The sequence below is a fragment of the Gymnoscopelus braueri genome (assembly GCF_963280865.1).
Source record: "Gymnoscopelus braueri genome assembly, chromosome: 4".
Taxonomy (NCBI): domain Eukaryota; kingdom Metazoa; phylum Chordata; class Actinopteri; order Myctophiformes; family Myctophidae; genus Gymnoscopelus; species Gymnoscopelus braueri.
In genome coordinates, this window is record NC_137605.1 from 30588355 (window position 1) to 30660443 (window position 72089).

General features: G+C 41.5%; 3 protein-coding genes across 3 annotated transcripts; 2 read left to right on the forward strand and 1 right to left on the reverse strand.

The window, feature by feature from the left end:
• Window positions 1-4563: 4563 nt before the first annotated feature.
• Window positions 4564-15070, reverse strand: hormad1 (HORMA domain containing 1; the record flags this gene model as incomplete). The annotated part of the gene is made up of 15 exons (XM_080425868.1): window positions 4564-4683; window positions 5328-5393; window positions 7072-7137; window positions 8969-9052; window positions 9869-9930; window positions 10234-10294; window positions 10540-10623; window positions 11457-11614; window positions 11816-11967; window positions 12865-12932; window positions 13052-13078; window positions 13168-13188; window positions 13377-13413; window positions 14284-14338; window positions 14947-15070. The coding sequence occupies 15 exons, from the start codon at window positions 15068-15070 to the stop codon at window positions 4564-4566; spliced, it is 1185 nt and encodes a 394-aa protein (XP_080281994.1).
• A 2440-nt stretch (window positions 15071-17510) lies between these two features.
• Window positions 17511-25618, forward strand: ensab (endosulfine alpha b). The gene is made up of 3 exons (XM_080425482.1): window positions 17511-17724; window positions 20285-20407; window positions 22573-25618. The coding sequence occupies exons 1-3, from the start codon at window positions 17668-17670 to the stop codon at window positions 22744-22746; spliced, it is 354 nt and encodes a 117-aa protein (XP_080281608.1). The 5' UTR covers window positions 17511-17667; the 3' UTR covers window positions 22747-25618.
• Window positions 25619-27960: 2342 nt separating this feature from the next.
• On the forward strand, window positions 27961-29991 carry mcl1b (MCL1 apoptosis regulator, BCL2 family member b). Its single transcript, XM_080425471.1, has 3 exons — window positions 27961-28620; window positions 29158-29408; window positions 29549-29991. Exons 1-3 carry the CDS (start codon window positions 28116-28118, stop codon window positions 29663-29665), a joined length of 873 nt encoding a protein of 290 aa, XP_080281597.1. The 5' UTR covers window positions 27961-28115; the 3' UTR covers window positions 29666-29991.
• The last annotated feature ends 42098 nt before the right edge of the window (window positions 29992-72089 follow it).

Here is a 72089-nt window from a genome sequence, read left to right on the forward strand (position 1 = left end):
CGACAGCAGATCCCCTGGGGAGGACAAAGTAAAATCCTCAGTGTTCATCTATAGGTCCATTTGGTTCCATTTTGTACACTCTCAGAGTTAAATGAACACTCAGGATTTTACAGTGCACAGTGTTGTGTGAGCAACTAAAGTGAAATATATCTTCAAGCACGACAGTGTGTTTGTGCTGGAACCCTTGATGAGTTGTCAGTGTGGCTCCGTGGAAAAACAAGTCTAAGTGATGTGACTCAGGCACCTGACCATCAGCACTTGCGCTGGCTGCTGTGGACCCCTAGGCTGCGGGTCGGCATGGCGACGCATAGTATAGGTATACGGCAGTCAGTAGTTATTCATCATCCATAATGTTAACGATTACAGCATGTCGATAGCAAACCCAGGAGTTAAATGAGTTTGTGCACTCAGCTACGCCTGCGCCTTGCCGGTTCAAGGTCACTCCCTCTCGTCCCTGACAGGAGGGATGATTCCCGGGCCAGGCTGGAAGCACACACATCTTGCCTCAAGGTCAAGTGTGCCACTATTTAGAACAAATAGATACATAAAACACTCAATCTTGTGGGTAGGTAAAGTATGGGCCAGGACCTTGGGCTGGGATAAAGTCGGCCGGCAGCTCGTATATTTTGTCCTGTACTTGTATTTCAGCGTGACACTCTGTCACCCCCCACACACACACACACACACACACACACACACACACACACACACACACACACACACACACACACACACACACACGCACGTCCTCCTTCCACCTCGTAACGTTTTGAAGTCCCTCTTATGTGACTGAATGTAAAAAGTTTGCATTGATTTTTGTCATGTAAGAACACACCGGAGTGCAATGTGGACAGATCTCATGTGTCTCTGGATGACAAACTGTGTTTATCACTTGGCCCGATGGCCAGCTGAATTTCCACTGTACGGCCCCCTTAAGCTCCTCTGACAAGCATACCATGACCAAACCTACTATTCACCTATGGATAGTACAAAATGCAGGGCTATTGTGTTTGAGCAAGAGCAGGACAAGGCTTGGGCGCGTGGCGAGAGGATACACTTGATTTGGAGTCAGTTAGTAGCTCATGCCTATCGTAATGGACAATGGAGCGAGGGCAAGTGTCTCCCTCCCCTCGCCTCTCTCTCTCCATGCTTCCCCCCAGAGACACGAGCCTGGGGGCCGGGCGCTCTGATGGCCAAGCGTGACATTTAAACCCCTGCCCTCCGGTGGCTTTAAGGGGCTTTGTCGAGGAAAAGGGAGGGGGGGTGCACATAGGTCCATCTGAGCACAGAGAAAGAAAAAAAAGAGGGTACGGTCAGAAGCTCACCCTACTAAACCCCTACTATGCCTCCTCCTCCCTACCCCACTCCGACCCTGGATGCACATGCACTACTCCCCCCCCCCCCCACCCTTGCAGAAATCCTCAGTGTGTCAGTACTGCGGGGGCCCCATTGTGATCAGGCCTGCCACTGAAGAAAAGGGCCCTTTGGTGGTAAACAATTCAGCTGTCCACTCCGATCACAATGGGGCACATCCCATTGCTTTGAGCATCTGTTTTAACTAGGTATTGGTCGCCTCACCACTCAGCAGTGTTGGCCATATAATATGCCCGGTGAGTGACTAAATCCCTACATTTGCTAGCCCACTACCACCTGCTCTCGGCCTCTTTTCTTTTAACATTCCTAATTTGGATCAATACTGTGACTCCATGCTGGCGTCAGTCAAAGGACATGCTAAATAGTCTTGTGTTGGCTATTAGTAGAATTGTATGCTTTTTGGAATAGTGTACTCTGTATAGGCCAACTGTACAAACAAAGTAAATATTTGTAAGGGAGATGCTTCTCCATGAGGATATGAAGCGAGCTGAATTATCTAGACTAGAGGGGGTCTAGTTGAGCAGTCATTCCATGGCCACTTACCACCCCTTTGTGGATAGTTTTGGTATTTCATCTAAGCAGCAATTCTACTGCAAGAATAAGGTTGCTGCTTCTTTGTACTAGAAAGATAACAATTGTGTGTTGCTATTTGGTGTAATTACATTAAACATATGATTTCTCCTATACATCTACACATTTATATAAAAAAGAAAAAATCTGACCAATTTGATGATGTTTTAGATTTTTGTTTTTAAAACAATTTGAATGACACATCCCCTGGATTTCCTCATTCTCTCCCTCATGTTATCTGATTCCAAAGGGTTAACAGTGCGCAGTTCTATGCTGCGGAAACGCTAATCAGCCCTGAAACATTTGCTGCCCTTCTGGCAAGGTCAAAGAGGTCACGGTCCCTGGGCTGGATGTCCACTCCTACCTTCACCCCTCCCCCCAATTGCTGTAAAGCCCTACCCCCCCTTGGGGCCCATAGGCCCTGCAGGCACAATCACCGCAGCGTGACTATAGGCTCACAGAAGCTGGCTTTAATCTATATAGAGCCTAGGGATGGACTACGGCTGTCTGTCCATCAATCTGTCAGTCTCTCTGTCTGACAGAGGGCTTGCCCTGATCGAATGTGGACGGCCCTGGACCTGGGCTATTGACTCAGACAACCCGGATCTCCGGTTTGTGATTGGCCTGCAGAGGCGTCCAGCGGATCCGGCCTGGTGTTTGACCAGCTGATTGATCTGTTAACACTAGCGGCTAGCGTGTGTCCCTGAATTTAATTTCAGAATTCATTTCTGGGAGACGTGTGTGCACAGAAATGATGTAGAGTCCCAGGACCAGAGTGAAGGATTGAGGGTAAGGGAGAAATAAAATTGCAATTTAGATTGCCCGTTTCATTGCTAATGGTAGATATTGGAATGTGCTTGACATAAACTCAGACATTTTCTCATATTTGTCTGTGCTTCAAACCAGAAATATGATTTGAAAATGGTCTACAGTATATTGGTCAAAATCATTGCCTTGCAGTAGTCGATTTCCATTGGTTAAAATGCTTTGTGTGCTAGAATCTTCTGAAGTGCACAATTTGCAATAATTGTGTTGCTCAGTATATGGTTCTTTATTTTCCATGCCAGTGGATATGTTTTGCCTTTTGGGTGTTCTTTGTCTTATATTTCATAAATGTGACTCAATGATTTAGGGTTTCTATAATGTCTACAACAAAGACACTGATAACTACAATGGCAAAGTACATGACTAGGCCTACAAAGGGACCTTTACTGCCATTGCATTTCATCACTTATCAATACTCAGAGAACCCCTGCTGTCAAAATAGTAAGAAAAACTGTTGAAAAATGCCACCAGTCAGGCTAAGATGTTAGGTAACCCTTTATTCATTTCACAGCTCATAAACATTGTCAACGGGTGTGTGCGTATATTGTCCACCACAGGTTTTGACTGTTATCAGCAATACCCATAAAAACAGAGACAATGAAATAAATGCAGTTGCCAAGACAATGCCTATGTTAGGATGTGAGGGCTGATTTGATGGAGTCTCTCTCCCCCTCTGGCCTGCTGCAGACAGAGAGAGAGAGGCCTGCTTGGATATGCATCACAAAGGCTTCCTGCAGTATTGATCCGCAGTGGGTTAAGGCAGTCTATCAGCAAATGTCCCCCTCTCTGGGAAAAACAACAGGAGATTAAAAACACACAGCCTGCCGGGCGGGAGGCTGCTGATGGCCCCTTATCTGGGCCCAAAGGTCACTGTGTACAGATATAATCCACTTTCACTTAACAGCTTCATTTAAGGCACCTCACATGCAAATGGTTCCGCGTTAGGGCCCCTTCAGAAAGGAAAGCTGTTTTTCGAGGAGTCCAAAGCTACATTTCTGTCTGTTGTAAAGTGCAAGCAAGCTGTTCAAGCTTGAAAGCAGGAAGCTGAGACTGTTTAAGCTGTGACAACATTTTCAATCTCGTTCAAGTGGTTTCCTGCAATTTACAGGTCAAAATCTTAGTCCGAATACTGAACATTAACCACACACCACACATTAACGCTGGCATCCTATTTTGGGAAAATCTTTTGTCGTACAACGAGGTACAGTATGTACTTAAGTGGTTTCTCTTTTGAAACCTTGAAATGCAGGTGTGTGAGGGTTTTTTATCACTGATGGAAAAATAATAGTCTTGGGCAGAGCTACTCAGTTATGAGTTGATAGTGTGCTTTTATTTCTATTCCCCAAATGCAATATTAACCATTTAAAAAATGCAAAATGAACACAATTATAATGCAAAAGTATAACACGTTATTGCACTATGTAAAGAAAGGCAGGCAAAACCATGCAAGTAAAATCAATATTACTTTAAACAAGTAAACAATCTCATATGGACAGTTAAATCATAGCCCAAACAGAGCCTGAACATTTTCACCCTTTCCAAATAATCACGCCACTTGTTGAAATAAAAGGGGCATAGTAATGAATTATATATATACAAAAATGCGACTACATTACAATGTAACAGTACTGCGGGGTTGGGTGTCATCGATGGACAGTGAAATCATTGCTGAAACAGAGCCTGAACGTTTTCACACTGAATGTGGCATTCCCTTTCCAAATAATCACACCACTTGTTGAAATAAAAGTGTCATAAAAATGTATATAAAAAAAATTAAGGACAAAAAACATTACATTACAGTTCAACAGTACTGCAGGGTTGGGTTCCATAGGGTTCCTTGGGCTCACTGAATTTGCGTTTCTTTGAGGAGGGCAAGACCACCTCCTGGCTGTCAAGAAACCTGAACTGAGACATCTGAAAAGAGCAGAGGAAATACAGTAGGTGTAAGAGAAGCTGAAGTCAAATAATTGGTCATAAACAAAGGGTTCATGTGTGATATGATTAGTAAACATATTTAGTTCAGATGCACTTCCTTCTTGACTTGTAAATTAGCGAATGGAATTGATTTGTTTTACAGTCTGTGGCTACAGCAAATATTAAATGAAATCCTACTTAACCCATTAAGGCCTGAGGTTCCGATTCTACAAAATGTCTTCTAAATCCTAACAGTTTTCTGAAAAACTTATGTTACTATATCAGTGGTTCTCAAACTTTTTCATGTCAAGAACCCCCAAAATTATGTATTTGGCCGCTGACCTGCATCTCAAAATAATTTGTTCCAGGGACCTCCCCAGAAGATTTCAGTTAAAAATGTTCGCTTTAAAAAATATATATATTCAAAGATTTACAAAAAAAATCTAAATTTTTCAAAAATAGCAGAATTACAAGCTCATAGCGCAGCACTCGGTGCCGTGCTATGAGCTATGCTTGTATATCTGCTATTTTATCTGTCATCTCTGTAGTACAGAGATGACACGGTCATGATAAATAACATAAGAATAAAGGTATTTCTGATAAGCGACAGTTCATTAGCATAGAGTACAACATGTATTTCTCACCTGTTTGTCCTGGATGGGAGGGAGCTTCCTGGCAGTCTTCTGTACCTCTTTGGTGGTTTTCTTCTCCTGCACACACAACAATTGTGAGAGTCATCAGCTTTGTGTGAGATACTAACATGACATGCATGGATTAAAGCAAAAATAAATGTTAGGCCAAGTCCAACAACATTTCTAACGAGATTTGTGAAACAGCGTGAAAGGAGCCTCCCCACACACTAGCGCTGTATTTAATAAACAATTATCACAATATGCAGAATTATGTTTGTTTTGGTAGCCATACAGCCAACAAGTTGAAGAAATTGCAGATTTGATGCTAAAGTGGGACATACCAGCCCTGACAAAAAAAGGATAGTCATTTTGTATTTTAAAACAAAATGCCAGACAGTTAACCTTTGCTTTTATGAAATATCTGAGACCTTTAGGATTTTCTGGAAGTTTGAACATGCATTCTATTGCCGGTTTGACCACTTCAAATACTTGAATAGCCGAAAATAGGCTTAGCTATCTACAAGCTAACAACACGTCGATGTGTTGTAAGCTTGTAGATCTTCGGTGTGCGGCATGCTTTCATAGAAGACAAGCTGGCTTCTATGGAATCCAAATGACTGAAATCAGTTGTGGCGACTGAGAACTTTAATCCATTATTTTTTATACTAGGGCTGCCTATTGTTGGTGACTTCAAATTGTTATCCACCACATGGACCATAGTGTGATAGTACTGTATTCCTAATTTATTGAGATCCTCAACTTTGTATTGTGGGGGTCTTTTTATACCTGTTAGATTACCTTTAGAAACAACAATTTATCTTCACAACATTTTATCATCATCGTCATCAAAACTCCCTTAAACATAAAGTCATACTGTCCACGTTCTTCAATTAAATAAAAGTTATTTTTGACTGGGATATTTTCATAATAACCATTCCACATAAATGTGTTTTTTTGACAACTTTCCTAAACACAAATGTAGTTACAAAGTTACAAGTGTGTACCCCAGAAATTTGTGCCAAAATGACACAGACTACTGCAATGTACCATAAATGTATTGATCTATCTTAAAGTCAATACATATGGTTTTTGAAAACGTTTCAAAATAACCTCAGCGCTAGGATCCTTCATTAATTTCAGAGTAGTACTGAATTCTAGGAATCAAAGTTCAGATAACGGAGATACCGGAGTTGTCGCCAAAAACTAATATATAATAATAAAAATAAATCAAATGGATATGACAAGACTTAAACATATAACATAGAGTTACTCAAAAAAGTATGAAACAATACTCAAAACGTTGACAATGAAATAAAGGGGTGAAATCCATAAAGATATGATATGGTATATACCTTATTAATATTGATATATTGTATCAAAATAATGATCATATTATGCAGCTAATTCAATACTCGATGTTGAATACTACAGTATTGAATTAGTACATTGCAGTTTTTAAGTCCTTTTACTATCAACAGTATAATGTCGCTGTTGGGCAGAAACCCTGTGCCTGTTTCACATTTTTATGCCCCTCCGTAAAGTAATGCCCTACTTCATCATACAAGAGTGTCGCACTAAAGTAGTGAAAATAGCAGATCTACAAGCTCTTGGTCCCGCACTATGAGTTTGTATATCTGCTATTTTATCTGTCATCTCTGTAGTACAGAGATGACACGTCATGATAAATAACATAAGAATAAAGGTATTTCTGATAAGCGACAGTTCATTAGCATAGAGTACAACATGTATTTCTCACCTGTTTGTCCGGGATGGGAGGGAGCTTCCTGGCAGTCTTCTGTACCTCTTTGGTGGTTTTCTTCTCCTGCACACACAACAATGGTGAGAGTCATCAGCTTTGTGTGAGATACTAACATGACATGCATGGATTAAAGCAAAAATAAATGTTGTTAGGCCAAGTCCAACAACATTTCTAACGAGATTTGTGAAACAGCGTGAAAGTAGCCTCCCCACACACTAGCGCTGTATTTCATAAACAATTATCACAATATGCAGAATTATGTTTGTTTTGGTAGCCATACAGCCAACAAGTTGAAGAAATTGCAGATTTGATGCTAAAGTGGGACATACCAGCCCTGACAAAAAAAGGATAGTCATTTTGTATTTTAAAACAAAATGCCAGACAGTTAACCTTTGCTTTTATGAAATATCTGAGACCTTTAGGATTTTCTGGAAGTTTGAACATGCATTCTATTGCCGGTTTGACCACTTCAAATACTTGAATAGCCGAAAATAGGCTTAGCTATCTACAAGCTAACAACACGTCGATGTGTTGTAAGCTTGTAGATCTTCGGTGTGCGGCATGCTTTCATAGAAGACAGACTGGCTTCTATGGAATCCAAATGACTGAAATCAGTTGTGGCGACTGAGAACTTTAATCCATAATTCTTTATACTAGGGCTGCCTATTGTTGGTGACTTGACATTGTTATCCACCACATGGACCATAGTGTGATAGTACTGTATTCCTAATTTATTGAGATCCTCAACTTTGTATTGTGGGGGTCTTTTTATACCTGTTAGATTACCTTTAGAAACAACAATTTATCTTCACAACATTTTATCATCATCGTCAACAAAACTCACTTAAACTTAAAGTCATACTGTGAACGTTCTTCAATTAAATAAAAGTTATTTTTGACTGGGATATTTTCATAATAACCATTCCACATAAATGTGTTTTTTTGACAACTTTTCTAAACACAAAATTTAGTTACGAGTGTGTACCCCAGAAACTTGTGCCAACATGACACAGGCTACTGTAATGTACCAGAAATGCATTGATCTATCTTAAAGTCAATACATATGGTTTTTGAAAAAGTTTCAAAATAACCCCAGTGCTAGGATCCTTCATTAATTTCAGAGTAGTGCTGAATTCTAGGAATCAAAGTTGAGATAACGGAGATACCGGAGGTGTCGCCAAAAACTAATATATAATAATAAAAATAAATCAAATGGATATGGGGCGGCAGTGGCTCAGGGGTAGAGTGGCCGGGTAGAGAGTTCGATCCCGGGCTGGGGGGCTCCCCCAGAGTTAGTGTCAAAGTGTCCTTGAGCAAGACGCTGAACCCCTAATTGCTCCCGATGAGCAGGTTGGTGCCTTGCATGGTTTCCTCCGCCATCGGTGTATGAATGTGTGTGTGAATGGGTGAATGTAATGCACAATCTATGTAAAGCGCTTTGGATATACAAATGAATATGACATGACATATAACATAGTGTTACTCAAAAAAGTATGAATCAAAACGTTGACAATGAAATAAAGTTTCAAAAACATAATTATCATATTATGCAGCTAATTCAATACTCAATGCTACAGTACTACTACAGTATTGAATTAGTACATTGCAGATTTTAAGTCCTTTTACTATCAACAGTATAATGTCGCTGTTGGGAAGAAACCTTGTGCCTGTTTCACATTTTTATGCCCCTCCGTATCATCATACAAGTGTCGCACTAAAGTAGTGAAAATAGCAGATCTACAAGCTCACAACGCATCGCATAGCTCTTGTAGGCTATTTTCACTATTTTAAAATGCTTTTCAAATAATTATAAATAAAGGAACGGTTTTGGACAAGGTTTCCACCCGACAGCGACGATAACTAGTTATTGTTGAGTACTTATTGGTTAACAGACCATGGTGGACTTGATGACTCTGCCACTCCTGGTCTTGGTGATGCCCGTCTCCATGTCAGAGGTCCTCTTCACCAAAGTATCCATCTGAGAGTAGGCCAGTCACAATTACTACATAATTCGCTTTCTCGCAATTATTTGAAATAATTGCAGTTGTTTTCGCATAATCGTCAGAATCATTTACATTCATCTGTATAAATTAATCTGTTGGAAAATGTTCATACACTTTCAAACGTCACATTTAAAACAAACCTACATTTTTTTATTGATTGATTGAATACTTTATTATTAAATATGGCCTGTTTTGAATGTAGTACATTATTTAAATTGATAAAAAAAATTGTTTACAAACCCTGAAAGATGTTTTTATATGTTACATTAAATTGTTAATCACAATTATTTGTATGACAATTATCGTCAGGTAAAATGTAATGATCGTGACAGGTGACAGCCATATCTGAGAGGGGACAGATGCTGAGTAATACCATGACAACTTTTGCTGCCCTCATATCCATGCTTACATAAGAGCTGCCTGCACATCTTCAGGTTGTAACCATTTGTAATGTTTTGGTCACAGTCTGTTCTGTATCATCTATTATTAAAACAGCTGATGCCAAATTATGACAAAATACCTAACATTTAGGTTTACACACTGTGTTTCTACACATTTTACATTTCCAAATACAATTTCCAGACCTTAACGTTTTGAATGGATTTTGAGGTTTGACTGTAATATGACTATTATAGAGTGGAAGATTTCATTGGTGATCAGTGGCTCAATAATAAAATAGACTGCACTATGTATGAGTATCCATGCATGTTTGTGTGTGTGTGTGTGTGTGTGTGTGTGTGTGTGTGTGTGTGTGTGTGCGTGCGTGCAAGTAAATAAATGATAACACCCACCTGTGAGTTCTCTGTGATTTTTTCACAGAACAGAATCGTCTCCTGACAGCTCAGCTGGACTTCTACCAAATGTAAATAGCAATTTTTAAGGATTTATAAGGCCTTGACATCAACTTAAAGTAAAATAAATTATTACAAAGTGGTCTTCAATATTTTAATGGGTAGTGTTCTAACTTTTAACACTGCCAGAGTTAGCAGTTTGATTCCTCAGGAGTCATCCATGATAAAGAAAATTACATTTGTAGTATTATAAGATACTTTTCTATAAGAAAAGGTTTAACAAGTATGCTAACCAGTTGGCAAAGAATCTCATTAAAGCCAAACCACAGTGTTACAGATGAAAGGGAAATACATAGAACATTTACCAGTGTTGTCCAAGTACGAATTCACTTTGATGGTGTTCTCCACAACTTCACTCGTGTAATTCTAAAGATGCAATCATTAGTAGGGCAATACAGTATGGTAATAAAGTACAGTGACCACATCAACATACCAGTTCAGATGTAATAGTACAAAACGATACAAATATTTACATTGCACTGACACAGCAATGGCTCATTTCAAATTTAAAGATTATAATGTATCACTATTTGCCCAAATGTTAAGCCAAAATTGGGCCCAAGCAGAGACATGCCTCACTGCTATGGAAAGAGAAGGAGAAAGGCAGGCACCTCGTGTGTCGTAATCTGTGTCACAGCGCCATCACCCTCCAGAAGCCACTTGTCCCTCGCAGTCACAGCCTGCTCCTCGTCCACCTGTGAACAGCAGACGAATCGATGTCAATCAAAATAACGCCCAGGGGTCTTACTTGCATGACTTCTATTAATCAGAAGTCTCGTGACACCCTGATGAAGCCACATACAGTATATGAAACAAATGGCTGAGAAAAAATATGTTTTATTTGGTGGGAGAGACAGAATGTGTTAAATCTTCCTTTTGTGCCTTATATATATATATTTTTTTTATCATATCATTGTTGGCACACATACGTAAGTGTATTGTATACAATAGGTGTGTGCTCCTTTAAGATGTGATGTCTAGTTTATGACATGTTCTAGTACTTCATTTTAGAGTACCGGTATATGTCGACTTTTTTTCTTTAACCTAATATTTCTCCTTCAATTTGTTTCTTTTTTTTTCGTTGCAATGTTTAACATTTTCGCTTATGTTTACTAAGCAGGATTTCCCTCCTTGAAATAGCATAATGCTAAAATTATCGCCCTCAATCATTACTTATGACCCATCAGTGCGTTTCTGTAGTAGTCGCTAGTGCAGCAACAGAGATCGCCCTCGTTGCCTGGCTTCCCACCCGCAAACATTGTATTAGTTGTAGCGCTTGGCCAAGCCGGATGCGGTGGTGGGCAGGAACACAACTCTTTGCCAGTTGTATTTACATGTAGCAAGTGGCTGAATGCTACTTACCTTTACAATACAAAAAAAGAATGTTTTGGACCCAACAGCACACAATGTTGCTGTCCTTTTCACAGCAGCCATTTTGACAGAAAGACACAGCTCAAAATAATATCATTAATTGTTGTGGGTGTGTTGATTTACTGTAGGCGTTACTGTGCCAGCATGGACAGCTCACCTGATCAACTCTATGTTTCTCTGTGGTCACATCAACCTTCAGAGTGTGGAATGGGGTGACCACTTCGCCCATGGTCAGCTTGACTGGCTCCTTCTCAAACTCCATGGTGTCACTGTCACCCTCCTTGAAGCCCGGTGGCTGGTAGTCAGGTGGGGTGACTGGAAGAAAAGACAAATCATACTGTACAAGCGGACAATCAGCTTCACACAAATTCTCCCCAGAACAGGGGTAGTATGTGCAACTTTAACTTATTTTGATTTAAATGCCTGACCAATATGTAACTCAGTGTAACAATTAATAGAATTATATTGCAAGAAAGTTGTGTGTACATGTGTGTACTGTACATGTGTGTGTTGTACCGTCATCATAGTAGGACAGCTTCATATTGAGACAGACTTTGTCTGGCAGGGGACCCAGGTTCTGCATCAAAGTGTAGAGCTTTCTCACAAGCAAGATGCTGGCCTTCATAGTGTTGGCGCATGGCATTGTCACCGTCTTGTCACTATTTTTGCTGAGGTTAAGAGGAAGCAGGGTAAAATTCATTTAAAATCTTTCTTTAATAATATATATATTCTACTGTGTATACTTTATTTATTTTTTATTTTTTGACTTGTTTTCATTTTTCATTGCAATTGTGTCTTATTTGTTTGTATTGTCCTTTGTTTTAATGGTACAATGAGATACCAGGGTTGTGGCTCTTTCGGAGCGGGAACTTTGGGGGGGTGGGAGGGGTAACATACATTCACTGTTTTTGTATGCCCTTTATTATAGATCTGTATGTGAAAATATAAAAAAAAAAAAATAAAAAAAAAAGAGGAAGCAGGGTAGTAAATTAACACCATCACCAACCACTAACTGATACTGGCACATTTCTAGCTTGAGAAGCTATCAAGAAGCTGCAACATTGGTAGGTAAACAACCACAATGTGATGGTCCTTTTTGTTATAAAAAATCTGATTAAGAGGTCAAGTCAACAATTGTTGCATGACAATGACATCACTGACGCATCCTTGGTATCTTATAAGCAGCTTCGAGCGTATGCCCACTATGCCGTCAAGTGTATGGCGTCGCAAAACAGTGACGTCACCCACTAATCCTTGGTATCTTTATCCTAGTCTTCAACTAGCGAAGTAGCCACGTAATTTCCAATCGCAATCACCATGGGTGGAGCAGAACACATTAACTTGCACAGCCAAACCCCTCACGTGACCGTGTATAAGCGACGTGATTGGTTAAAAAACATTAACCTGGCCACAGACGACTAGTATGGTCGGTTAGTCTCGCCATGCGACCTCCGGTCGCTAGGGGGCGAGACAATAAAATACTGAACCAGAAGTCCCATCACAGTTCTTCACACTTTTGTATTAGCATACCTATTCTCTTATCAAAGCATATTGTATAATTGTACCTTTCAAAGTCCATCTTGGGTCCCTTTTCAGTGTATTGTATCTTAAACTGGTAGCATTCTGTCACCTTCTGAAAGTCAAAAAGAGAGACCAATGTAAAGATGAACATAAGCTTCAAGGTCCATGTAACTTGGATGTAAAGTTGGTGCAAAACATTAATAAATACAAGGACAGATGCTGTGGAAGTACCTGTGGTTTCTCTGGATCGGTGTAGATCTAGAATGTGATGAAAAGACAAAACATTAGCCCACTGTATATGTTTGAATTTCATAATGGCCTAACATATTGTCAATCGTGATACTCACAGACAGGACAATTGCTCGCAGCTGGTCAAAAAGCAAGGGAAATGTGTGTTAACGGTTGCAAAAGCAAATAATTGAGCACATACTGTATTTCAAATGTTTTGGCAGTTTGAAGAACTTCTAACACCAAATCATTATAAACACTAAATCATCATAAAGAAAAGTTGACATCAAAATCGCCAAGATAATATTTAAAGGGGTAACTGACTTACATATTTTCTCTGAAGGGCATCAAAGCTTCCCCGCAACCTGAAGAGATGAAACGCAACTAATCAACACTAAACGCATGCTGACATTCTCACACACACATATCCCTTTAGGATACAGTGAGTACTGGATCGTGATAATAAAGCAAAGTCTTATAGCACCCCTGTGTGTGTGTGTGTGTGTGTGTGTGTGTGTGTGTGTGTGTGTGTGTGTGTGTGTGTGTGCGTGTGCGTGTGCGTGTGCGTGTGCGTGTGCGTGTGTGTGTGTGTGTGTGAGAATAACAACTGGTGAACTTGTTAATTGTGTACAAATGAAATGAAGAGCAAAGTTTTGATCAAAGTCAACCATTTGAGAAAAGGTACTACAAAGGTACTACAAAGTTGATTCATCAACAAAACTAATTATAGCATGCTTTTAATTGTCTCCTTTACCTCCTACAGATATGATATGGGCTGATTGCCCTCAGGTAAATTCTAAATTGATATAGTATTTATGTAGGTTATAACAAACAATAATACACAAAGGCTGCCATTTCTTTACTGAAGGGTGATTCAGACATCCTCCAGCGCCAAATGCACTTTTCTGTAATCAAGTTCAAACTAAAAATCTTTATTTTGGTTAAACTGAATGAAGGTCATGACTCATCATTCCCAAACTACCCACTAATTGTAGAACATGAATAATAACATGAACTAATAAGAAGCTCTGTAGAAATGCTGGGTCCATTCCATATAAATAACTATTTATATCACTAACATAACAGAGAAAGAAATGTATAATTTTCTTGAAAATATTATTCACTCCTCTAGGAACTGGCTATTAACATCAAGTGTATAATTGCTAAACAAAACCACTGGTCTAATCATTAGATAAGGACTTCTACACTCGTGTGGAACTTTTTGGGATACTGACCATTGAACAATCTGAACAGCACCAGCACCCTCCCTGAGAATCATCACTTTCTGCTCTGTATGAGAGGAAAAGGGAAATAAGGAGCTTGTTAGAAACAATTTGAAGCATTTACACCTCCATTATATTGTAGGCCTATGAATCACCTAGATGAAACACTAAGAGAACCAGTATTAACTCATTAAGACTTGGAACGCATCTGTGTCATTTTTAGATTTGGGCTAAAAAGCATTATTTTACACTTTGGCTATTCAAAAATAGCAGATATACAAGCTCATAGCGCGGCACCGAGTGCCGCGCTATGAGCTTGTAGAATCGAGAACATGTGTGTAAATCTTATTTATATTTTTACTCAAATCTTTGCTTCTGGGGGTCCATGGAACCAAATATTTTGATGGGGGTCCGCGGCCAAATACATATACATTTTTTTTAACTGTTAGGATTTAGAAGACATTTATAGTATCGGAACCTCAGGCCTTAATGGGTTAATGCATACTACTGATATAACTGAGCTAATCATCAGGGCTGGGAGCACACATTTTGAAATATCTCAAAATATCACCAGCCACTTTCTAAACTTTCACAACTACCATATATGTTATTATAATCGAACACAAACAGAATTTGGCTTGCGGTTGGCGGTCTCCTGCTAGTCATACAGCTTACCTCCAACATATCTGTTCCCATACGCTGTCTCTGGGAAGAGCCCCCTGAGGTAGGCTATGCTGGAGACTGCAATAGCCAGAAGTTTCTTAACAACAAGCAAGGATTGCTGTTCTGTGGCAACCATTGCAGTGTTTCCTGGAAATATTTGCAGTGTTTCCTGGAGGAGTACAAATTATTCACAGATTGAATGTTAAGTCCAGGTCAAAATTGCAAAAAATCCATGATCACACACTAACTTCATTAATCAGTTTAAACATGCTTGCTATTTGATTGTGGCTTGTGCTTGTATACGTTTTTTTTTAATAATTTGAAGAGATAAATAGATACAAACCTGTTTCACTGCTGGTACCTGAGCAGAACCCACACGCTGCTGTGATGCCATGGTTATGATGAACACTAGGCTGTCAGTTGTCACACACACACTGCCCAATGAAAAATGAAAAACTGCCCAAGTTACTACTGTAAACAGTGGTGTAAAGTAACTAGTACATTTACTCAAGTACTGTACTTAAGTACAATTTTGAGGTATTTTTTACTTTACCAGTTTTCCTATATTAACAGTTTTCAGTACTTTTACTTCTACTCCACTACATCTCAGAGGCAAATGTTGTACTTTTACTCCACTAAAATTATTTGAAAACTTTAAAAGAAAATTGAATTCCGGACTTGTACTTGTAAAAGAGTATTTCTATATTGCAGTATTGGTACTTTTACTTACGTGAAAAAATTGAGTACTTTTTCCACCACTGCTACTGTAGGCCTAACATTAGCCTAAATAGCACTATAGTTTAAAACAGCATGGTACCAAAATAATCTGATTGACTTAATCTTATGTTGAATCAGCATTCAATCTGAATTAGTCCATTAATTAGCAAACTAATTCAAGACACCAATGCTAGCTAATTTCACATTTAGCTAACCAGCTACATTAACTTGACACGCCAGAGAGACTAGTTTAAATTGAGTGATATTAAGTTAAATTCATGTATCTTAATCGTTATATTAGCAATGGGAAATGTATCTCATACTTACAGGACAACTCTATGAGATTGTGTTTTATTGAATTAACCGTATTAGATCTAATTTAGCGAGCATTTAAGAAAATACCCAGCAGCTGCTGTTAAATGACGGCGAACTCGTTCCCGCTGTCTGCTTGATTGACATGAGTCAACGACGTCCCTCTCAACAAAAAACAGCCAATCAAAAGACACGAGGCTCCACCTGGACCCGCCCACTACGCAAGGTTAACCTAACGACGATCTACAACAAGCCCCCATTCTCCCCAAGCTTGGCGATCTGCTATGGTAGATCTTGTAGATCTGCTATTATCGATGCGACGGGTGGGGGGTGAAGAAGAAAAGAAGAAGAAGAAGAAAAAAGATTCAACGAGGGTGAGGAGGACTGTTGAATCAGGCATTGTGCTCATGTAAATTAAAGTTACATCAGTGTTTGTTCATTTGTCAATTTGTTAACTTAAGTAAAAGTATCAATACTGCAATGTAGAAATACTATGTTTTACAAGCAAAAGTCCGGAATTCAAAATGTACTTGAGTAAAAGTATAAAAGTATTGGTATCAAAATGTACTTAAAATATCAAAAGTAAGTACTCATTATGCACAATGTCCCATTTCAATGTTCATTTTGAAATGTCTAACAATCATTCGAAAATAGCAGATCTACAAGCGACATTGTGAGCTTGTAGATCTGCTATTTTCAAATGTCCGAAATGTATATCGGGCGGAAGTGGTTAATGTATGTTTTGTAATAATAATCAAAATCTACAAAGTAACTAGTAACTAAAGTTTTCAAATAATTGTAGTGGAGTAAAAAAAAAACTTGAGTACTTTTTCCACCACTGCTCTGATCACATTGGACCGTTTACTGTCAGTGTTTCCGTTCCTGGCATTTGATTGGCTGTTTTCGCGGGCTTCTTCCGTCGCCTCCGTGTTGCTATTGGCTACTGTAAATGTCAATCACATTCGGGAAATCCCTAGTGGTGATGTCACAAATCCTCTCGCCATTTTTGTTGAGGAGCAGTCAGCAGTGTTGCCATGTCCACTTATTATAAGCGACTTTGGGATGTTTTTTCTGTAAAGTTGCTTGTACATTTTGGTAGTTGTTTTTTTTTGGCTTGTTTCTAAAGTGTAGTTGCTTATTTTGGGCTTGCTTCCTAATGTTGTTTAAACCAGTGGTTCTCAAACATTTTCATATCGAGGACCCCCAAATAAACATGTATTTGTCCACGGACTCGCATCTGAAAATATTTTGTGTCAGGTCAGGGACCCCCTAGCCCTGGTCCAGAGCGTTAGTGAGTTCTCTCTAACGCTCTGGACCAGGGCTAGGGACCCCCATACCAGTCCAGATGTGTATAATTTGTCACTTTTTTCTGATTTTTTTGAAAATAGCAGACCTACAAGATCACAACGCATCGGTTATTTTCAAATAGCCGATGTATTATAGGTGTACTCTAAAGTGCTCATGTGACCTAAGTTGCTTCTTTTGGCCTTTTCCCCCCCTAGACCTGGGTTGCTTATCTCTGTCCAAAACCTGGCAACACTGTCTGGGAGCAGTCAGTCGTGTGTTCATGAAAGGAGGGCTGGTGTAAGCACAGGTACACAGGAGCTGAGCAGAGCTGAGCTGAGCATTATCCATTACCTTGCGGGTTCTTTTGTTTTTGTTGCAAGCCGGGACATCTTACTTGTCCACCACATTAATAACACAATGTCGTCAGAGAACCTGAACCCAGACACTCAGGTGGACTACGAGGACGAAAAACAGGTGGGTTTTGATGTCAGAGCAGAGGCAGTGTTGGTTAGCCAATATAGCCTCTGAGCATGTTGGTTGCTAACCAGGGTTGCCATGTCCGCTTATTATAAGCGACTTTGGGCTTGTTTTTCTGTAAAGTAGCTTATATATATATATTGGTTAGTTGCGGGTTGTGTTTTTTGGGCTTGTTTCTGAAGTCTAATGTTGTTTAATTAAACCAGTGGTTCTCAAACATTTTCATGTCAAGGAAAGGACCCCCTAAATTAATATGTATTTGTCTGCGGACGCCCATCTGAAAACTGTGCCAGCAGACCCCCATACAAGATTTGTGTTGTTAAAATGTTTCTAAAATATTACACTCTTTTTTTAAAATAGCTTCTAAGATTTTTTTTTTGAAAATAGCCTGCGACGCCTTGTGAGCTTGTAGATTGGCTATTTTCAAATAGCCAATGTATATCATGTTTAAAGGGCGAAGGGCTCGCTTCTTTTGGGCTTGTTTTCATAGACCTGGATGCTTGTTTCTCTCTCAACCTGGCAACGCTGGTAGCTAACTAGCTAGCAAGTGAAGTGTTTGCATTCTGTTGAGTGGTCATGGTCAGGGGCAGGGCTTGTTGCGAACACTAGTCTCGAATTTAAGCCATTCAATAATCAGGGTTATTATGACATAATGACATAATAAGGGTGTGTCATTCAAAGCATTTGTGTTGCCTCTGTGTTGCTCTGTTTCACCATTGCCTCTTGGTGTGTCATTGGTTTCCACAGCAGGTTGGGCCTCATTGGTTGGTCTATCTATCCTGTCAACAGCTGCATTGTAACTTACGCATTTCAACAACAGCTATGTTGCTTTAGATGATTACCATTTGAAATTAACCGGTACCTCAGCAAAAGTGGCATCAATCACAGTAATAAAATGCATGCCCCCATTTCGTTTCTTGCAGTTGCTTTTTTAATGTTTTTTTAATGGTCATTATCCATGACCATGTCTACTGTCAAATAATATCGTTAGGTTTTCCCAACGAGGGTATTGAATGGTTGCACTGTCACACTGGATGGAACAATCACTGTAGCACATATGGTTATCCTTTTTTGGGTACCTTCAAAGAATAGCTACTTGAACACCAGTATCTGCGAATGTATAGCTATATATATGATATATAGCTATATATATATAGCTTGTTAATGCACACAGCAATATAGTATGGTTTGCTCCACAATTTCTCTGCTAGGGGCTGAGCATAGTAGCTCATATATTTCTCATCATGGATCCAAGGCAGCCACTCCCAATGGGAATCTGACTATAGTGGTTTCTGTGTCCTGATTCACATCATCCAAGCCCCAGCGACCTTTGTATAGTGGAATGTATGTTTATGCATGCTGAATGGTATTTGGTGTCTGTCTGCTCACTGAACTCCTGCGTGCAGTTTTCACACATTGTATGTGGGGAAATAGTTATGACTTCCACCGACAGGGGCTATTTAGACTGTGAACACCAACAAGGTGTGTCCCATTAACCTACTTTACCTCTGCTTTCCTATCCTGCTTTCAGATACTACGACAGTTGCCTGACTAGTTTGACTATGTTTCCATTCTGGCAACAATATAAAAAACATGTATGTTAGACATGGAACACTACTTTAGGTGTATGTCAGAAACTGCAAGAACCCCCAAATTGTGGTTTGATGTGTATACACACACACACACACACACACACACACACAGGCTTTTGCCATTTGTGTAACCTGTACACATATTTACAGATAATAAGTAGTAATCTTGAGATTTACTGGAAAAAGAGCCAGCAGAGCCATTTATAGCACCCATAGCAGAGTTTACCCAGAGCTTATCACAATGAATGCGAAGTGAACCTGTTGGTTGTAATGCTTAACAGGGGGATGTTGCATTTTGATGTAGTATGGCTCACAGCACACCATCATATTTAAGCCATTCATATTATGTCTATTAAGGAGACTAATAGAAGTTTAAAACTAGGCCTTTAACCAATAGAAATGCCTGAAAGGACATGAAATAATTGTTTCATACTCCAGTGTGGATATTTGGAACCAAATCTATTGCTAGTAGGTTGTTGATGGTTTATACGTAGCTCTGTCTGGTCCATAGCGTTAGAAGGAGTTCTCCTTAACGCTATGGTGCTTTCGATTCTTTCCCCTTGCACCGCGGTAGCGCAGGCTGTGCAGCCTCTCGTCTGTAGTAAAAATAAAAAATACACTTTTGCTACTCACCAAAACGAAGACGGTTTTATGGAGTTGAAAGCCTATTCTTCTAAGTGGGAACACTCTGAGCCCCCCACCTCACGTCTAAAATACACTTTTTGGCCAGAAAAGAAAATATTTCACCGGAAGGAAGAATCTGGTCAATAGGAAAATTCTATTGAGCAGATCTGTAGAGGGCACTGTGGAGTAACCAAAAACATGATGTTGTGATAACTGGATTTTTGTAAAGGCTGCAGCGATGCTGCTGTTTTGGGCTTACGTTTACAGGAGACAGGCATGAAATGAAATGGTCCAATTTATTAATAATTGATATCTAGTTTGGTTTACTCTTGTTTCTACAGGACTCTCAAGAGAAACATGGTAACCCAGTAAAGACTGAGGAGGCCAAACTCAAGGCCAAGTACCCCAGCCTGGGCCAGAAGCCTGGAGGGTCTGACTTCCTTATGAAGAGACTACAAAAAGGGGTAGGTGACGATGACTTGCAACTAAGGCTACATAGGCCTGTCACAATTATTACATAATCGCAGAATCACAATTATGAGATAATTGTCATAATCATATTCATGTTGAATTTTCAACATTTTCAAACAATTACGTAAATAGCAGATCTATGTGTTGTGAGCTTGTAGATTGCCGTTTTAGTATAAAGTTATTAAATGTCAGTCATTTCATTTCTTTGTATGTTTAAGTTATTTGTCATACCCGCCTTTGTGCAATTTGTTTACAAAGCCTAAAAGCCAAACACAAATGCTATTTTTATTTATATGTTCCAGTGTTAAATGCCAAAAACACAATTATTTATTTGTATGACAATTACTCGTCAAATAAAATGTCTTGATTTGATTGATTGCTTTATTAACAAGTTTGTGAACAGTACGATAGTACAGTCAAAAAAGCTATGCTAAAAGGATAACACAAAAAGCCCCAGGCGGCTTGTTTCCATTGTAGTCAATAATCGTGATCACCGAGCCCTACCTAGGAGACTATTGACCATGGCGTTTCCCAACTGAGTATGATGTCAGAGCAAAATGGCTGCTGTGTGCTGTGCATATGGTCAATACTTTGTGTTGATCCGTCTGGAAATTATTGCACTACTCAAAGTGTTTGCACTAGTGCACTTCATTAAATATCCATATTGTGTACAGTCAAATGGTGACATAAAATGTAGTAACTGAGGCCCAAGTAAGTGAGCTGGGGAAATTGTGAACTAAATTATATCCTAAATGGAGGTACTGTAGACCATACAGAATATTTACAAAAATTGGCATTGGCAAGTTTATTTGTATAGCACATTTCTACAGCAACATGCCAAAAAGGTGCAAGGTCGGACTCACCGGTCAGATTTCCATTTCTGTTGGACTAATAGGAACATCTAGCCTGGTAAACCATCCCGGTCGGACACCGATTGGCTCTTCCACTTTTTGGTTTCTGCATTCCGCCCACCCAGAGTTTGGGGCCAGACCGTTCTGCAGAAGACACATGACAATGTTAATTCACAAGGATCATCTACATCAGTGGTTCTCAACCTTTTTACACAGTACTTTGATTTGATTTATTAGACGTCATGGTTAAAAGAACAACACTTGTTACATACTTCTCAGGGACCACAATGGTCATACCAGCTCAAAAAATATGTGGCTCTTCAAGTACCAGCTCTATGACCGATGGTAGAACACAGTAGTGTAGACATATCCCATCCTAGTCAGCTATGCACTAGCCTCGATCTCCAGGCTTTTATTGCTTAGTTTTGCTAAAAAATAAAAGCCTGGCCCAACTATAGCCTGTACTGGGTATGAGGAAGTGTTTCATTTCCCAACCAACCAGAGTGCAGTGGGCGTCGCTCGTAATGTTGTGTTAACGGGGCGGGGGTTGACGGACAGATCGGTGAACCAATGGGATCAGGCGCCGTCTCTCGCCGGCTCTATACACACGCCCCTTTATACACGAAATCAGGAGGGTTGCAGCAGGCTAGCTATGCACAGTTCACACAGGAGGCACATTTATTCCTAATATAATAAGAATGTATTATTCACAGCTGTCAGACAACTTTACCGGCTTTTGCAATGTGGAGGCCACAGGTGTAACATAGGTTTTAACAGGGGACGTGGCCTGATTCAGTTTGTATCGTTAAGAAATCAATTGGTTTGTCTTTCAGCACTTTGGTTTGGTTATGCGCTAAACAGAAAAACACTGTGAAAAGCAAAACAAAGTCTGGACATTATAAAATGCTTCTATTCGGTGGTTTTACATAATGCCTTGCAGCTCTTCATAGTAATGCTTGCCGGAAATATGGTCCGTAGCTGAATCTGGTTTTAGAACTAACCTGTTTGTCATTCAAAAAGTACCCACAAAACGAATTTAATTAATAATAAAAAAAATATTTTCATGTGTGTTTACTAGATTATTACCTTTTCGGTGTGTATCATCTTTTTTCTTCTTTCTTCTCCCAATGTGTTAATTAACTTCATGCTAAACTGAATTGCAAGGCGTTACGGTCTATGTAAAACCACCAGAGCATTGATGTATAGAACTGCTTGATCATTCCATAAAGGTGTTCCTTGAGGTTTTGCATTCACTAGATTGTCTGAAAACAAGGATATGAGTTTGTCTTGTCTCTCTTCCTATCCAGCAAAAGTACTTTGACTCAGGTGACTACAACATGGCTAAGGCTAAGATGAAGAACAAGCAGCTGCCTGTGGCGGGGCCTGACAAGAACAACTTGGTGACTGGGGACCACATTCCCACCCCTCAAGATCTGCCTCAGAGGAAGTCATCCTTGGTAACCAGCAAGCTAGCCGGCTAGCCTCAGTCATCTCGTGAACGACTCCTCCACCCCCGGGGCTCCCAGAGAACGTCCCCCCCACCTGTTTCCCCAAGATGTCCACTTTCATCTAACCCTTCCTTGTTCATCTTCAGACAACACTTGGCTTTAACATATCGGACAGAGCTGTATAAGTTAAACTCCATTTGCTTGTATATGGGTGAGGTGGGGTGGGAGGGTTGGAGGTTTAGTGGCTCCCATGGCTGCAACGTCCTCTACCTTCTCACCGCACACATCTCTGCCCTCCCTTGCACACTCTGTTCTGCCACCACCTTTATGTCTTGGGTTTTCGGTGTTCCAAGATCCTGGTAGATGTGTGTCATCAGGCAGCGGGTTGGATGGGGTGAGTTAATGCACTTTGTATCATGTAAAATAATGTTTTTGCATCCTAAATGACACCAAAATGTGTGCATATGTTAAGGGAGTTAGGAACCATGATCGCACCGTTTTCTTCAGCAGTCGTGTTAACCCCTCCATTATTGCTGGTGGTGGGATAGATGTTTGTGAACAATTGCTTGCATACCAAATCTTTAAGGGGTGACTACCCATCTTTTAGGAAGGATTCACTGAAATTGTATCGGATAAATGTGGAAAACTGAATTGAGGCTTCATCTTATCCTGTCTTTTGGTTATTTTGTTGAAGCAATCCTGGGGTAGTCTGCTACAGCTCAACCAAAAGGGATTTAAAACTGCAAAAAATGTTGGTTCATGTTGCTTTCATTCTTGACTCCCATTGCTAATTTTCTCTATAAATATGCTGCATGATTGTAACATATGACAAACAAAACAAAAGGGAGTGGAGTGGGTGCACCAAGTTATAGGATATATTAAAGCAACCACCCAAACCCCTGGAAAGCTCATGGTCACACTTACTTCCTTCACTCTTGCTGTCTTGACAATCCACATACACACTATTCTGTATGTTGCCCTGGGCAAGAGCCAGCTGAATATATCCTTGTATCAATTTAAAGGCTGGGAATTATGCCAATCTCTGTGTTAAGTCTTAGTTTAGTGGTTGAGTTGCATCACAGGGTGAGTTTACCACAAGCCTAAAAGATTTGTAGGGAGATTCATGCACCATGCATTAAGTTTAAGTTTGTGTAAATATATATTTTTAAATTGCTCATCCATTTCTTATCTGCTTCACCAGGCTGTTTAGTTGGCTTCTGTTTAGCCGTAGTATCACTATCAAGATATATCACAACCATTAAGCCATTTCCATGCAACTGATAGATTGTGTTGCAAAACACTAACTAGTAATGGCTCTCAGTTGTTTCCCTGTTACACTAGCTAGACTTGTGTCTCTTTGGATCAGGTCGGATGCCTCTAGTGTCCTGCTAAACAGCACATCATTCTCCCATAATGACAGGCTAAACAAACACCAATCTATGATCTCACTGGTGTCATAGAGTAAATGGCAGGCAACCTGATAACGTCAGGTGTCAACACAGCTCCTAAGATCATCACTGGGCTTAAATTGGGGCTCTGCATGCTTGCAGGATGTGCTTACTCCTAGACTTGGCAAAGGGGAAAGAGATATCATGGCATGAGGAGAGGGCAAAGTTTGAGAGTGTGGTCTTAGCTCACTTCACACCTGTTGTCGTGGTTCACCCTCTGAAAGAGGTAGGAAGCACACTTAATGAATGTGTGCATTCTGATTAGAGCTGAACTAGAATGCAAAGATAATGACAATTATCCTCCTTAAATGTTAGTGCTTCAGGGAATGATCAAAAACGCACACTCCTCCACCATGTAGTCTAGGCAATAGGATGCATGCATCCTCCTGGTTGAAAAATTAAACATTTGTTTTCTCATTTGTGTCAAATTGTTAGAGAAATTGGCATTCGTGTGTGCTTGTGCTGGAGTCGTATGAATGCACTGTTTTCCCTGTTTTAGCCATTGTAAATAGACTTTAAGGGGAGAGAGATTTGTGTGTTTCACTTCTTTGTCACCTGCTTTCCACTCATTTCATGGCCTGAGGTATTTCTCTGTGATTCAGTGGTTCCTCTCTCCTTTTAGTTGAACACTACTTCTGCTCTATCTATATGTACTGCAGAGGCTCTGTGAATCTGTATAATATGGATATATATGTAAATGCTGCTGATTCAGTCGATGACAAATCTAAAAGAGACAACGCTCTGTAAAGAACACCTGTCCTGAATGATGCTAACAATCTGACCCTCTTCTCTGAATATCTCCGTCAATTACATTTCATCTCAAGATATTGTAAAACATGAAAGGAAATTCTATCCATATTTTGACGTTTCACACTTTAAATTGAATTCATTGTTAAACATAATAGCAAGCTCTAAGTAAAGCTTTAAGCTTAAATGAAAAAATATCAGTAGATGGAGGGTTATGTAACACACACACACACACAAAGGACAGGAGTTCTTGAAAAATACTGCACTGGCTTTGTACAGAGCAATTCAATGAGAGGGATATAGCAGGGTATGTTTAAATACCATGACACAGTGTGTCTCCTGTTCAAACATGTGCCAGAATGTATAAAAAGATTAAATGACAGGCTGTGTGCTCTAAAGTACTTTGTGCTGCTTTTACCTTAACTGTTTTCTTGTTGTTTTGCCTATAAAAGTAAAGTTTTTTTTTTTCATGTGTTCTCTTATTGCGTAATTACTATATTTCATCCTAGCCCAAGACAACTGCAGGGATATCAGGGGCACCCTTGCTTCACAAAGGGGGTTTACATGATAGGATGTCTGTGTGGAGAACACAAGATTGATTTTTAAGACATCAGAAAGTACCAAGAGTACTTGGAATGTTTTGGTTGTGTGGGAGTAGGTGAGAGGATTTTTGTCAGTATTTGAAATAAACTTTTACATTAATAAGAATTCTTTAGTTTCTGTTTTTTTTTTTTGAGTGACAATCCTATGTTATAGAGGTTGGCATCAAAATCACCCTCCAGTCAGCCTTTTCCATCAAATGTTTGGGTTCAGTCAGTCCATAATTAACCCGCTCCCTTAGAGGGGCGGCCATAGCTGAATGGTTAGTGAGCCTGCCTAGGGAGCCAGAGGCGCTGGTTGCCCCAGGTTAGATTCCAGGCCAGGTCAGCATATGTGTCGATGAAATGAAATTTGTCCCTGAGCAAGACTCTTAACCCCTAATTGCTCACAGGTTCTCATTGGAAACAAGACCGCAAGGACTTTCATGAACGACCTGTTAAAAGGAATTATCCTTATCCCTTGTATTGGAAACGGGCTCTGCATTTGGCAGACATAATAGTGGCATACATGGTGCATACTTGTATAATTACCACTAGGGGGTAGCAAAGTCATATTGGCGAGATTGGATTCCTGAACTTTGGTGGTGTGGGCCCTCAAATTCCTGTGATCCCACCATTTAAATCATGTCAAAATTCACATTGTACTGATGTGTAGTATATGCCTATGTAATAAAAACAGTTTTGCTGTTTAGGGTGACAAAATGTTGGTTTTACACATTGTGTACAAAGTAGTGTGTGTGTGTGTGTGTGTGTGTGTGTGTAATGTGTATGATACAAATACAATAATACAAACTTATGACTTCCTCTTAAGTGAAACTGAATTAGATACGTATTTAGAAGGTATTTCTGTTTTAGGGCATTTAGCTTCTGCACTGCAGTGTCGGGACTGGGAGGCAGGCCTGATTGATTGAACAGTTTGACAAAAAAGCACTAAGTACAGTTATGTCTGCTAAAGGGATTAAAACCCAAGAAAGCACTATGGCTTGTTTCCATTGGGGTCCTGTATATTCAATTCACAGAAACATTTAATGACAGACAAATATACAATACTATGCAAAAACATCATATAAACGAGTAATCAAAAAGATAAATATGAACAGTAAACAGTTATTATTTAACACCACTATTTCAACAGCAATAAGGAGGATAAAAGTATAATCTCAAATGTAGACATATGAGAATTAAAAAATAAATTGCGCTAAAAAAAGACAAAAACAAATGAATTAAACCCCAGTAGCCATACATCCTAGCATTATTGCAGCCAACAGGTTCAACAATGCAATTAATTTTTTACATCCGGTTTGTTGAAATGTACTATGAAGTGTTAGTATTATTGTTAATGACGCTATTTTGCACAGTAATGACACCTATTGGTTTCACAGAAAGTGAAAAGAAAATGTGTATGCCTGGGGGGGGGGGGTCGTTTAATGGCAGTTGCAAATTACACATAAAAACAAAGATTTTTTTTAAAAAAACTACCAAAAGTAATACATAAGTCCACTTTTTTGTTTAGCAAGAATCCAAACAACTTAGTAATGGTAAATATAATCAAATAAATCATAATACAACAAATATTAAAAATATCGTTTAATGCACAGGAATCCGCTAGACTCTTGATTGTGACAATATTGATGTACACACATTCAGATATCAATTAAGTAATTTAGACAATCTCACAACATGTGACAAATCTTCATAATATTTTGTCCTGTGGTGGAAAGTAACTAAGTAACTGTACTCAAGTACTGTACTTCAGTACAATTTTGAGATATTTTTACTTTAGTGGAGTATTTCCAATTTTCAGTAGCCTACTTTTACTTCTACTTCACTACATCTCAGAAGCAAACATTGTACTTTTACTCCACTACAAATATTTGACAACGTTAGTTACTAGTTACTTTGCAGATTGATTATTATTACAAAACATACATTACCCTCTTCAGCCCTAAATATATATTTTGGCCATTTGAAAATAGCAGATCTCCAAGCTCACTTAGGGTGCGTTCGGAAATACAGCACTGAGCGCACTGGCCAATACAAACTAATAGGCGAGTGCGCTCCGGTGTGCAATATCCGAACGCACCCAATGTGTCAAGATGCGACGCATTATGAGCTTGTAGATCTGCTATTTTCAATTTATACATTTATAAATTTGAAAACTTGCTAAATGGGACATTCTGCATAATAAGTACTTTCTACTTTTGATACCAATACTTTTGTATTTGTACTAGTACATTTTGAGTTCCAGACTTTTACTTTTAACTGAGTATTTCTACATTGCAGTATTGATACTTTTACTTGTGGAAAAAAAAATTAGTACTTTTTACACCACTGATTTTATCATTTTTATTTTATTTACCAATTTCACAGCGGAAGAGGCATGGCGAAGGAGGAGTTCAATGACGTCAGCGCGTACGCCTCTGGTTCCGCCCATACATAATACTATTAACACTACGTCAAACGGGCTTCATTTCCGTTGCAGTTCTGTCCGCCATGGGATACAGCTCAGCCTAAGCTTTTTTTTTCTTTCTCACAAGCTAGCAACAAAGCCCCGTCGTACTTTAGTTTCACTTTTAGTTTGAGCTAAACCTTCGTAGTTCTCGACACCATGATGAATTTCTCGGCGAAGTGGTCGAAACGGGCCTCAATCGTCGAGCATCTTTTCATTCCTGCTCAAAATGGAGTCGTTAGCGGAGTCGTAGAAGGGCCCATGCACTATCATGGCCAAGGAGGAAATGGCTCGTTCCAGATGGCCAGAGACACGCAGCACGGAACCGTGGGCAGCGAGACGGCACCACAACGGCCCAAGATGTTGTCCGTTAACGACTCGCCGAAACTATCACATCTTAGTGGCTTTCACTCGAAAAACGACCTCGGCGACGACGACGACGGCTCTCTGCCGTGCACTCCGGAGCTAGATAGCGAGGTCGACTTGTCTAGTTGTTCAGCGGGGGACGAGGTCTTGGAACACGACACTAGACATCTTATCGGCTGTTTCCTTGTGGACTTCGTAGGGGTTTCTTCTCCTTCGCGCAGAAAGCAAAGCGAGGCTCATTCGACCATGAAGAGAGTCGTGGAGGACGTCATTGAAAAGCATCGATACTTATATAATGGTAGGTAGTTATTAACCCAGACGGTAGAGACTGAGGCCTTCAGTGTTGCCATGTCGGCTTATTATAAGCGATTTTTTCCTGTAAACTTGCTTGTAAATGTTGGTAGTTGGCGGTTTTTCGGGTTTTTTCTTAAGTGTAGTTGCTAATTTAGGCTTGCTTCAACAAAAAAAATGTATTCAAACTAGTATTTCTCAAATATTTTCCTAAATGTTTTGTGCCAGGGAGCATTTATGTTGTTTGACGTTTAAAAAAAAAAATCCACATTTCATTGCTAGAGTAAAAAAAAAATAGCCAATGCATAATGGGTTCAAACTTCAAAGTGCTCATGTAGGTGCTTCTTTTGGGCTTGCTTTCCTATACCTGGTTACTTATTTCTCTCATTAAACATGGCAACACTGACAAGGCCTTGTCAATTCCGCTGAGAAAATGGAATATGCAGCTAACAGTTACTGAATACAGTCGTAGATGAATTAATGATGACTTGTATGCATAACTATGGGTGATGTCTGTCTGACGTGTGTGTTGTTTTCTTTTAAGGCATGATAAACAAACTGGAGCTGGATGAACGAGGAGAAGACATGAGTTTCATGAGTTCGGTAGCAAAGAGCCTCTTCAGTGATGGCACCACAAACTGGGGTCGCATCGCCAGCCTGGTGGCCTTCGGGACAGTTGTGTGTCAGTACCTGAAGAAGAAGGACAGGGAACAGTGCGTTCGATTGGTGGGCCACGAAATCTCCACATATCTCCTTAATGACCAACGGGAGTGGCTGATCAAGAACAATTCTTGGGTGAGTCATAACGCTATGTTATGTGACATGGTATGAGTAAGAAAAGGGGGTCTACTCTGTTGCATAATCGATCCGTTGTGCAACAAAGGGTGCATACTCAGTCCTGTCTAAATCTAACTTTTTCCCCCTCTTCTTCTTAGGATGGTTTTGTGGATTTCTTTCGGGTAACAGACCCAGAGTCCACAGTGAGGAACACACTGATGGCAGTTGCTGGATTTGCTGGGATCGGGGCGACCCTGGCCCTGTTAATCAGGTGAAATGTTGGACTCAAGAGACTTTGTTTATCCTGAACCAAGTAAAATGGGACACACACATGCTCAAAGATTCCATTGTTTCCATATTGGACCGTCAGATGGCAATGGGCAATGTGAGGAAATAAATGGGAAATTGGAGGAGAGGAAACTTTCCATAGAGTGAAAGAGTTTGAATATTTTGTGATTTTTTTTTTTTTTTCAATTTCCCCTTCATTTGGAAATTGCGTGAGGACGTTTAAGTTTGTGCAGTATGCGTCTTTATGCATCAACTTTTATTTAATGTACAAAATACATATTTTATTTTTTCTAATAAATCTATTACAAATGCACATTGTTTCTATGCACTGTAAATCTAAACTAGTAGGCCATGTTCTAGGCATGGTTCCCTGTGCTGCATGTTAATTCCACACAGGCATTAAACCTATTTCCTAAGGTATATCTATTCCCAACTGTTGGATCCTGCACTTAGTATGGATAGTCCACGCATGCCCAGTGATGGGCTGTAATTTGCATCAGTCTAGCTTAATTTCCTTGTTAGGAAAATGTATGTTTAGATCTGTACAAGGCCTGAAGAATGAGCACATTGAGGATTACTGGCAGTGCAATGTTCAGTAAGGCTAGATAATGGGAGGGCATGAAACATAGATGGAAATTGGCTTCGGTACATATTTAATGTAGATGATGAAAAACGCACCAAGACTCCCAGTCCTCATATGATCTACATACCTTAAGTGCCTGAGTTATTTTGTGTGCATGACTTCCAATACTAAAATTGGTTTAGCAGTTTATTTTCACTAGTCGAAGCAGAAGCTGTTCAACTGGTCTGAACTTTGAAACTGTCCTCGTATAATAAAAAAAAAAAGCAGATGTCAGCAGTTGTTGCAACCACACTATTTGATTGTGCTGAAAACAAACCACCCCCGCTCTAAACTGATATTTCCCCTCTGTATAACTCGGTCTATATGTTTATTCACACCACCACACCTGTAGAGAAAGCCGTGGCTGCTATTTCCTAGAAATTGCCGTGTCTAGTACGTCACATGCCTCACAGTTGGCCACAGCTTTGAGTTGTACCGTCTCAAGTTCACATCTCTCTCTTCACATATCTGCAAGAGCTTGTACACTATATTTGACAATAGAGATGCTGTTGTGAGCTTGTCAAACTGGGGTGAAGACTAGTTAAATTATGGAGAGATGCATGCATATTCTAAAATTAAAAGGAAGGTAATGGACACAATTTGAGAAAAGCATGCACAGTCTGCACAACAATACTCTTCAAGACGAATCTGACATTACTTGAAACTAATGCAGATATTGCGGTTGCATAAATGCTACGTCCATTTATACTGGAAAAAAATATTTGCACTAATAAAATGGAAAAAAGGGAACTAATTTCTTGAGCAGTATATATTTGGAAGTGATATGCTAGCCCGTTGCAGTGGTACAATAACCTAAAGTAGGAAATATCTTGTTTTGGGACCATCATTTTGATGTATTCAAATTTGAAATAGGCATTCTTAATATCTTCTCATAGCGCTCATGAAGTTACTGATCAAGATTCATCTAACTAACTTGGACTGGTGAAGGGGTGGAAACATGCAGCTCTTTTTGCGTGCATGTCTGACACTGGTCAGCCTCTGTGGTCATCTCACAGACTGTCTGTCACATCCAGAGAGACTTCCCCAATGTTTATGGGAAGCTCTCTGGAAGATACTAGGGCTATTGACAGAAATGAAGTATGGGCCAGTGAAGTAAAATCTTATCTAATCAAACCAACACTACCAGTCAGCTGTGGAAAACCACCCACTGTCTGATTTGTGACTCCCACAGTTGGACGTGGTGAGGGAAGTTGAATAGGTCATAAAAGCTTCTATGGGAAGTTGAACAAACATTTTGATGTGAAACAACCAGGCCATGTTTCCTCATGCCTAATGTTGCCTATCAAAGATTGAAGACTCACCTTCTATCAAAGAGTAAAATTATGGATAAAAATATCTGGGTACCAGGCTACCTGATCTTAGAACCTCCTTTCAGTGGGATGGGTGTTCTCTGAGTTTATGTATCTACATCTGATCTCATTTTATGTAGCTTCAGATCAACGTTTTTAATGGTATAAGAAAATATAAATCTGGACCATCTGTAAGACGCCCCTCAGGACGGGAATCCTTTCCAAAGGTTACTTCTGCTCTTAGCACTGGAAAGTGAGTGTCGGCGTCCTTGTTTGTTCAGATCCTCCCCGTTGTCTTGGGTTACAGGACAAACACTCATTGAGGTCTTGGGAGGAAACGGAGATGGCTCTCTATGGAGATTGCTCACACCAGACCTCACCTAATCCTCTCCAGCAGCTACTGACGTTAGCTGCCACCGTGGTTACCATTCTACAAGTTCATTGTGAGGAACAGGTTGCGCTACAGTGGGGAATTGGAGCTGAGGCAATCTTGTAGAATGTTTGCGCCATACACCAGTGGATTGGGGGTGTAGAAAACAGGCATTAATGTAGTGTCTTGGGGCAGATATGCAAAGTGTGCTAATTCTCCAAGCAACCTTGATGTTAGTAGCTAGCTAATTGGACTGATATAATATTCAAGCCCATGCATACATATTTTCTTCTCTTGTACCTGGAGTGAATCTTCATGATATGTTAAGCTGTCAACCTGAGGCATGACATAATGGCTGCACAAAATGGACTAATTGTATTTAGCTGAATTAAGCGGAATATGTATTGTGTTATGCCACAGATTTTGAATTATCATGAATCTTTCTATATAACTTAAGGATTTTATGTTAGTTTCTTGACTTCATCTACAACACTAAACGACCTAATAGTAAACTAGCTTACTGTACCTTATCTCAGAGCAGATAATGGCACAAGCAGGTTAGTTGCATTCTTTTCATGGGTTGGTTGTAGGAGTGGCAGTCTACCGGATACTACATTGGACAAAAGCTCTCTACTACACCACCCATTCAGTAATCATTGGTGTTTTGATTTGAATCCTTGGTCACACAAATAAACCAGAAACAAAATATAGTCAACTTCAAATCACAAAAAAAACAGTAAATCTCTTAATGCAAACATTCTGGAGCTGAACCATTTTGCAAGAAGTTTGGCTTGCCAGAAGCAAAAGCTCATTGTTGAGCTTTTCTGACATGAACACAGAAAAGTTTGTCAAACTCCTCACAGCACCTAGATAGAAGTCTCTTCTCAACTGGGGTAACTTGAGCTGGGCTGACTTCCATAGCCGTTTAATGAGTTGAAAGCTCTTCAACTTCCCCATAGCAACAGCCCGCCCCTTAATTTAAAAAAAGCAACAGTTTCTGGGAAGTCAGCTGACGCACAAGTTTATCTTTGACAGAAGGCGTACTCACAGTGTTACTTCTAACTAAATTACGTACTTGTGAATTCTTGGAATTTAAATGCCAGAAGGACAAAATTCTCTATAAACAAAATAATTCAAAATGTATCAAATTGTTAGCAGAATAGCAGATCTACAAGCTCACAACGCATCACGATGCGACTCATGAGCTTGTAGATTGGCTATTGCTGAATAGCCAACATATAAAATAGGGCTTAAAATGGTTAAAAGACACTTTAAGACACTTACTGGAAGGCCCACTAACAGTAAATGTATTGGTGCAGAGACAGCTGCACATATTGGCAACTTAACAGTGCACACAGACGTAGCACACCGATTTCACATGCAGTGCAAAGGGCCTAACATGGACAGTGAATTCAAAATGCAGTCTCCATGTGACCCATCTTGAGGACTCCAACAGCACATTGAAAAGCTAACTTTACAGACTGAGACTGTTATTTTAAAAACATTTAATGTCAATAAAAGACAAGTAAAAAAAAGAAAGTATTGCTTGATAACATAGGCTAAAGTCTCAACCCTCTTTATTCTACTTTGAGGGAAAAGTAAATGGTTAGGGAAGCAGACTGCTGAAAAACTACTCAGCTTTATGGGTAAATGTGTGTAGGGACTATAATGACAGCATTTCATCACTATTGTACCTAACGGGGAACCAATGTCTGTAGCTGTTTCAGGCCTTGCTGATAAAACATTTGGTCATCAACACTGCCCTGTTTAAATAAAGGTTTAAAAATAGTGCAAGATCATAGGACTGCTGCCATACATACTACTTTAGCCTGACCACTGAACCATAAGCTCTAGGTGGTATGAGGTTGCAGTTCAGAGACCACACTTAATCCACTGGGTGATGTGTCATGTCCTCTAGTTTGGTGTAGTCATCCCCTATGTCTCTTGAAACCTTATTCTTGGACTGATGACCATAGTGCAATATTAATAGACACGTCCACACTCAAGATCTTCAAAAGCTTGATAGGCTTACCCACAGAACAGCTCACATCTCTAGACCTTTAGCAAAACATGTGTTATACTGTCTCTGTCTGTGAACACAGGGTTCATCTACTGTGCTAATAGCCAAAGGCAAAATAATTATATGCTTTTTACTTTTACTTTAACTTGATGTTACTGCAGTCCATATCACAAATGTAACACATTTCATTTAGTAGTCTGTTATCAGGCACATGCAGTACTGTCTGTTGCACAGGCTACTGTACCAGACTGAAGCCACTGTAAAATGTTACTAAATGTTGTGGGTTTAACATAATAGTTTTCTTTTTTGCTCAACCAGCAGCTGTTGTAACTGTCTGCTCTGTCTGTACGGCATGAACCACAGGACAGTCGCCCTGCATGACAACACTGAAGGCTCTCTGTTTTCAGCTGGTCAGACTGAGAATAACAGTTTAGGCCTTAAACTAAATTGACCCTCAGGAGGGAGGGGGGGGGTTAAATGTGTTCCCGACAAAATTCCCAGCTCATTATAGACCGGAAGGAGGTGGAGGGAGATTTCTAAGAATAAGCACTAGACCAGAACAATGTGTCCATGGTGCGGTCTGTCAGGGACCATGACGTACTGTACTCGGGGCATTGTTCATTTTATTTTCGTATTTTTGACTGCAGATGACAAGCAAGAAACAATCAAACCAGCTGATGTCTGGAAAAAAACGCCCATCTAACGCTTAGAGTAGATCAAAATAGACATTTATTAGCGCTGCTAATTTGTTGCAGCAGTGTACAATTAAAGGCATACAGTATATTTACCATGATCTTTCATTCTATGAGTAAGGCAACTGTTTATCCATCCATAATAGTAATCAATAATGTACAATACAGAACAGGTATCTACTGTACATAGATTTGGACAATCTGGGAACCCATGGAAATACAAAATACCGTATGCCTTGATAGATTAAGGTTTGGGTAGCACTTTTCGGTAAGGGTATGGTAAAGCATTAAATTAATTAGACTGATCAGCACTGATCACATATATTAAAGGGATATTTCACTTAAAAAAAGGGTCATTTTATCGTCTACTCAGGCCTTTGTGAGCCCCCCAGACAGTTTTTAAGTTGCTTGATTCAGTATTTAGATATTTGATATTCATTTTATCAGACACGCCCCCTTCCTACAAACCCATTATAACTTCAAACTCTATTTTTAACATGTTAGATTCATCAAAAACACCTGTCCTTGGTTCTGGTGACTCATCCTGCCCTCCTAATACGTGAGGGGGGCGCGTTCTTTCGATTACATTTTGCATTAATTTTATTTAATTTCTTTATTGTATTTAATTTTTTTCATTTTCCAAAAGATATGTTAAAAATAAATGAAAAAAGTAATTGAAAAAACACAGTCTCCTCACATATTAGAAGGACAATATCAGTCACCAGAACCAAGGACGGGTGTTTCCGATGAATCTAACATGGTTAAAATGGAGTTTGACGTTACAATGAATATCAAATATCTAAATACTGAATCAAGCGACTTAAAAAGTGTCCGGGGTGCTCCCAAAAGCCTGAGTAGACGATGAAATTACCTAACATTTTTTTTAAAGTGAAATATCCCTTTAAGTATTATAATCACCACAGCTACACTGCGTTCTTCGTGTTTGTGGCCCTCAAGATAAAGTGGTGAATTATTCTTCCCTCAGTATAATGTCAGATGTTCACGTATATAATTGTTCTGAACATCTGATAGTAAACGTCAAATAGTTCAATCACCACTTTGGAGGGCCACATGATGAATTCATGAGTAGACAATTCTTATCAACTAATGATAATAAATACTTAATCATTAACATAACATAAATGAATCTAAAATGAAGAACAATTCTGATAACCACTTTATTTCAAGGGTCACAGTCTCATAAGTAGCTAATGCTTATCAATGATCATTACAATTTGTAATACACAAGCGGTGGCAGGTTGCTTTTGGTTCAGTAGTCCATTTAGTGCATGAGGACATGGATGAGGCACGGTGAAGTCTGGACTAATGTTAACTCTTGATTATTCATTAGGTATTGATGAAGTTGTGCATTTTCAGTCTTCATAGCATTCATGCTAATCAACGTACCCTAATGTAAGGTGTTACCTGTATACACAGCATGTTTAATTCTACCCTGAATCATGGTAATTTGCCAGATATTGGCCAAATTATGTTTTTTATCAACCAATACGTTCCCAAATTTGTCATGATCAAACATAAGGTACAATACTCAAAAATGATATGGACAAAATAATGTGATAATATTATGCACATGTTTCATACAATAATACATATACACTTGAAAGACAATTAATGTACTGTTTATGGAATTGTGAAACCGTAAAACTGGGTGAAAAGTCTGTAGAAAAGTAGGTCACCCATTTCCTTTTAAGTGCTTGTCCAAACATGGTGAACTCATATGAACTGTGAAAACATATTAGTAATTTTGCCCCCAGTGTTGTGTTTGCAGAGACATTGTAGCTGTGACCCCATTGGGTTTGCTTTCTCTTTTCCATTGACTTCTGGTATCTCTGGGTCAGATTTTAACAGGCCTGGGCTTGTTTGGCCTGAAAGCACCAAGGTGTGATGTTGTTATGTCTGGAAAAACTATCAGGTCCGATGGGTGTGGGAATCAAATGGCCAGAGTCAGTTAACACCTCACCTTTTGTTTGAGTTTGTTTGAGTTTGAGTGTTTGCAGACCAGTCAAGCATTGTGTCCAACCAATGGAGAACTGTTGATGTCTGTGGCCTCCAACATTCTCGGCCACAAACTGGATCTTACAAGCTCTAAACCATACAAACAACACAACTGAATGGAGGGCATTATGGTTCAAAAACAACAACAGTGCTGTCCATAATCAGCTGTAAACTTGCTCATTTGGGGAAGCTTAGCATGTGGTCGACGCATAATTCATATGACCACCCTTCTTTTAGCTATGGCAAATGTGGCGTCATATCTCTTTGTATCACATGTTTGTTACTGTGACCCAGTTATAGCAGAATGTGTTGCAATCCTTTTTCTGAATCAAGAACAAAGGATGATGACTTGATGAATGTCCAAGAGGTGACCTCATAATCGGCTCCACCATCAATGTCACCCGCTCTTATTTAGGGGTATCTAGCCTGCCGGTGGAGGAGAGTGAAACTTCTGAAGACATTTCAGAGGCAGTGTTAGTGAAATGTAATGTAATTAAACATTACATTTCAAATTAAATATAATGTTTGGAGTGGTCATACGATACAGGAGTAAGGGCAGAACAGCAGGGACCACCCCCCAAAAATATTGGTGCACTCAAGCCATAGGCCACAGCCATAAATGCTCTGGGCTCAGCCCTGGTCTTTATCAACACCTAGGCCTGCCCTGGCCCCTGACAGAACTCACCTAATCTGATGACTTGACATTGGTGGGCAATTTGCTATCCCCACTGCCCAGTGTATTTTAGACAGCCAAGCCAGGATTGTAATGCACATTCTCTGCGAAATGCATAGAATGGTGCTGTCCTCAGTAATTGGCTTGGGATTAAGATGCACATCCCCCTCAAGTAGGAGTGTGAAAAACTGGTATCCAGAAAGTTTGCACAGCGAATATAAGACTTAAGTTTGCTGCCTGTATACGGGAAGCAGTAGTTTTTTGGAACAGGTGTTTTCGTTCCCCATGTATTGAGCTTGGTTATATAGTGTTATCCTTACACAGCCACACTGAATTCACAACAAGTGCCACAAAATACATGGTAATCGTTATAGTAATCTGAAAATGATTACTACATGTAGTTTGTCGGTGCATTTGCATAAAAAGACGTTGGAAAACTGGATGGCGTCATGGCAACGAGACTACATCCCATAGCTCTGTGGTCCAACCAAAGACAAGACAGTGATTTACAGTTACCTCCAACAAAAAACTAAAACAAACTGCTCAATAGACCATATTCACACGGCGGCCATATTGCCATTAAGTCAATGAAATGCCACCCCAGTTGCCACCCCAGTTGCCACAGCAACGCAATGTTAAATTCCAAAATGGCCGCTGTGTGAATATGGACTATTGGTGCATTTGAATGAATCCCACAAAGCTTTGATCAGTCTCTAGTACCACTTGGTGCAGTGGGTGCACGTTTTCAATCCAGCTTCAATAGCAGTAGCATGTCCAGTGCTAAGGAAGTTTGTTTACTAGCTGTATATTCATTCTGTGGCTGATACTGTTGTAACAGAGAGAGGTCCTCTGTAACTTATGTTTGCCCATTTAACCCTTATTGAATGACATTTGCACAGCACATTTGCACTTTTATTAATTTGCACAGTTTATACCTTAGTGCAATATGGAGAGTGCAATATATTTGTAGTGTGACGTTTTATTGTTGAGTTGATTGAATGCTTAACATTACCCAGTGTGTTTCAGTATAGATTAGAGGCTTAGAGATTTGTAATATAGTTTTATGTGTGTTAAATGTGTAGGTATTAATGTATTTATAATGTTTTAGAGTTAGAATACACCCCTTGGAATGGAGCAGTCCAGGCTCATTAGCTTCAGCTGTGTATAAAATGCTGACAGTTGTCAGATGGAGCCGAGGATGAGAAGCTGGACAGTGGACAGCGTCTGTTTCCAGACGCTAAGACGGTCCTTCTCACACCCGTATTTAAATGGAACGGACATGCAGTTGCAGTGCTATATAATAGGACAGCTATTGGGATCTTTATTTAGAGCCAATTCAGCACCTAATATTTCCATACTGTACTCCATACCTCTTCAGCAGTGGCAGTTAACTTAGATAACCTACTGTACTGAGTCAGGAGGGTTGCGTGCCAACTTATAAATATTTTAAAACCGTAAGAACTGTAGGAATTTGCTTGTCTCAGCATGTGTTCTCCCCTGTTGCGTGTTTTTAAGTGGATCTTACACTCTGAGAAAACATAATTAGGGGCTTGCTCCTCTATATGCTTTGCTATTGTTTTGTCTCTCAAGGTCTATATGTGAATTTGGGTCAGGGCTGAAGTCTTTCATCCTCCCCCATAGATGAGACGAGGATTACAACACAGTCAAAATAAGAGCTTTGCTGATAGGGCTTGCACAAAGGGCCCTGCCAGCCCCAGTCTGTCCTTTCCATAAAGGGCTCAGGTGGTATAGCGGCTTCTTGGGAATTGGAAGGTTCCCAAGAAAGACACTTTTGTACCCTAACTGCCTCCGATAAGCAGGCGGGTGCCTTGCATGGTTTCCTCCACCTTTGGTGTGTGAACATGTGTGTGAATGGGTTAATCTAATGCACATTGTATGCACACCCTTGGATAAAGGTGCTATATAAAGACGTCATTTACCATTTAAAGTAAGGAGTTGCATACTTTCAAAATCTGTGTTGTATGTTGATTAAATGACCCAAATTTGTTTTTAGGAATTATAATCTGGTGCTAATTCATATTTGGGGGTGTGCATGCCCCAACTATGTACAGCTTCCTCTTACATTTCTCAAGGCAAATTCTAAATCATTCCCTCATCTCAATGCCAAAAACTTTTCAAGTAAACATTTTCCTATTTTTGGTAGTTTCCAATGTCTACTAAGACCATAGTCACCACGTAACAATATCCCCGCCAGCGTGCATTGATCTGCACCAAAGCATGACAAACCATGATATAATCGCCATTTAATCCCCTCTTCTGATTACTGAGATCCTGATTGGTCCTGATGTTTCCCTGACCAACAACCAATAAAACCATGGCATGGCTGTTCATCCAGGGTACCACCACAACTTTTCCAAGCAGCACCAACGTCACACCGTCAATCCGACCAATATGCCCATATATGGAGATCTTTGTATCTGTCAGTCCTTGACCCTTTTATGCCCATATATGGAGATCGCTGATGTCATCAGTATATGCCCATATACCCTTTAGTCCCCATATATGGAGCTCGCTGACTTTTTTGTTTACGCCTGATGCCATGATACATTTAAGTTAGACAACACACTCCATATTGGGCGTAGCTGCATTTGGAACTCCTTATATGGTTATGGCTGAGTCATAGGGCGCGTTCGAAAATACAGCACTGAGCGCACTAGCCAATACAAACTAATAGGCGAGTGTGCTCCGGTGCGTAATTTCCGAACGCACCCATAGTGTCATGAGCATGACGACGTGGTCCGCCAGCCGGACGGTCCTCCCTTAAAGGGGTAGTTCACCCCCAAAATAACTTTTTTTCTATTGATTACTGACCATCTGGAGCCTTGAATTCATAGATATTTTTTTGTTTTTGTCACATTCCTAAGCCAATAATTTGATTATAATAAATGTGTCCCCATTGATTCCGGTAGGAGACACACATGCATTTGTGTCTCCTACCGGAATCAATGGGGCTAAATTTATTATAATCAAATAATAAAGGAAGGAATGCGACAAAAACAAAAAAATATCCATGAATTCAAGGCTCCATGGGGTGAGTAATCAATAGAAAAAAAGTTATTTGGGGGGTGAACTACCCCTTTAAGCCAATTTTAATATACTAGAGGTTCGGGCCGCTACTGCATGCATGCAATACTTTTCATTGGTTCAATATTTATAAAATTTATAAAAATATTTGTAAAATTCATTTACACACAAAAAATACAAGGTTTCTGTCCGAGAGCAACGATATGTATGCTTATTTATGTATTACTTATTTCTTTATTTGACAGTTAACCCTTTATTATACGCTGCATGTATACTTGTTTGTCTACAGTTTGACCTAGCATGCCTGATGACGTGGTATAATGAAAAGGAGGTGAACAGTTTGTTTCACTCACCCTAAAGCCTTAAAGGATCAGCTGATCTCCTGCATGTGATGCCACGTTAAGAAGAATATTAAAATAGATGAATTCACCATGTGAATAATGTCACCTGATGTGAATGTGTTTGTGAAGGATTTCGCATAATGATGTGTATATTTGCTCATCTTAAACAGTGAGCTACTGTAAGGCATGCTCAAACACGTGATATTTATTTTACAACAGGGTAATCGACATTTACTGCCCTTAAATCAAGCTTATACCATCTCAAGTGTCTTCCATAATTACTAACAGAAACGGAAGTCGTAAATCAACTGTATTAACTGCAAGTCCTTTATTCAACACCATCTGCAAGTCCGATACACACAGGCAGTTTTGTCATCAACATTACATACCCTGTTTTCCCCAGAAGGCACAGAAATAATTTGAGGAAAAAGACAAACAACCATCTCATGACTGCATGAGTTCCAGTAACGGAAATAGAAGTGTCACTGACACCCTGTTTAGCCCAAGGACACAGGAAGAGGATCATCCCTCCTCTGAGTTGGCCTATTTAAACTTTTATGAACAGATCAGGCATTCAGAGCATGATGACTCCGGAAGCAATATCCAATAGCTTTTTAGGTGATAATAATTATGGGTTTTCAAAGCATAAACATTGAAATTAAATTCCCTTTGAATATGATACGATTGCTATTTCTGATTTCTACTTTATTCCTACTTATATTTGCATGACCACCTTTGCAGCTCAAAGAAGTTCATACATGTAAAGAAGTGGCAGTTGTTGCATAAGCTCAATCATTTTGTTGTTTTCTAGAAAGGGAGAAGAAGAAAGGGGGTGGGGGCAGGGAGAAAGAAACACAATCAAACATTAAATAAACATGTCAAAGAGAACCTAAAAAAGATAAGATACAGTATCTACACCTTTATACGCATACAGTAGCATAAAGGATAACACCAGTGTTTTTTTCCACATTTGCATCCATAGATAAACAATGCAAAGAAAAACAATGCAATGGTCCAGCATACACAGTATACTGCTGTTTACAACACAGTTTTGACCTGAGGTCATTTGTCGTTTTGGGGAGCATTGTGTGCTAGTCATTGCTAGATGGGTCACAGGTTGGATCAGGTGTGTGTTCTGTGCCGTCCTATGCACATTTTGCTGGTGAGTTCTGGTGACTGCAGTGCCGCCATTCATCAATATGTTCAGAGCTCGTCGTTATAGCCACGTGAATGGCACTTACAAAGATGATGATAACATCTTGATGACATTAGCCCACCTTCTTTTGATAACGGTTCCAGCAACGTGTCAGCAGATGTGTTGTAGCCTCTGGAACACATCATTAGACTAGAGTCAATGATTTCCCTGGAGCAATCAGGCCAACTGATGTGTACAGAGTCCATGCTTCAAGGCATGTACTAATTCAACCCATGCAGTTAAAGTTACAGTCCAGGACCCATTTTAATGAATAACATTTTATTTTAACCGATCTGCATGGTAGAGCAGTGGTTCTCAAACTTTTTCATGTCAAGGACCCCTACATTTATATGTATTTGGCCACGGATCCCCATTTGAAAAGGTTTTGTGCCAAGGACCCCCCAGAAGAGAACATTCATGTCAAGATAATATATATATATATACTATATATATATATATATATATATAGAGAGAGAGAGAGAGAGAGAGAGAGAGAGAGAGAGAGAGAGAGAGAGAGAGAGAGAGAGAGAGAGAGAGAGAGAGAGAGAGAGAGAGAGAGAGAGCAGATGTACAAGCTGTGAGCTTGTATATCTGCTATTTCTGAATATCCAACATATAAAATATGGATAAAGTGGTTAAAACGATTGTGATGCTGTATTAACACATTTTGCTGGGAACCCCTCAAGGACCCCTGGGGGTCCCTGGACCCCCAGGGGTCCGGGGACCACTGTGGTAACTATATAGTAGTCTTCAAGAGACAAGAAGGTGGCCTCACACACTGGTAGCCAAAGTGTAAGCCAAAGTGCCAATACTCTATTTTTAGACGCAGAGTAAAAAGAAACCAACGTTTTGGCAGGTAACTGCCTTCTTCAGGGTATCACGTATCGGGGTATCACGTGCACATTATCACTTACTAGCACATCTTCATCTTGATCCTGGTGTCGGGTAGGGCTGATTGATAGATGGATTGTATTGAAATAGGTATAAATACAATAAAATACGTAAACACAAACAAATAAAAAAGATAAACACAATGAAGCTGAAGGCTTATTTCCATTGTGACACTGACTGGTTGACAATGTCAATAAATGTTTTTGTAGCAGACAGTGCACAGGATTGGGCAGTAAATGCGCCGCTGTTGCGGAGAAAGAGACAACATACATAAAACTTAAAGATTGTAGCTTTTTAACACCACACCAGTTACTTTTAGGTGTGCGACTCGTCGTGCTACAAAGTATAAATATATAAAATGGTTTCCTAATTAAGGGAAGAGTAAAGTAGGCTTTACTCTTAATTAGGAAACCATTGAGATACAGCTGGAAATAACAGCACCACCAAAACCATATCAGATTCCCTTGTGGATACTGTAGAAAACACTCACACGTGGTGATGACATTGAACTCATTAATAATAGAGATGAAATCCCTAGACCAATTGCCTCAAAGACACCCATTCAAGGTCGAGTAGGAACACTCCCAGCGATCTGGTGGCTCAACCAGTTGTTGTGTTTACCACATAATCTTCAACATCCTGGGTGGAATGTGGTTCAAGAACTGTGTGGCTCTTCCCTGTCTCTCTTCACAGTAAACAACGCAGGAATTCCAAAATCAAGGCCCTTATGCAGCTCAAGGACTGATGATGATAACTGGTAGCTCACCTTGAATCATACAGGCCTCTCTTCCTGATAACATTGCTTGTCTTTTTTGTCTTTCTTATTTTATTTTATTTTCTCCATCCTGATGTACCATATCATTATCTCCGCCACTAGGCTGGAATGGTGGGAGATTATATTTTTGCCTGTCTGTGTGAGAGTGCCTGTGTGTTTGTCGATCCGCAGCTAATCTTGCAAACTGCTCGACCAATCAGAATCAAACTTTGCATGCATGCAGCCAGTTGGCCAAGGAAGACACTCCACCTCAAATTTTCAAATTGGCCTCATGGTGGTGCTATACCAAACACGCCCCCAAAGCTTTTTGTGTTATCCTTTTAGCGTAGCTTGTTAAATTGTAGTTAACTTACTGTTTGCAACGTGTTAATAAAGTATTTAATCAATAAGAAACCAGGCCACTTTACATTTTGGCCTATAACTCTATTGTACTATGTAGTACAATAAAAAAAAAAAAATTATCCAAGGAATGCTCAATCTGGGAACCCAGAGCCAAGATGAGAATGAAAAACAGCGCCCTCTGCTGTTTGTACTATCTCATCTTGGCTCTGGGACAATGACAACGTAGCACCCGTGCGCAAGGAAACCGGGGTTTTGGTCTGCCTTCAGCCTTTCACTTCCGGTGGTGCCACTATGTTTTCATTCCCACTAACAATATTTCTACACGGAACACTAACACCACTTCTCCCAGAGAACATGGATCGTTTTGGTTATAAGCCCACTTGTTTCTATGATGAAAGAGTAAGTTAAAATGTGAATATCTTTCCGTGGTTTTGTCTGCTCCGCGGACGCTATTGTTAAATTAGTTTGGGTTTGTTTCGAGGGGGAAGGATCGACGGACACGTGAATCCCGCCCACTACATTTGATTGGGTAAAGCGCGGCCTGCTTCCTGATCTGAAGGCACGCCCACTTGTAGCCCAGTGCGTACATGTTATGACGAACCTTCACGACAGATTCCAACGCAGAGCAGAATATGTTCTTGAGAGATTAAGGAATGCTAAATGCATTCCTTGGATTCCTTAGATCATGATCATGATGACTCCACATGTAGACCACACCCATTTCCACCCAACTATTGTACTTTTCAGGGGCGTAGCCACGGATGGCCACACCCACATAGAAAGCTGGCCCACCCAATCAATTTAGCAAAAATACATTTTTTTTTGGAAATGTTTTTTTTATAATTAGATTTTTGATAATAAATCGGTAAAATCAGGCAGAAATATGAATTAAATAACATAACCCTAACCTTACCCTAACCCTAACCCTAAAACCGAAATAAAGTAACCAAAAAACGGGAAAAAATCTTCGTGCGCTCCGTGCGCGCACGCGTGCTAGCGACGCATGCACGCGCCCACTCACTCTCGCCTATAGACCTATACTATCGTTCTGGCTACGCCACTGGTACATTTTCTTATCTTATCTTATCGTACATGAATCCTGACATGTTAGTTCAAAGATGCAGCACTGTTAAGTCTAAATACTTGTTTTATGACCATGTCACTCATTGAAAGTAACGATTTTCAGCGAGCAACACAGTCATACAACAAAGTACAAAATAAGCTTCAGACTTCAGTACAGCCTTGTTTTTCAGAGTGTGTAAAAACAAGAGCGTAGCTTGAAGGAATGCAGAGAGCCCTTCACCAGCCCCTCAATGGGCTCCACAGCTCAAATAAAATGCCTTGAATAAGACCAGGCTTGAGAGTTGTGGTTCACAATAACAGGAAAAACACTGAAGCGAAGCAAATGTTTCAGCATGTCCTGCTTGCCTTGTCTGTAAGTAGATCTTTCTCTCCCTTGTATTTTTTGTCTTTCAGGTGATGTTTGTGGGTTTTCTACCAGGAACTCACTGCAACACAAGGCACCAGTCTGCCATGCCAGCAATAATAATTGCTTACGTAGAGTTGAATTTATAAATATATTCAGTGTCTCCTATCAGCATTTGATGATCATGAGAAATATGTTTTTCTTTTTAGAAAACATGATGATTCCACACTATCAAGCCTACACCAAAAATGTCCCTTGTTCACCTGTTTGAAAACCCTCTGTGTATTTCTGTGTGACTTTTTTCTTCCTCCCACACACATGTTCTTTGATTAAAGGCCACAGTACTGGAGTCTGTGGACGGGGAAATACACGTCTGCGTTTACAGAAATCTGAAGCTGGCTCGCTCTCCACATTCTTTGAGCGCCCACGCACCATCTCTTAAGGGAACAGTGCCTGAATTTCAAACTTCAATGCTTCAGATAACCACTCAACTCCTACGCTGGTTTCAGCTATCCCACTGATAAGTGAGATACTGTGTGTCACTCAAGGCCACCCTTTATAGTGATTCACCCTTTAATTCTATCAGGGTTTAGGACGAGTCATGATGTGTCCTGGTGGCAGGCTGTGATCTTTGTCCCTTTAATGGCACTTCCGCTAGTAAAAATGCATGAATCATTTGCTGTGATGGAGCTATTCTACCATAAAATAAAGACAAACCCAACTAAACCAAACAAGTTGAATGTTTATTTTGCATTAGCATATCAGCACACCCTTTTAAAATGCAGCTGATCCCCTTGTTGAGCCAGGCTCTATTTAATCTCTTTCCTATCTTCTTGTGCAAGGTTAAACTGAATGAGAAATTCTCCCCATTATTGTCCCTGTATCAATATTTACTTCCTGTTTACTAACCTCTACTCTACAATGTGACCATCTGCATTCCCATGACTCAACAGACCAGTAACTGCCAGTCTTGTGAACCTTATTGACCCCCTTCTTTCTCTCTTGCCCCCCTTGCTTCATTGCTTCACTGCTTCGTTGCTCTTTGCCTTGTCACTGTTCTCTCTCCTCTCTCTCAATTATCCTGTCAATTCTATCCTTTTTGACTTGTTGATGTCTCTCTCTCTCTCTCTCTCTCTCTCTCTCTCTCTCGCTCGCTCTGTCTCTCTCTCAACCTCTCTCTCTAATGGGTGTCCTCTTGTTTATTCTGTCTCCATATCTTCCTCAGCACTCCTATCAGCTGACTGTGTTTGCTTCCTCCTAAAAGCAAATTTACACTGCTGCATTTCCCAGCCCAGTTCACAAGAGCAGGCTTGTCTCCAGCAAAGCCATATACCTGTAAACGTGTGTTAGCACACAACTTCCTCTCTCCCCCATACTGTATATCCAGCCAGTGTACAGCTTACAAGTCATGAAACAACAGCATCTTTCTTTTCGTTGACTGGCCAAGACTGACTTAAAAATAGTATGTTAACTCTGACCAAAAACAAAGTATAGACCTTGGGGCTGTCGGATAACTTTGTTTGCTCTGTCTGAGTCATCCTTGGAATGGCAGAAATTAGCTGCATTCTGACCCAGGATTCGTCCACACAGCCAGGAAAAGACTCTGGGACATTTAGTTCTGAACATGATGTTTACTTATTTATCAATGGGCTACTGTATCCGTCTGGTTGCTTTATCACGTCATAAAGTCAAATGAGTTAGCATGGTTGCTTCAAGGTACTCAGTAACCCAAGTGTCAACTAACTCTGAGTGTGAAAATGTACCCAAATCGACCTGTAAGGACACTGAGGATTTTAATAGACGGCAGGCGACTCCCTCAGATCTTTTCAACCATGGCCTTTCTCTTTCTTTTGAAGTGACACCCAGCAGAGGGGATTGTCTGTCCAGCAGCTGGCAATGCATTACCGTTGTTGGATCTGTCAAGATCCAGCATGCTCTGCTCATTGTAATTACCCGTATTTTGGTTTTTCCAGTTTCCTTTTTGTTTTGGGTATACAGAGGAAAGGAGGCGGCGTATTCTGAGCAGTATTCCCCACGGGCAGGTAGCAGCTTGAGTGCAATGTGAAGTAAATATGAGGTCACCTCAAGCCGGTTACAGCTGCCCCTGCACCAATAATGTTCCCACGCATTTTCAGGTAATCTAGCCTTGTAAGCACTGCAGTCAGCACTGCAAAGAAAAACAGGATCAGCTGACAATGAGGGTAAACAGAGCCATGAGTAAAATATATGAGCCTGTGAGTGCACCATGCACATCACTTACCATTTTTGACAGCTGTTGACATGAAACTGAACTTAAACATTGGAATAAACAAAGTCCTTAAAGTGTGGATGCATGCATACCATCTATATCTATATTTGTTTTTGTGTACTCTGTATATGTTTGTGCATGCAGGAGCATATACACGTACTTGTTTACCAAACACATTCTATGGTGAGAACGCAGCAGAATGGAATGTTCCCTGCAGTTTGTTTCCCACAGCCATCTCATTATCCATGACCGTATCAAATAACTGATCAAGTTTCAGGAAGCGTCTCCCACAACCTCACGTTCTGCTTTACAAGCAGAGACAGCTGAGCTTATTGGTGAATTTAGTTTTATTTGAGCTCTATCTCATTACTGTATTAAGACAATAACAAATAAGATTAGGAATTTACAAAATGTTAATATGCACAAGTGGTCCAAAGGGAGTTTCTTACGGATGTACATAATTATTATTCACAAAATAGGACAGTTAAAAGTCTCAAAATTACAGAATAACTGAAAATAAATAATTGCGTTAAAGTTAGAATAACAATAATAGTAATCACAACTTAGACGAGGTCATAATCACAAAGGGACTAAATTAGAAATAATCCATAAATACGTACAGATTGGTAATAAAGTCGATGTGAAAGAGTATAGGGGCTGTTTCAAGTGCTTTTAAAGGCAGTTTCACACAAAAACGAAACACAAAACTACAACATTGGGTGGAGTACAGGGGCAAGCCAGTGATCCATATCAAATAGTGCTTTTTCTTGAAGAGGAAAGTACCTAGATATTGCCAGCGGTTAAAAGCCTGCACCTGATACCGCCACAATACAAACTTTGTTGAAATTGGATGAACACAGACAGTAATGCACAACTTGCGCATGCAGCAAGACAATTATACTCTAAAGTGAATGACAACACCCTTGGTGGATCCCTGGCTGGCTCTGTCAGAACCTGCCATTAAAGGCGTGCGTTTGAAGCTCTGCACTAACACACCAAGCAAATGCACTCAAAGGAATGCTTTCAGTGTGCTGTTTCTATAATGAGCCTGACTTGTTTTTATTTTGCATTTCATGATTTGAGGATTGTTTTTGTCACTCGTTCATACAAGGTGCAAGCTGTGAAATGTTGGTGTGACATGTTCTGCAAGGCTACGCTAACAACAACAATACAATATAACAACATGGTAATAATAGTGATCATTTGATGTATATTCTTTGCCCATGGATAGATGCAAATCACATTGATAAACATCAGTTCCGTTGTCGCATACAGAAGTTGAGCTGACCAGATACTAACAGCTGACAGCTCACAGTAGGGATGAAGCTGTATAAAGCTTTATGACAACATATTCTCAAAATAAAAGGCTCACAGCTTGTGTGTAGCTCCTCTTATCACTGAGTAGTACACCAGTAGTGACTCTATTCTCAGGACTCTGTTTTACATATTTATCTTACTTATTACATAACTTATTATTATTACATTAAATTCCCTGAGGAACATTGATGAACCTCCTCCATCCTCTCTGGTCTGTGTTTATCCATCGAGGTGTTTTTTTTCAGTGACTCTCAACCTTTTTCATTTCAAGGATTTCCAATTTGACATTATTATTACGAGACATTATTTGGTCCTTTATGGTCTGTCATTTCATCCAGAATTCCTTTACTGTCTATGTACTGTGTGTAGAAATAGTGAATCCCTAATCAGAATAGCCATTCTTGTATGTTCTCTATAGTTGTATTTACTTTTACATGTACATTTAGCTCGGGACCCCCTGGAACTCCTCAAGGGCCCCTTGGGATCCCCCAGACCCCATGTTGAGAACCATTGAACTATTTCATATCTCATTCAGTCTCAGTCATGATAATACTAAAGTAACAGCTGACACTGAACAACTTCAATTAGAGCAGTTACTGCCTTTCTCAAGGGCATGACAGCCGCTGTAGATGAAGGAAGGAAGAGCGAAACAGCTAGTTATTGATTCAAACTACCAACGTCAAGACCTCTAAGGCTATCACAGCTGAGTTGAATGACTTGAATGACTTTTTTCTCAGACTGAGAAAAACCTTGTATGATCACCTCGGCATATCAGTTGGATTTCATGGTTTAAGGTAGTGTATAGAAGTATATTTTGCAGCTGATATGTATATATTACTCCCAAATCAATTCAATTTAACATATTGTTTTTCACATCGACTCTTCATGCCTATGTAAACAGACTATAAAGGTGCACTTAATAGAGCACAAATCCCTGCCAGGAGGCATGCCCTGATAATAATAGTGATGTATGCAGTGAAATTTTTACCTACAGCCATGAAGGCAGTGTAGCATGTGATTACCAGTTTTACATAGTCCCTGTCTGTCTGTCTGCCTCCCTGTCTCTCATACACAATACAGTCATTGTCTATACCTCTTCATCTTTCTATAAGATTCTGTCATTCAAAATTCTCTTTCTCTACTGTTTTTATTACTTGCAGACCTTGAAAAGGTAATTCATGTTTCCATTTCATCATGCTTACATTATAAAGTACTGTATCTCCTTGTTGTACTCTGGGCTCAGCAAAAAGGTTATCTCCTGTCTTCAACTGGGGCAAAGTTCTGCAGTTAAACGTGACCATTTTACACCAATCCTGGCTTCCCTCATGCAACAGTTTCAGGATTGATTTAAAAAAAATTTTTAAAGCCTTGGCTCCCAGTTACATTCTAGATGCTGGTCCCGTATGAGCCTGCGCGCAGTCTTAGGTCCTCAGGTCTTGGTTGTTCCCAAAACTTGCCTCGTCACCTTGGGTGATCTAGCTTTTGCGGCCCGAGTCATCTCTTGCCCATTCTTTACCAGAACAGGGTATTCGCGGCCATCTATGATAAATGTATATTTTGGTGTTATCGGCTTGTGCTGGTGAATTTGCATGTCTGCAATTGGTTAGTAGGCTACTGGTATATCCCATAGGCTGGAGGGACATGAGCCTTGTATTTGGCTAGTTAGTAGTACTAGACCATACCCGTCAGGGGATATGAGCACCCAAAGTGTGTCATGGTCCACTTGTTTCACGGATGGTCCGCTTGTTTCACGGATGTGGCAACACCGGTGCTTGTTGCGCGCACATGATTTGGCGACCCGGGAGCTAGCGAACACAAAAACGCTTATAAACAGCTGACATTTGGGGAAAGTGAAAAACGGGCTTCGCTGTTCCGTGCACATGGTAATGGTCAATGGCTGTGTGCAAATGCAGATCAATTGCTCCAGCCACTGAGGAGAACCGGGCAGAAGAGATTTTGGGGACAAACAAACAGACAGACCCTTGTAGAATTATAGGATGATAGAGCTCATAAGAGCTGGACGAACAGGCACCCGATTAGCTATTCCCGGTCCATAGCCACGTGTATCCCATAAACCTGGAGGGATGATTGCTCTGTAATTACTAATTCCCAATTTGAAAATATTCAAGAATTGAGGTCCTTGACGACCTGCTGTCAGCATGCACAAGAAATGTGATCGGCCTAGTAATATGTGAGATTAGCTCCGGATAGACAGACACAAACAGGGGCAAATGCATGATCTCCTATACTGCAAACATACTGTGTCAGGTGAGGTAGGCAGAGAGAGTTGATTTTTACAAAGTGCATGTGTGTACAATACACAGTTTCCTTTTGCATGCCTTCTTTTGGGTGGGTCCTGAACTTGAAGCTGGCACTCCACCCTGCTGTGTTCTTTACTGGATACACAGGGTTACCAGAGCTACACAAAAAGTCACCTCTGTGCACACCCCACAAGGTGAAGCTAAAAATGTTGGAAGTGCATTTCATCTTCGCAAACATCAGTTACAGCCTGGCTGCAGATGGATTAAACAGAGCAGTGTAGTGAGTGTACTGTACACTTATAGTCATGTGGCTACAGATCGCCCATGATACTAGATGGCTGTTACCATTGCTTCATACCAGGATGTTTACCAGGTTTCTAAAGGCAGAGTTAAACCTGGTATTGTTTTAGGCAACAGTGTTTGAGTCACGTTAAATCGTCGTGTCTCCTATATTTTGTTGCATGTTACTGCCATTATTGACTGGTTACAAATGAAATCATATCACAGTGCCTAAAACTAACAAAACTGAAAAAGTATTACTGGTTTGCACATCCAATGCAATTGGATTCAGATGAGCCAGATGTTCTGACTTTTCTTGCCTCCTTCCACCACCACCCTTCACCACCCTCTGACTTGTCCCCAGCTGGTCAGGTGCAGTCCTCTCTCCAACAGTTCCACAAAAAGAACTGTCTGTGGATCTTCTCTGAGGGGTGATTAATAGGCAAGTGCTAAAAAGGTGTGTCCAGCTCCACATCCCTATGAATTGAATGGTGTGGATTTGGCTCCCCATTATTAACTGACCAAGGGCAACCTTATTTATTTATTTGTATGAATAAAAAACAAATGCGAGTACACAAAATAATTTGCAACATAATTATGCTGGTGAGTTTTTTGTAAAAAATAAGTGTTAAATCACTCTGTATTCTGAATTCTGATAGCAAGAGTGTTTGTTAGTTACATGGGTCTTAATATCTTCTCAAGAGTCTATTCATAGCGTCCCCATCAGGCCAACTGGGGTCATATTTGTTGTGCTAGTAATGCACATAACTTTCAATCATTGGTGAAGGTTTCATATCTCTACCATATATTATCTCACAGGAATTTGTTAAACTATAACAGGGGAAGAAAAATTCAGCCCTTTGGGCTTCAACCCCCAATTATATATTTTCTTGCCTTAAGTTGAAACAGTAAGTGACATGACCTGTGCTGCACAAAAGGGGATACGACATAGAACGCTGGTCCTCATCTGTTACATACTGTACATACATGCCTGCAGTGTATTACTGCAGCAAATCCTATGCTGCCTATGCTTTATAATGGTTCCATTACAGTATATGTGGAAATAAGCTACAGAGCAAAAATGTCCGAATTAAGGGTTTCAATCTAAAACCATTTTTGGAAAGAAAAATCCAATATGTATGTATGTTGAAAAATACCTTCTTTTAATATGTTACTGTTTTGTAAGTAACAACCTTTCAGTCTCAAAAACTCATTGGTGAACGGAGCGTCGGCAACATGCATCTTGGATTCTTTCACTTGTTCTCGGTTGACACAAATACACCAATACAAATGCAAATTAATGCGATTCTCATTATGTTTTGATAGCCTCCCTGTTGTGCATCTTACAAGACGATCACTGCTTTAAATCCCTGTGGTACATCCCACACCCATGGTCATGGATGCAGATATGTTACCAAAAAGCATAAGATATTGCCTCAAATGGTTTCAATGGAGCCAAAAGGCTGTGGGGGCGGAGATCCTTTTACTGCAGAGTTGTTGAATGTCTCTGGGGTGTCTGGTGGATTATGAGGGGATTTCTGTAGGATTTTGGTAAAATAAAGACAGCTGTTTTTTTTTTGCCATAGAGAGAATATGCTGCCTTTGGGTTGCATCAACCAGCCACAAAGCCTTCGGGTCATATAGTAGGTGTTTATTTACTGTTTTAACAGAATCGTTGTACATTATGGCTTACTGTTCAGGACTTGGGCAGATACTGTTTATTGCATCAGTGAAATGGAACCAGAATGTCAAGAAGTAAAAGTCATTCGAAATAACTATGACCCACTTTCTTATCCAAATGAGTAATGCTGTTAAACAAGTTATGCTGATACCCTACTCTGTGCCCTCATTGGTATCAACAAGTAAGACGCGCGAACGCTGCCCAGCCAGCACGCCCACGTGGGACCCATATGGGCCCAATGCGGGCTACTTGGGTACCAAGTGGGCATGGGCTTGAACTGGGCAAATTATGAGGGTCCCAGGTGGGCTGCATGTGGGCTAACTGGGCGTGGGTTGGAAGCGGGCAAGCACACGTGGTTCCCGCGTGGGCTGCATATGGGCTAACTGGGCGTGGGTTGGAAGCGGGCAAGCCCACGTGGTTCCCGCGTGGGCTGCATGTGGGCTAACTGGGCATGGGTTGGAAGCGGGCAAGCCCACGTGGTTCCCGCGTGGGCTGCATGTGGGCTAACTGGGCATGGGTTGGAAGCGGGCAAGCCCACGTGGTTCCCGCGTGGGCTGCATGTGGGCTAACCGGCATGGGTTGGAAGCGGGCAAGCCCACGTGGTTCCCGCGTGGTCTGCATGTGGGCTAACTGGCATGGGTTGGAAGCGGGCAAGCCCACGTGGTTCCCGCGTGGGCTGCATGTGGGCTAACTGGGCGTGGGTTGGAAGCGGGCAAGCCCACGTGGTTCCCGCATGGGCTGCATGTGGGCTAACCGGCATGGGTTGGAAGCGGGCAAGCCCACGTGGTTCCCGCGTGGGCTGCATGTGGGCTAACCGGCATGGGTTGGAAGCGGGCAAGCCCACGTGGTTCCTGCGTGGGCTGCATGTGGGCTAACCGGCATGGGTTGGAAGAGGGCAAGCCCACGTGGTTCCCGCGTGGGCTGCATGTGGGCTAACCGGCATGGGTTGGAAGAGGGCAATCCCACGTGGTTCCCGCGTGGGCTGCATATGGGCTAACCGGCATGGGTTGGAAGCGGGCAAGCCCACGTGGTTCCCGTGTGGGCTGCATGTGGGCTAACTGGGCGTGGGTTGGAAGCGGGCAAGCCCACGTGGTTCCCGCGTGGGCTGTATGTGGGCTAACCGGCATGGGTTGGAAGCGGGCAAGCCTACGTGGTTCCCGCGTGGGCTGCATGTGGGCTAACCGGTATGGGTTGGAAGCGGGCAAGCCCACGTGGTTCCCGCGTGGGCTGCATGTGGGCTAACCGGCATGGGTTGGAAGCGGGCAAGCCCACGTGGTTCACGCGTGGGCTGCATGTGGGCTAACCGGCATGGGTTGGAAGCGGGCAAGCCCACGTGGTTCCTGCGTGGTCTGCATGTGGGCTAACCGGTATGGGTTGGAAGCGGGGAAGCCCATGTGATTCCCACGTGGTGTGACTGGTTAACTGCTGGCTAACTGACATGTACATATGGGCTAACTGGGCATGGGTTGGAACACACACACACACACACACACACGCGCACTCAATCACTCACTATAAATCGTATAATGTGTAAACAGATTTGTTTTTGTTTTTTGTTTTACCACTGCCAAACTAAACACTAATGCCAAAAACAGCCAATCTACAAGCTCACAAAGACGGACAAACTATTCAACCCCATTTTAAGTTGTACTATATCTTCCTCTTTTACCCCAGATTTTAACCCAGTTTCCTGCACAAATGCTGACATATTTTACCATTAAGATAGAGCTTGTCTGCTCAGGGGATGATTTCAATCTTGACCATCAGGTCAGAATTTGTGTCAGATCCTGTGTCTAGGTGAGACATGACCTCTGACACAATCGAAATGTCTCAATAGAAGAGCAGGGAGACTAAATGCAACCACCCCAATTATATATATAGTATACATTATATTGTATGAACATACTCTACCATACAGATTGGACATTACATTGTATTTTTAAGTATTTAAGTATTTGTTTTTATTTATTAGAGATGGCCATGGCAGGTTAACTGTTTAACTGTTAACCGTTTAACTGGTAACCATTTAAAGGATCCCTGGCTAATAAACCAATCTACAAGCTCAAGCTTGTAGATCGGCTATTTTTGGCAAAGAGGTTTGGTGTAGAGAGGGGAAAAAGAGCAGACCAAGTACAAGTTTACTAAGGGTTTAAGTGGTTAAAGCCCAACTCACTTTTTCTTAGATTTTAGCAAGTATAAATGTGTCGTTTGTGATAGGGAGCAATGATAATACAATTTGTTCATAAGCTTGTGGATTCAGAGCTTTCTGCTTTATTTCAGTTACATGTGCTGCTTCAAGTCAAACTACATTTGTATTCTCCAGTTCAAGTCCAGACTAAATCCCCTCCCCCTGACTGCCTGTTAATGGCCCTATCTGAGTGTGACCCTGTGGGGGTCACACACAGATAGCAACAATGGAACAATGGGTATTCAAATTATCACTTCAAGGCATGCCAGACTAGTCTGGGTTTGGAGGGGTGGGTGGTTTAGTTTATTTATTTCTTTAAAGTTTAGTTTTAATTTTTTATTGTAATATGGATTAGTCAGAAACGTTTTTTTTAAAATAGCCGATCTACAAGCTCTTTTTCAGATAGATTGTTTTAGTTAACTTTGAAAATACACAATCCTGTTTCAGTTAGTTATATTTTTTGTAAAGCCTTGTTTCTTGGCTTAGGCAGCAGTGGGGACACACATATCTTCCTTTTAGAAAGACAGAGTCTTTTTTTTAAACATAATGAAAACAAGAAGTGCAGTTGGAGGGGGTACAGCATTGTGTTAAACAGAGGTGTGTGTGTGTGTGTGTGTGTGTGTGTGTGTGTGTGTGTGTGTGTGTGTGTGTGTGTGTGTGTGTGTGTGTGTGTGTGTGTGTGTGTGTGTGTGTGTGTGTGTGTGTGTGAGAGAGAGAGAGAGAGAGAGAGAGAGAGAGAGCTCGGGTGTTCATTTAGAAAGCCGAATGTTTACATCCGCACAGTTTATGTTTATAAAGGCTGGTGATGTTTGCTTTAATGCAGTATTACACACTTTACTTAAGACAGGCAAGGCCATTGTATTTAGTTTTCAGTTAATATTTTATTGTTATTTATTTATTGTTTATTTGCTCAGGCATTTCTAAGGACAGCTAAAGGTCCTGCTTGCTTTGGGTCCTAAAGGCCCCCTCTGTTTGTCCACTAAATTCAAATTTAAACTGACAAAGGACTCAAGGAGCAAAGCAGAGAGGAGGATTGCCTTGTGATGGATTTCTGCTTTCATAACTAAGTAAGTAAATATTTAAATGCAGTACTGATCTCTTTAAGTAGTAGATTGTGCATTACTCTGTTCTCAAGCTAAACTTTATTTTCATGCTGTTTTATGCTGCTCAGTTTGGGCATTCTTCCTGCTCGTCTTGGTGAATCATTGTGTGTGTGTGCGTGTGTGTGTGTGTGTGTGTGTGTGTGTGTGTGTGTGTGTGTGTGTGTGTGTGTGTGTGTGTGTGTGTGTGTGTGTGTGTGTGTGTGTGTGTGTGTGTGAGATTAATTTTCCTTTATCTGTCTAACTTTAAATGTAATTTGGCAACACATTTGATGTATACCAGTATATACAGTAATGGAAAGTTTCATAATTCTATAATTTCTAACAGTTGGCTTCTTGTCATTTCTATTAGGAGGACTGAAGAACACAAGGATGCAGAAGAAGGCTCTCTCCAAGTGGTTCACTGGGGCTCGTGATAGAGGTGGAAACAGAGTTTGAGCTCAGAGACAGCTTCCACAACTGGATGATGCACCACCCCAGTAGACAAAATCTCTGTCTCTCTTTCTCTCCCCTTAGCAGCACAATACTTGGTTGGTTCTGTCACTGGGGATTTAAACAGAAAGGCTCAAGAGACACCCACGTACACATAGGGCCCAGATTCATCTGCAACATGAAACTGGATCTCAGAATCCCTCTGCCCTGTTACATGGACAATTGAAGTTTTTGATGCACCTCTTATACACCATTTTTATTCTTATATTTTGTTTCTGTTAATAGTCTCTGTGGAGCATTGTCAGAATATTATGTTGCATTTTTGTGATTTTATGTATATACTGTATGTACACTTGCATGTGTAATGTGTGTGCCTTCTCTTCCTGCACCTTTACACTACTGCTATATTTATTTCCATTTGTATTTTCATTGTATTTTCATTATCTTGTAATATTGTTTTTAATAAATTTTTTAAAATATATATTGTCTATTTTCATCCTGGTAAAACTGAAGACGTGTAAAATGTTATACCCAATTTTTATTTTAGGTGTGTTTACAAGAATTAACACGGTTCATGTTTGCTGCTTAATCTATTTTATTTATATTTAAATCTTATTAGGACCCACGTTGGAAATCAAAGGAACCATTGCACAAACAAACCCAGTTAGGACCCACCTCTGTCCCATATAGACTTGCCTAGTTGGGGCCCACCTGGGGCCCAGGTAGAACCCACCTAAAGCCCACATGGGCATCCCAGTTGGGACCCACCTCGGTCCCACATAGACTTGCCTAGTTGGCGCCCACCTGGGGCCCAGGTAGAACCCACCTAAAGCCCACATGGGGCCCATGTGGGGCCCAGGTAGAACCCACCTAAAAGCCCACATGGAGCCCACGTGGGGCCCAGGTAGTACCCACGTAAGGCCCACATGGGCATCCCAGATGGGACCCAAGTGGACCCCGCTGACATGCCGACATGGGGCCCATATGGTTTAGCCCACCTTGAAACCATATGGGACCCACCTAGGGCCCCGGTGGAACCCACCTAAAGCCCACATGGGGCCCATGTGGGACCCAGGTAGTACCCACCTAAAGCCCACATGGGGCCCAGGTAGTACCCACCTAAAGCCCACATGGGGCCCATGTGGGGCCCAGGTAGAACCCACCTAAAGCCCACATGGGGCCCATGTGGGGCCCAGGTAGTACCCACCTAAAGCCCACATGGGGCCCATGTGGGGCCCAGGTAGAACCCACCTAAAGCCCACATGGGGCCCATGTGGGGCCCAGGTAGTACCCACCTAAAGCCCACATGGGGCCCACGTGGGGCCCAGGTAGAACCCACCTAAAAGCCCACATGGGGCCCATGTGGGGCCCAGGTAGTACCCACGTAAGGCCCACATGGGCATCCCAGATGGGACCCAAGTGGATCCCGCTGACATGCCGACATGGGGCCCATATGGTGTAGCCCACCTTGAACCCATATGGGACCCACGTGGGCGTGCTGGCTGGGTGGAAGCGAACGCAGCTCGAAAATATTGTGTATTTACGGACTTGTAATCCGTGTGTGTGTGTGTGTGTGTGTGTGTGTGTGTGTGTGTGTGTGTGTGTGTGTGTGTGTGTGTGTGTGTGTGTGTGTTGCAGGCTGTGTCTAAATTCCTGCACTCTGGCGCCCTCTACATAGGTAGTGCATGAACACAGAGACACACACGGAGACACACACCCACAACCCAAGCAGAGTTACATAGTAAGCTCCACTTGGTCGGAGGCGCGGCGATGTCCCATGCTGTGCAAGCATGAGAAAACATAACAGAACTAGAAAAAGTGCTCCTCGGAGCACAGGTCTCCACCAGGTCAGGTAGGTTATTGTGGGCAGGCAATGTTTGGAACGCACTGGCCTCCTGGTGGCGCTAAAACAGGCCTGTGTGAACATTCACAGCAATCGGTCGCTGCGTTCATGAGTTGAGGCCTTTTGTTCAAAGTGAACCACTCCGGTAAGCTTTAGATGCATATCTTAGCTAATCAGGATGGAATATGGAAAATCAGACAGATCCGGCTTGATTTTTTATTGATTGATTGATTGATTGAATACTTTATTAGTCAGAAATGTAAACAGCACGTGGTACAGTCAGACATTAAGGCTAAAAGGATAACACACAAACAATTCCTAGGGACCTGTTTCCATTGTGGTCCTATGTATTCAAATCATCAACATAGCATAAAAAATAACACAATAATACATGTCATCAACAGATACAAAACACTATGTACAAAGGAGAAAATGGGAAAAACGTTGGCAGTGAATGACACCTCCTTTCTATGGGACATTGTATTTACCTCCCCTTGTGGTCTCCTGATAGATTGTTTCTCAGGCTAGTTTTGTAAGAAACCAGTGATTTAATTTTTTTTAATGGATGGTGTCAGGACATTCCACATTTTCAGAATCAGAATCAGAATCAGAATTAGTTTTATTGTCACATCACAGGTTTACAAGGTAAAAAAGTGGGTGAAATTCTTTTTTGTACATCGTTCCCATCGCAACGTTAGTTTCCATAGAAAGAAGAGGGGGGGGGGAGAAGAAGAGGGTGGGGGGCAGGTGGGAAGGAGATCAAAACAAGAGAGCAACAGAAGGCCAGACAAGTTATCTACATATTTACAAATTACCTGAGATAATAAAAAAAAACTAAAAAAAACTAAACTAAGGTGCCTGAGCATAGCAGCAATGTATTGTATACTGTGCATGTTATACTTATACTGTGCATGATAGACAATGGACGTTAAGGTGCTTAGAGGAAAAGGAGCACAATAAAAAAAGACCCAAAAAAAGTCAGTGCGTTATACAAGGGATTAAGGTGCAAAAGGTCAGTGCGTGTCCACCTAGAGTGGACTGACCCTAGTATAATCCGCAAGTAGCTCCATGAGGGAGTGCAACAAAAAGTCATTAGTACCTGGTGTAGTCCACAGGTGTGTCCGAGGGGGGGGCTAAAGTCCAAGTCATTGTCCCTGGTATAATCCACAGGTGTGTTCAGGAAGAGCCAGAAAAGTCTGCGCCGCCTGCTGTCAGGCTGCTGAACTCATCCAGGCTTATGCCCCATTCAGCATTCTGACAGCAGCTGGATTGAAACTACACCAAAACCTGGTGGTGGAACTCTTGATACTGCGGTAGAGCCCCTTGCCCGGTCGCAGTCGTTGTAGGGGGTTGAACAGTCTGTGACTTGGGTGGTGCTTGTCCTTGATGATGCGCTTGGCTTTGACCACGCACCGCTTTTTGTACAGTTCCTGGAGCGCTGGGAGCTCGATTCCCATTATCCGCTCTGCCGATCGCACTACTCGTTGTAGGCTGATCTTTTCTCGGGCAGTGCAGTTCCCGTACCAGGCCGTGACACACCCTGTTAGGATGCCTTCAACAGAACTGTTGTAGTACAGCCTGAGGATGCGACGTCCTACTCCGAGCTTCTTCAGGCGGCGGAGCCAGTACAGTCGCTGCTGAGCCTTTTTCCTCACGTGTGTGGAGTGCGTCTCCCATTTGAGGTCCTCCTCGATGTGTACTCCGAGGAACTTGAACTCGCTGACCCTTTCCACTGCAGCACCGTCGATGAGGATGGGCGCATGGTCTCTCCGCGGCCTCCTGAAGTCCACGATCAGTTCTTTGGTCTTGTCGACGTTAAGAGAGAGGTTGTTCTCGCGGCACCAGTGTGCCAGTGATTTGATCTCCTCTCTGTAGTCAGACTCGTCGTTGTTGACGATTCGGCCTATCACTGTCGTGTCGTCCGCGTACTTTATGATGGTGTTGGAGACATGTGTGGCTATGCAGTCATACGTGTACAGGGAGTAGAGGAGAGGGCTCAGCACGCATCCCTGGGGTGCTCCGGTGTTGAGGGTCAGGGGGTCGGATGTGATGCTGCCCATTCTCACCACCTGATGTCGGTTGGACAAGAAGTCCTGTATCCAGTCGCACATGCTTGTGTTTAGCCCTAGGTGTCTGAGCTTTTTGTCAAGTATTGCTGGGACAATGGTGTTGAATGCTGAGCTGTAGTCCACGAACAGCATACGTACATATTTGTCCTTCAGCAGCTTGTTGTCCATGTGCGAGAGGACGGTGTGGAGAGTCATGGCAATAGCGTCGTCGGTGGATCTGTTTTTGCGGTATGCATACTGCCACGGATCCAGCGAGGCAGGTAGCGTGGAGCTGATGTATTCCCTCACCAGTTTCTCGAAACACTTGCTGACGATCGGGGTGAGAGCAACAGGTCTCCAGTCGTTCAGGCATGTCACTTTGGCCTTTTTGGGAATGGGCACAATGGTTGACATTTTGAACCCTGCAGGGACCACAGCCAGGGAGAGGGAGAGGTTAAAGATGTCAGCGAAGACACCCGCCAGCTGGTCTGCACATGTCTTAAAGGGGTAGTTCACCCCCAAAATAACTTTTTTTCTATGGATTACTCACCCCATGGAGCCTTGAATTCATGGATATTTTTTTGTTTTTGTCGCATTCCTTCCTTTATTATTTGATTATAATAAATTTAGCCCCATTGATTCCGGTAGGAGACACAAATGCATTTGTGTCTCCTACCGGAATCAATGGGGACAAATTTATTATAATCAAATTATTGGCTTAGGAATGTGACAAAAACAAAAAAATATCTATGAATTCAAGGCTCCAGGTGGTTAGGAATACATAGAAAAAAAAGTTATTTTGGGGGTGAACTACCCCTTTAAGGACCCGGCCTGGAATCCCATCAGGTCCGGCTGCCTTGTGGATGTTGACCCGTGTGAAGGCTGTACGCACTTCTCTCTCCGAGATGGTTAGAGGGTTCTTCTCTGCTGGTGCTGCTGATGGCCCCGCTTGGCTGCCGCGGTTGGAGCTGATCTCAAACCGGCCGTAGAAAGTGTTCAGTTCGTTGGGGAGGGAGGCAGGCGGGTTCACCTCGCTTCTGGTTCTTGTTTTGCAGTCTGTCAAGGTGTGTACTGCCTGCCATGTGCTCCTGATGTCGCCATTGCTGAGTTTGTCTTGCATCTTTTTTGTGTAGGCCTTTTTCGCCTTCCTGATGGCGCTGTTTAGGGCCGCGCGCGTCGTGTTGCGCGTTTCCACGTCGCCAGATTTGAAACCAGCATCCCGTTCATGCAGATGTGCACGTACTCCGCTGTCCATCCATGGTTTCTGATTGGGATAGATCCGAACTGTCTTTTTTGGGACTATGTCATCTATGCACTTGCTGATAAAGCCAGTGACTGAGTCTGAGAGTTCGTTGATGTTATTCCCAGCGGCGTTCTTAAACATCCCCCAGTCAGTCTGGTAGAAGCAGGATTGTAGCATAGCGTCTGTGTCCTCAGACCAGATTCGGATTTCCTTCTCAACGACCGGCTCCCTTTTTAGCCTCTGTTTGTAGGCAGGTAGCAGCTGGATGGCGTCGTGGTCAGAGCTTTCTAGCGGTGGGCGGCGGAGAGCTTTGTATCCATCCTTGAAGGGCGTGTAGCAGTGGTCAAGAATATTGTCACCACGGGTACTGCAGGCGACATGCTGGTGGAATTTGGGAAAGACCTTTTTTAGGTCTGTCCGGTTGAAGTCGCCTAGGCAGATGACTGCGCAGTCCGGGTGGCGATTTTCTTGTGCACTGATCGCCTGGTGTAATTCCATCATAGCTGTGTCCTTATTAGCTCCAGGATGAATGTAAACAACGGCTACAATCACAATGCTGAAGTCGCGTGGTAGGTAGAAAGGACGGCAGGCTATGATTAAAAGTTCAAGGTCTGGTGAGCAGTGACTATCTAGGATTTTAACATCTTTGCACCAGTTGTTGTTGATCAAGGCACAAACTCCCCCCCCACGTTGCTTACCGCTCAGTACAGGGTCTCTGTCCTTCCTATACGCGGTGAAGCCAGGAGGAGTGATAGAAGAATCAGATGCTAACTCCGTTAGCCACGTCTCTGTTAGCACAACAATGGACGTGTTCCTTGTCTCACTGTTATACTTTACGCGCGCTAGTAAGTCGTCCATAGTGGTCACTGTTCTTGATTCACACAGAGATCTAACGTTCGCTAGCAGGATTGAAGGCAGTGCAGGTTTATATCCACGTTTTGTTGTTCTTACGAGGAGACCCGCTCTTGTACCTCGTCGCCCAGGTCTTTTCCGTCGCCTTGGGTTTGTTGTTGATCCAGCTGGAACAAAGGGAACCCCTCCCCCCACCCAGCCGAGTGGAAGGTTTTCGGCAAAAAAGTCCGGAATTCTGTGTGTAATCGCTGTGCTGATGTCCATAAGTGCTTGTCTGTCATAACTCCTTAGACACGCGACGGTGTAGGGAAAAAAGAGAAGGCTAAAGAATACTAAAAAGATGGAAAAACGTTGCGATGTTACGGAGCGCGTACGGATGCGGCCGTCCTTCATGGCGCTCCCATTGTTGGCAGAGTAGTAGAATGAGAATTTTCCCATGTGTGTTCTAAATTTGGGTGGTACCAGATTATTGTCGCTCCCACTAGTATTGTGGCTGTGGGTGTCACTCACTTTGGAGAAGTAGTACAGATCTGCGTGATGTTTGGACAAAATCTGTAGGAGTAATATCAAACATCTATTTTGCAAAAATTGGCCTTCTGGTGGCGTTTGTTCCTCGGCTTAGTGGGAATGTGCGTGCAAAGTTTCACGGCAATCGGACGCTGCGTTCAAGATTTGAGGCAATTTGTTCAAACCGGACCAATCCTGCAAACTTTGGAAGCCATTTAGGGCAGAGGTTCTGCTCTGGCATCCAGGGAGTGTGTGTGCGCAGTTTCACGTAGATCGGGTCAACGGTGCCGGAGATTAGCTGTTCACAGACGGACAGACAGACGGACGGACGGACAGGGGGCAAAACATAGTCTCGGCCACGCCTTCGGCCTGGCGGAGACAATTAAATCATAATTGAACTCTGATTTCATAAGCAAAATATATGGAATAATGTGTTTCAAAAGCAAATGCAGACGGGAAAGAACAGGTACTAACCAACATCATAAAAGCCTGTCTATAAAGTCTGTTCAAAGTGATTTCAATGACTTCACATACTACTATCAGCCATGCCATTTTAGTGTCAAAGGGCACTCGAGGCGAATGTCACACTGTAGAGTATAAAGACTGGAATACTTGGCATGGATATGTCTGTTTTTTTAAGTTGTCATGACATTGTCCTACTGGAAAACTGCTGCATCATTTGGTTTAGAACATTAAATGTTGTGAACTGAAGTTTGTTTGGAATCTTGCACTGGACTGAGACTAGTTATAAAAGCATGTCTGGACCTGTTCAGGAAAACCTTACATAAGAAGAAGATGTAATCTTCTCAGACATGACTGAATGTGCCTTACAATAACATGGGTGTTTCATCTGGCTGGAAAACGGCATGACTCCTGTCCAAGGCTTCTGATGGGTGTAGACTGATGACATACCACAGAAACAGACCGCTATTAATGACACTACAAGTCTTATACACTCACTGCTTCAGACCAATCCAATGCATGTTTTTTAAACACAAAAAAGGATGTGTACTGTCTAGTACAGTATACACGTATCTATAGTGTATATGGATGATAAACATTCTTGATAAACATTCTTCTTGACAATGCTGAAGTGGTCACTGTATCCCGATGAGTAGGTCAATGTAAATGGAAACATCTCGTTCCAGACAAAGGATGATGTAGGGTATCTGTGTCTGATAAGATGACAGAGCAACGACACATCGAAAGAGAATTAGGTCATGAAAACTGGAGGGAGGAGACAGCACACTTTATTTTGATGACGTTATTTGTCTCTATGAGCCATTAGCATTCGCTAAACACCACCTCATTCAAGGGTCCCATTTGCTCTATGTTATCATGCAGTTGTACTTATAATATTACAATACCAGTGTTTATCCTATATGCTGTTGACTTCTTTTGTCGTGTGATATGATCTCTTTTTCTAAATGTAGGCTATGTGTCAACTGCGTATGTCGCCAGTCTTTAGACAATGGGATTTCCATGGTGCCAGTTTCATTCTCTCTCTCTCTCTCTCTCTCTCTCTCTCTCTCTCTCTCTCTCTCTCTCTCTCTCTCTCTCTCTCTCTCTCTCTCTCTCTCTCTGACCCACCCGAAAACAGTTTAATCTTCTGCTTTCACCAATCCTCTTGTCTCTCCTGGACTTTTTTGTGCTTTACTTGATAAGACTTTCGATCAAAAATCAAACTTCCCTATGACTTTAGAGTGCTGGGTTTTCCCATTGGCACTATTGCTTTTAACTACGCTTTCATTTCACTTTTATCCTCTGTTTCTCTTTCCATTCCAATCATTCAGCTTCATTCTGTTTCTTATTTCTTGTGTATTTGTTTCCTCTCTGGCATAGCATTTCATTTACTTCTCTTAATCGTTTGGCATCAATTGAATTGCCTATATTTCCCCTCAAACTACTTCAAGTTTCCAGTAAAGCCTCCCCCCCGGCTCTGTCAGACTGTGTGTGTATGTGTGTGTGTGTGTGTGTGTGTGTGTGTGTGTGTGTGTGTGTGTGTGTGTGTGTGTGTGTGTGTGTGTGTGTGTGTGTGTGTGTGTGTGTGTGTGTGTGTGTGTGTGTGTGTGTGTGTGTGTGTGTGTGTGTGAGTGTGTGTGGCATGTGGTTTGGATTCGAGCCCAAGAACTATTCACTCGGGGAGAACAAGGCCCCCAATCCTCTCTGTTTTCTGCATTCCACAGCCCTGACATCAGCCTGGCTGGAGGAAGGACGCTGGTTGGGAGCAGCATAGAGGGTGGGCTCTTGTTGTGTTCCTCAATACTGGGGCTGTGTGCGGGAAGAGGCCCCGTGACCCCAGCAGTCTGGCTGGCGGACCGTCGCAGAGTGGGGGCCCCCACCAGTGCTGAAAGCAGAAGCCCCCTCAACAATAGAATCAAAGGGATGCTTTACATACCACATGTTGTTTTGCGGTATAAATTAGATGGAGATGCTATGTGATCGTTAAGATGGATTATCCTCATAGACGGGCCATATGGAAATTTAGGTCACATGTTGAACGTAAATATTATGCTTTGCAAAATTGCCAAAAAAGGAAAAGGGAGCCACAAGTAAATGCAAAAGACAAGTCATTGATTTGGGTACCAAAATCAATTTGAGTCCCAACCCGAAAAGAATCGCAACATTTCCCCTCAGCAGCTTCTGAAAACCGATGGTTTCTTTGGTTTGGGCCTGTACATTTATCTCTGGGTTGACTTCTCCGTGTGGGCTCCTATGATGGAGCCCACACCTCTGGTTAGGATTTAGACCTCCAGCAGATGCAGTCCTATATCAAGTTTCCTTCAACAGAGGGCAAAGCCGAGAGGGGGTGCAAGGGGATGGAGAGAGGAGGGGTGGAGCGTGGGAGGAGGAGACATCAAACGTGGAGGGGAAATTGGATCCCCCTCTCGGAGACAAAGCAGCCTGTTGGGTTCAGGGACAAAGGAAACGCGATCGGCCATGTGACCATGGACGTTGCAGCTTCACTCACACATAGCACATGCTTCCCTGTCTGGCTCCATTCAGCTTTTACCCCCATTCATCTTTATCTAGCATAGGGGGCAACACAAGGACTTAGGACATAAAGAGTTTTTTACTAATGGTTGATTGGTTTTTGGTTCACATTTGTTCTATTGTTGATTAACACGTTAAGTATGGATGTCAAAGTTGGAATGTGGGTTTGTTTTTGATTGCTTGTCACCGGTATATAATTCAAGACAATGAATTCAAAATTGCTTGAAAATCCACTTTGGCTGTCGTTGACATGTAATCTATACATAAAATGAGTCCACTCAATTGATGTTAACCATTGTAAGTATCATGGCAACAATGCCATGGCAACATAATGTCCCATCATCCTTCTACCAGGTGTTGCTTTCAAGATTCTCCACGCGTGCAGGTATCCAGTAGACACTCAGAAAAGTAATGGGAGTAATGGGAGTGGTTTGAAATGAATAGACATCATTCCACAAGTTTGAAAGATGAAAAATTCACTCTCATTCATTCTTATTCAGGGTGTGGCATGTTCAAAGGTCTATGATCCTGTCATTTAAAAACCTTTGACTTCTATCAGCTCAAGCCACACCTAGATTTGATACAGTATATCTTATCATTTGCTAATGCTTTTTAGCCTTGCCAAGTTGAACCTTTTTCAACAATTGAATCAACAATTCAAGTCTTGGCTATTAACTGTTTATAGATAAATCATAGTGGAGTAGTTGCCCTACTTAGACTACATATTTTCACAAGGAAAACTAATTATGGTTTCCTGAGTCACTGGATTTCTCTAGAAGAGCTGGAAAAGAAAATAGTAGGGCTATTTCTTCACAGCAGTGACTGTGAAAATGTGTCTAGAATCTCGCTGTGTGTTGTTTTCTTTTTGATAAACAGAGAGCAGAACTGACGCCTTAAGACATTGTAATCATACCACAGAGTACATACTTTAAAAGACATGTCAGATAGGTTTGGGCTGACTTTGTGTCTGCTTGACTGGAATGTTCTGGTGGTTTGTTTTACCCACTGCTGCTAGCAGGGGAAAGGGAGTCCTGAGACATCACAAACATGTCAGGGTAATGAAGTAAGCTAAGGACAGAGCTTGTGTTTGCTGTAAACACTCCTTCATGTACAGTACTCCTACTCTGATCACATTGTCTGTACACAGACAAGAGCCAGGAGAATGGACTTCATTCTTTTCTTAACAAAGGCTTTTTGTCTCTCATTCTCTACTTTAAACCCCACAAGGAGACCCCTAGTGGCCTGGCAGAGAAGACACCAAGAATGCCACGAATTTACATTTCTCATAATAAGTAGAACACCATCTGTCTCCCATATCACAAATGAGGAAGCAGCCTACATCCTAGACTCAGTCTTTATAACTTCTCTATTTTATTGAAGTACGTGCAAAGAAGTTAGGTTGTTAGAACTTTGCATGAATGCTAGGAATTCAATGGTAAATATTTTCAAAACCATATGGAGTTGCGCGCACACACACACACACACACACACACACACACACACACACACACACACACACACACAGAGACTCTCTCTCTCTGTGTGTTTAGCCATGAGCATGAGCATGACCACTTCCTCCCCCCACTCCTTATTTGGACACAGAATCATTAGATCACATCAGCTGGATCACATATACGCACTTATGCAGCACAAATTTTTCCACTGGAACATTCCAAGGCCCCACATCATGAGGGTTTGTGTAGGTTTGAAACAAATGATCAAAATCACACAATATTCATTAGGAAACTGAAGTAGTGAGTGTCTGTCTCTGTCTGTGTCATATTGAAACTGAAAGAGAGCGGAACTTGACCTTGGGATAAACAACCTCATATATCACTTTAGTATCAGACTGGAACAACCTGACTTGGTAACTAAAGTGACAGCAAGTTAACTGATCTCTCAGCTTAAAAGGTTAGAAGCAATGCAATATTGCAGCAGACATGAACAGGTTGAAGGTACAGTATATGCAGTCATAGGCGTATCTATGGCGGTACTCTAGGCTACATTCTAGAAACAGAGAGCTCACAACAAGCGGTCGTGATAAAATGAACAGAATGCAGTCAGACTGCAGCATGGTTTCTTCTGTGTATGAACAATATGCAAGGTATGCAACCTCGCTGAGGTGGGGTTTATTGCACTCAAGTAAGTCAAGTTCACGTATGGCCATATGAAGAGCATAAAAAGCACAGACGTAAATAAAGGATACATGTTTTACCAAGGCAATATTTGGTAACTGCAAGTATGTTGGCTCATAATTACATATTGTTTGCACAAGGCGTTATATTGTTCTTGCATACAAGGGAACCAATAACTGTGATGAATGTGCTGTAAATCTATAATAGGCCAAGACATATATTAAAGCCACACACACACACACACGCGCGTGCGCACGCACGCACGCACGCACGCACGCACGCACGCACGCACGCACGCACGCACACACACACACACACACACACACACACACACACACACACAATAGTTGATTTTGTATGTTGTTTATCTCTTCCAGCCTGTTTAGCTGGATTTTTGCCTTGGGTGCCAAATACTGGAGGGCACAATATACAAAACACAGAATTGCCTAGTACTGAGCAATGATTTCATAAGTGCAGAAGGCTTCCCTATTTATGCCAGTTTGCTGCCATCATGTGGTAGCAGTTGTCTATTAGGGTATTAAACTCCACTTTCTTCTCACTTCTGCTGCAGAGCACATTTCAGTATCAGACATGTAAGAATGGTTGATGTAATTATTTTTCTTATTGAAAAGTAAAACTAATTCATTTTGTTGAAAACTTAAGCATAACCATGGCATGTACAATGGAATGCTTCTCCTTGAGAAAGATTTGTCTGCAGCCCACTCTTTTCTCTCTCTCTCTCTCTCTCTCTCTCTCTCTCTCTCTCTCTCTCTCTCTCTCTCTCTCTCTCTCTCTCTCTCTCTCGCTCTCTCTCCCTGCCCCTGTCTCCCTCCCTCCTCTCTCTTTGAGGGAGGTTATAGGTGGAAAGATGGAAAAAATAGCTGATATGGGGAAAGATATGCAGTACATGAGGAGAAAAATGTGAAAACTGCTGAATGTCATAATGATGATATACAGGGGCACACACAAATGGAGTTCTATTGTACGCCATCACTTATATTAGCTCAGCAGAACAAATGTGACACAAAGCTCAGGCACTCTGTGAAGCCGATGGGTTGGGTTGGCCTATCAGGAAATCGATGCCTACACCCCCACAGGTCTTACAAAGAGATTCAGTGTATCCTCCACAGACAGACAGACTGCAGACATCCGTGGTTTTTCGGTTCTCGACAACCATTAGTCTGTCCCAATTCCTACTCAGCACTGCACACCACCAGGTCATTGCCTGCACACGTCAAGTTTGAGGTCAAACGGTCGGACGGTGCCCAAGTTATGCCCGGGACAGGCATACAGACACACACAAAGACAGAGATTTTGTGAATGTGTAGATAACAAATATGATATCATTTAAATTTGCAAGCTATTGTTTCCAGTCTGTCCCTGCACTTCTGTGTAAGTATGTCTGGACTATCAATAGGACTTTAGGCTAAAACATTGTAACATCACGTTTGTCCTAGTGATGACTTGCCACATTGTTTCTCAATGTGTTCATTGTCCAAAGCTTTATCTCCATACATCTTGCCACTGTGGCTGCACCATAATGCCATCATGACAGTCCTTTTCTATATCACTGTTATGACATGTGTGTATTTTCCTGTGTGGTGTTGCCCTGTGCATGTCTCTCTCCCCTTATTGGTGTGTATGATTGAGTAGTGATGAGTGGTTGATTAACTACCAGATGATGTGAGTGGTATCTGAATGTGAGTGGCTAACTACTAGGTGGAGCCTGCTGGTGATTGGATCCTTGTTGGTGGACTATACTGTAAAGCTGGGTGTCTCCGAAACAATAGGTGTCTTCCTCCTAGCCAGCCTCCAATCACACCGGTTCCTTGTGTCTCCATTTTTGCTAGTGTTTTAGATTTATGTTAACGTGGATAAGTGTATAGCCTTGGTAATGTAGTGGTGGGTGGCCTTTCTTTTTCTGTTATTAGTTTGTTTGTGTGTTTCTGTAGAGTAGGTAAGATCTATGTACTTTGCCAAAATGTTCACATGTCTCTCTCTCCCCCCCCCCCCCCCCCCCCTCCATTGGCTCCCAGTTACTGGGTACAAAACACTGATGTTGGCCTACAAAGGTATGGCACACCCATATCTTCAAAGCCTGATCCAACCCTACAACCCCTCCCGCTCACTCAGATCAGCTAACTCAGGGAAGCTGTCAGAACCTTCCCTAAAACATCCAGGACAACGCTCCACACGTCCCAGGCTCTTCTCCTTTCTGGCTCCCAAACTGTGGAACGAACGCCTCATTGCAGTTAGAACTGCAGACTCAATCCTAATCTTCAGCCGTAATCTGAAGACTCACCTCTTCAGACTCCATTTTAGCCCGTTGCACTTTCCCTAGCCTTGACGACCTTGCGGGCTTATGCAAAGGCTAAAATGTAATTTAGATGGCATGTTAGGTAGACAGATAACAGGTTATTTGTAGACCTGGCATCCTATAGTATGTATGTGTATAGTTTCAATGTACAGATTATTGATCTTTTTGGATATTATACTGTTTAGACTGATGGTAGGTTCTGGGTTTACCTATGATGCCTTTTCATGCATGTGTAGCCGGTCAGAGCTGAGCCTCAGGGGCCACCATATAATAGGGACGGCTGCACTGTCCACTTTTGATTTTCAGTCAGTGTTATTATTTAAATGCCCTGCAGTCTACCAAACAATAGGCTGCTTGGTGGTCTTGAGACCTGGGTCTTGCACGTATGCTGGTGCCAGGGTGAGTAATGTGTTTCATGCATAATTGTTTTAATCATGTTGATATGTTGATATTGTGACTAACTCTGCTGTGATAATTCAGGTCGATCATGTGCCAAACTGATTACTGTGGCGAGAGGGAGTGTTGTCTGTATTTTCACAACGCTCCCTCTCGCCACAGCAATCAGTTTGGCACATGATACACAGACAACTGAAGGTACGTATACAGACAACTTGTTAAATAGGCCTACTTTGTTTGTTAGTGTACTAAATGTTTCTTTATTTTATATCCCCACCTTTAGATCGCCGCTGCTGCTTCGTTTAGCTGGAGTTCATGCATTGATTTTATTATTTTGTTCATAGTGGTGGAGCTATTTCATGTTTTGATTATTAATGTTTGTCTTTTGTTTGTCTCCCCCCCAAATACTGAGTCCTGTGTAACCAGAGTCCAAGGGAGCCAAGTGGTGTAGACGACCTACTAGCACCTACTACCACAGTCCTACAAGTTTGTGTTATTGATGTGACTGTGTGCACCTCTTTTCACTGTGACGCTCTTTTATTATTTCTGTGTGTGTGCTGTGGTTCTAGGCTTTAGGTGGGGATAGATTGAGTAGCTTATCGCTTTAGCTGTTTAGCTTATAGTTCCCCCTGTTAAAGTGTGTCACCCACAGGCCCACTAACTCTGGATTTACTGTGGTTTTCAATTGATACTACAAGGTCTATTTAGCTGTGTTGGGTTTTAGTAACTGTTGTGTTGTATTGTATTGTGGCTGTACTTTGTTTAAGAGTTATTGCATCGTGTGAGATTTTAATTAGCAAGCTAATAAATATTACATTGCATTATATTGGTGTATGTAGTGTTTTATCCTGT

What these genes read in the sequence shown, in the direction of transcription:
- ensab (XM_080425482.1), top strand. Translation starts at nt 17,668, where the DNA reads ATGTCGTCAGAGAACCTGAACCCAGACACTCAGGTGGACTACGAGGAC. An exon ending in ACTACGAGGACGAAAAACAG is followed by an intron (nt 17,725 to 20,284) that starts GTGGGTTTTGAT and finishes TTGTTTCTACAG; the next exon opens with GACTCTCAAGAGAAACATGG. An exon ending in TGAAGAGACTACAAAAAGGG is followed by an intron (nt 20,408 to 22,572) that starts GTAGGTGACGAT and finishes CTTCCTATCCAG; the next exon opens with CAAAAGTACTTTGACTCAGG.
- mcl1b (XM_080425471.1), top strand. Translation starts at nt 28,116, where the DNA reads ATGATGAATTTCTCGGCGAAGTGGTCGAAACGGGCCTCAATCGTCGAG. An exon ending in GCATCGATACTTATATAATG is followed by an intron (nt 28,621 to 29,157) that starts GTAGGTAGTTAT and finishes TTTTCTTTTAAG; the next exon opens with GCATGATAAACAAACTGGAG. An exon ending in TGATCAAGAACAATTCTTGG is followed by an intron (nt 29,409 to 29,548) that starts GTGAGTCATAAC and finishes TCTTCTTCTTAG; the next exon opens with GATGGTTTTGTGGATTTCTT.